Source organism: Myxine glutinosa, chromosome 12 (assembly GCF_964187855.1).
Source record: "Myxine glutinosa chromosome 12, kmMyxGlut1.1, whole genome shotgun sequence".
Taxonomy (NCBI): Eukaryota; Metazoa; Chordata; class Myxini; order Myxiniformes; family Myxinidae; genus Myxine; species Myxine glutinosa.
This window is the reverse complement of record NC_136272.1, coordinates 34,726,808-34,798,635: the sequence shown is the minus strand read 5'-3', so window position 1 is coordinate 34,798,635 and position 71,828 is coordinate 34,726,808. Positions and strand designations below refer to the sequence as shown.

Genomic DNA, 71,828 nt, shown 5'->3' with positions numbered 1-71,828 from the left:
CTAATTTGTGCCTCACCTCTTTTATTCCCCGGTACGTCTCCTCAAGCTCGTCCTCCAAGGCTACCTTGACCGTTTCCATGTGCGTCCTCACCTGCCGGTCCTTCGTCTCCATTACCTCTACCACCTCGTCCAACCTCGTTGTCAGTCCCTCACGTACCATCTGACATTCCCTCTTCGTCGCTATCAAGTCGTCTTTTAGTTCTTTCTGTGTCACTTTTAACCCTCCTAATACCGCAGTGTTCCTTTGAACCTGCTCCGTTAGTTCTTTTTGTCCCTCCGTCAGCTGTTCCACCTCCTGCGTCAGGACCTCTATGCCCCCCTGTAACTTTACAGTCCCCTTTCTCACCTCCTTCTCCATGTGCTCCCTACAGTGCCTCACCTCCTCGCGCACTCCTCCGACCTCCTCACTCACTCCTCTTCTGATCTGCTCTCCCATCACTTGCATCTCCTGCCCAGATGCCACCCTCATCTGCTCCATTTCCTCCCTGTGAGCATCCAGTTTGGTTTCTACCCCCATTCTGACCCCCTCTATCTGCTGCCCCATTTGGTTAACTTCCCTTTCCGCTTGGTCCCTCATGTCCCTCAATTTGCCTTCCATACTGTTTTCTAACCCCTCTAACCCATTTTTCACTCCCTCTATTTGATTCTCTTGAGCGGCCATTCTGTTTTCTACCCCCGTTAACCCATGTTTCACTCCCTCTATCTGATTCTCTTGAGCGGCCATTCTGTTTTCTACCCCCGTTAACCCATGTTTCACTCCCTCTATCTGATTCTCTTGAGCGGCCATTCTGTTTTCTACCCCCGTTAACCCATTCTTTACTTCTTTTATCCCGTTGTCTAACCCCTCAAATTTCTTTTCTAATCCCTCACCGGTACCCCTCATTTGGCCCTCCAATCGCTCACCCTGAGCATCCATCCGGTTTCCCAACCGCTCACCCAATCGCTTTCTATCAGCCCTCATTTGCTCACAATTCTGGGCCATAAGGGCCTTCATTTGTATCCAAAACGAGTTCAAATCCATCGGGGGCGCTGCCACGGTTGCCGGCGCGGTGACCAGCGAGGCGCCATTTTGCGCGCCCGCTTCTTCGTGCGTGACGGCGCTATTTTGCGAACCTGCCGCCCTCACTGCTTCGCTCTCCTCCTGTCCCTCATTTTGGTCCTGGATCGACCCTACCTCACTCTCCTTTACCGGACCCCAGCTGTCTTGATCCGCCATAGCGCGACTTTCAAAATTCGGTTTTTTTTTTTTTTTTTTTCGTAAAACAAATTCAAATTTCGCCGTTATAATTTCGCGCGGGAAACGCGCTCCGAATCGATTCGGTCGAGCGCCGTACGCGCTCCGGCTCGATTTTCCCTCCCAAAATTTGGGCCTAACTAATTTAGTCCCGGGTTCGAATTCCACTCCTCGACACCAATTGTTACAGACGTGGCTTGGATGTTATTTACCGAGCGGTTTTATGGTATGACCACGTCTGCACAAGTTACCCGATTGTGCCCGAACGTTGACTAGTCGCGCGATGCTGGCTCAATAAGAAAAAGAACACACCCGGCTGGATTACAATAACACAATACGACACCAAGGTTTCGATTCTCAAGACCTCCGGAGGAGATTATATTCGTACGGAAAGGTCAGATTACAGGGGCTAGAAGTATAATCACAGAAAGACAGGCACTTAGACACACTCTTATATTAACCCCGGACAGACGACAGACAAACGGGACAACGGCTGACTCACACGGGGGTTTGATGGCTAGGAAAGGCAGGATCGATGGCTCCAGGTCCTCCTGGGCTCGGGGCAGGGTACAGTACGGTCCGGTCCGGTCCAAAGATGCGGGGAGGTCTCGTCGCGCTGGGGGTGGCGGTGGCTTCTCTCTCCAAGCTGAGGCGCATCTGTTTCAGCGCTCGCAGGTCCTTCCTTCTCCAGCTGGGGGCGCATCTGACGTCACATCCGGCGCGGGGCCGCGTATATCCGGCGGGGAGTGACACGCCCTCGGCTCGTTAGCTCCGCCCCAGATGGAATCGGCACGTTGCTTCTCATTGGGTGCGTGGGGGGGTTACTGGCTCCGCCCCTGACGAGGAGCTGACAGCCAGCCCCTTCGGGGTAACGCCGTGGAGCGCATGGTCATGGCGGGTAACCGAGCCGGTGTGAGGACGCACACTCCCCGCCCCTCTGTTGTTGTAGTCGTAGTCGTAGTTGTAGTTGTAATTGTTGTTGTAGTTGTAGTTGTTGTTATTGTTGTTGTTTGGGGAAGAAGATGGGAGGAGGTATGGGAAAGGTCCTAAACTCACTACTGATGCCATATAATCACATTCTGGTGCAACGAAGAGTCATAATTAATGGAAACGAGGCCTTAACTGACATAGATTAAGAATAACTAGGAAGATGTCCGAAAGTTGTCTACGTGTGGTGCGGTGGACCTGGGCACGACATTTAATGGGGGAATAAGGGGAAGGTCGGCTCTACTGATTGTTATTTACATGCAATGGGACTAGGGAATGGGGGATTGGGGAAAGTTGGGGAGTATTGGAGAAAATAGGGGAATATTTACAAGCGGATATGGAGGCCAAATTCCATATTCGCAACAATATATATATATATATATATATATATATATATATATATATATATATATATATATATATATATAGGAGTTTTATGTGCGGTGTGGAAAATGCTTTTAGAAATGTCATGCCACGTCATGCTTGTAGAACTTTTTTTTTGCGCCGAATACACGAAGTACAGGGCCGTGAATGTAGAAGCAGGTCGCATTTTATGAACCGTGAATACGTGGGGTCTGCGAATGTCTAGGTCCAACAGTATATGTGCATGTATATATTACTTTGTCACATCTGCAGTGACAAACTCAAAGAATAAAATTATCATTGTATCAAATCAAATTATTTTCTGCTCTATATGGTAAATCAAAACAACCAACCACCAAAACAACCAACTAAAATAATGAAACTCAAGTCAAAGGAAGTGATACAAAAAAAAATTAATAAAAAAAAAAAAAAAAAAAAAAAAAAACCTCAAAAGGGAAGAAAAAGCAGAGATATACTTTTTGATAGTTCTGCTCGGACAACAACACGCGCTTGACAAGGCAAATTCAGCACCACAACAATGACACACCAGAACAGTTTCCGGGTTCTCGCACTCTGGGCAAAGAACAAATTTCTTTATGAAGCCATCGAGCATGTCCTGCAGGCGGTTCGATTCATGCGCACCGTTCACAATAAAGCGGTCATTCTTCACGTCAAATTGTGTCTGGGCTCCCAGCTCACATCCAAAGTATTTGGTAGGATCTGCGTGAAAAGGGGAATGAACGTGGATAATGATTAAGTGTAATAGGATTTGAAAGCTTGTCATAATGCAGAGGATGAAACAAGCAAACAACACTTTCAGAATTTTTTTTTTTTTTTTTTTTTTAAAGAGAAGTTATTGTTTTGAGCCAATTTGACTCCAGCACATGGTTTTGCAAGCATTGCAAGGAAAGATGATGACATCTGAGATAAAGCGTCAGTTATCGCATTATTTAATTCAGACATGAGGGGATAACATTAAACCCATCAAAGGCTGCAATGCTTGAACAGAACCCAACTTTTTGTTTAACTCCATAAGTTAAAGTATGAGCACCTTACAATTAAAAAAAGGAAAACAAAGTTAACACATTAACATGATGAACTATCGGCAAAAGTGCTGCAGGATAAAGCCCATTCCCAATGTCAAACACTTAATGAAAATGAATACAAGTACATCATCCAATAAATCACGTTTATTCAACATGAATAGCAAAAACAAAGACCGAGATACGTTTTATAACTGCCAGCCGTTATAAAGTGTGCCCAAGCTGCCCCACTTTGATCGATATATCAACAAACCATCCCATATCGATACACCATATACATAGTGTTGCGGTTTTAGAACCCACATGTGTAAATATGACATTATTAAATGGTTAACGGTTGCACCCATATTGGCCACAAGCAACACGTAGGCCACCATAGGACTTCAGTTATTTCATTAGTATGTGTTTAGATAAGGCCGTGTTTCCAATAGTTGAATCTGCGTTGTGTCAATCAAATACGTAGGCCCCATTCCGTCCATTTTGCAACCTCCCTCTCCAAGCGACGCCATTACGCGCCATCCAGTCTGCCTATGGCTCTCCCAAATTGATACGCGCCTTTGTTAGCAGCGTTCGCTGCCCTTGAGCTGAAGCTCGCCCAAACGTCGCCATAAGCCACGAGGTTAGGCCCGAAAAAGGGGGTGGAACGCCAAGAAGGTGTGGCCACGTCAACTCACCATCAGGGCGTGGCCGGTAAATCCTCACCAGCCAACCAGGGCTGAAGTAACTCGGCCGACAGGCGTGGCTTTTGGGCTCGCGGAGCGTTTTGCTTTGGACGCCCGGAGTGACAAATCAAAGAGGGAAATAATTGATGCCCAAAAGAATGACAAATAAATTGGAAAACCAAATTGGGGAATTGAGGAATGATGTGGGAAACCAAATTGAGGAATTGAAAAATGAGGTGGGAAATCAAATTGAAGGGTTTGGAAACAGAATGGGAGACCGCATACAAAAATTTGGGGAAAACAGACCGCAGGTCAAGCGGGAAAGGCACAATGGTATGCGATGGGGTAGCGCGGCTTGAGAAGCGCGGGGAAAGCGAGCCTGAGCAGAGCACAGCCGGGTGGACCAGGATAGAAATCGCGACCCGGGGTATGGGGAAGCCGGCGACCGCCGAAGTAGAAGAGACAAGCGTTACGCCTCGGTCCCTCGTCGGTGAAGTGATGCGAGTTGACAAAGTGGAGGACGCAAGGCGGCCATCTTGAATTTTAACGTGGCCACCCAATTTTCAATAGCGTTCTTCCTGATGCCGAGATACACCCACACACCAAATTAGAAGTTGGTACTTCGCTTATTTTTCAAGATATTCATCTCACAAGGTTCAAACATATATATGGTGGCGGCCATCTTGGATTTTGACGTGGTGACCAAATTTTCAATAGCGTTCTTCCTTATGCCTAGATACACCCACACGCCAGATTAGAAGTTGGTACTTTGCTTATTTTTCGCGATATTTCGCTCAAGGTTCAGACATATATATGGTGGTGGCCATCTTGTATTTTGACGTGGCGACCCAATTTTCAATAGCGTTCTTCCTTATGCCGAGATACACCCACACACCAAATTAGACATTGGTACTTCACTTATTTTTCAAGATATTCATCTCACAAGGTTCAGACATACAGGGCGGCGGCCATCTTGGATTTTGACGTGGCGACCCAATTTTCAATAGCGTTCTTCCTTATGCCTAGATACACCCACACACCAGATTAGAAGTTGGTACTTCGCTTATTTTTCAAGATATTCATCTCACAAGGTTCAGACATACATGGCATCAGACGTACATGGTGGCGGCCATCTTGGATTTTGACGTGGGTTGCACACACACCAAATTTGAATGCGGTCCTTCACTTACGCACGCACGCCCTCACGCCCACAAACACGCACGCCCGCCCGCACGCACGGAGGGGAAAGCCATAGTCCCCCTTTCGCTACGCTGTGCGACGGGGGACAATTAGGTGGATTAGTTCGACTACTATGGGAGAAAATTAATTAATTGCATACTTAATTTGTGTAAGTTAAGTGGATTTTCTTGAGCCTCCACCTGATGTTGCAAACACTAGTTTTAATTGCGTACTTTAGCTTCATAAATGCATATATAGCTCAGCGTCGAGTGTATTCCATTTTATTTGTCTGAGCTTTGGACAAGTTTGAAATTTGTGCAACTGAGGAATTCTCGCAGGGTGGGCCCGTGTGCAAACAGTTACTAGGGAAAACCTGCCTGCTCAGATCAGTTCAACTCCCTTGAAAACTTTATCAGTTATTAAGGGCAAACGTACTAGTGAGCCCATAATTTAAAGTTTCAAAGCATCCTTTGTTTGTTCAAAGACTCCTCCTATTTCTTTTCATGATTTTATGTTTAACCACACATAATCCATACGATTCAACTTGTATACAACAAATTTCTCGACTTATTTAGGAATATGAGCTCGTGTATTGTTGTTCTGAAACTATATTGCAAAGTGTTAACATGTGTAACTGATTAAAACATTCTTTTCTCCCTTTGAGAATAAATAATGGCCTGGCAACTGAGTAGGAGTTCCCTGTTTGAATGAAATCACACACTTTCTTGTAGGCTTACACAACTTTGAGTTAATGCTCTTTTAATTCGATGCACGTCATGGGAATGTTCTGAGACAAAATGGGAAATGTATCATATTATAACTGTATGCTTCACAATAACTTCACAATAAGCAGGCTAACCCCCGCTCTTGCAGGGAAAATGGCCTTAAAATGCATGTTGTTGTTGTTGTTGTTGTTGTGTTCACAATAACTGAATTGTATTTTCTGTAACCCAAAACCTCTCCCAAGATGAAAGGAATGGAAAAAAAACCAGTTTGTCTTCATCACACTTGAATCTCTTGCAACTTTTCTTATCTCGTTCTCCCCTTCCTCTCTCTTTTCCCCTCAGTCCAGCCCCATTCTCTCTTCCTTCACAAGTATAAGAAAGGCTGCACTGCACAAATGCTTCAGGATTTTGCTTAGAAATTAGTGTGTGTGTATGTTTTTTTGTTTTTTTTTGGAGTTGGATTCTTACCAAGTGGTTTTTTGAAGTCCTTTGATGTATATCTTTTTGTAACCTAAGCAAAGTCCTCCACGGTTAATTAAAAATCAGTCGATTATATCTAAACAGTTTGTGGACATTATTTCTAGTCTCCTGTCTATCAATCAAGGCCAAATTAATTAGTTCCACAACACTACAATTCCAGAACGACAGGGCAGGCCAAACAAAACTTTGCTCAAAAATTGAAAATCTGACCATGGCAGAACAAGATGAGTATGCAATCAGTCTGCACAAAAATATATGAAAGAATAAGAAGAAAAAAAGTTCAGTTCGTTGGTACTTACAAGTTGGAGGTCGGTTCAATGACTTCGCAATATCAGTCATGTTGACGACGACTGTTTTTATCCCATTTCCTTTACCTTCGACCTAGAAAATAAAATAAAAACATTTACAAACATGGCAGAACTTCTCTCTGGTGGATGTCAGATAAATAATCAACAATGTCCGTTAAAATCAAATTGAGGATGTCATCAAGTTATCATTGGGTTGACAAAACCCAGAGGATATTAGGCAAGTCGAACAAGCATGGCAATAACAAAGGTTAATGTGACCAAGACGAAGTGCAATTCAATTTCCCACCTTTGCTATAAGGCGAGGCATCTTGTAACGGTAGAACTGGTCAGACACGGTGCGGTTGATGTTGAGAGACATTTTGTTTGACTGTGGGCAACTGCTATCGAGGGTTCTTTGTGGTGTTTTAAGTCAAAGTTAGCGAAACTGTGCTCGAGCGTCCTACGACTGTGTGGCTTCTGATGGGGCACGATGCTGCAAGGCGGTCGACATAAACTGCCGTGACGGGGTGCAGACGTTGACATGAAAATCGTTTCAGTCCTCCAGTTGGCGTCTCCAGAAACGCTGGTTTTGAAATTGAAACCTTGACGACGTCTTTTTGAGGGGCTGCCAGACACCTCTGCACCCATCCAATTACAACCGATGAGAAGTTGGAAAAATACAAAAGCTGACACGAGGGGATAAAACAAGACATATCAATCTGGAACACTGCGACAACCATTTCAACAAGTCACAAGGAATTTATTTTTTTTTAAGCAGAACTCATCAAAAACATCAAATAAAAATATATATATAAAAAAAAAAAAAGAATCATCTGCATATTCAATACAAAAGGCATCAATTTTGGCTTCATCCTCACCAGGACAAAACAAAATCAGGTACCCACAATCTCCTTTTTCATATAGCTCCATTATCATACATGTACACTGCCATTTACACCACATCTTGCAAATTGCTTCGCAATGGTACACCTCCAAACAAAAAACAAGTGTGACCAAAGAGGTAATGCAATTCGGCCCAAATAAACGTCAAGTGGACAACAATACAGAGCAGATGCAAGATCTGACAAATAAAAAAAGCCTCAAAACCAAAGACGAATGAAATGCAAAGGACAAATCAAATCCTGAGCAAAGATGGAGGATGGAGGATGGAGGTAAAAGTGCACCTCAGCTCAGCCCATCGGCCCGGGCGACCCCCACTCGGCGAGGATCGCGACGGCCCGGGCGACCCCCACTCGGCGAGGATCGCGACGGCCCGGGCGACCCCCACTCGGCGAGGTACGCTATTCGCAATCCCTACACGCTATTCGCACACCAATACCAATCCCTCTGCGATAATTGCACCATTTCCAATCCCTCCACTATGCTCGCGACAATCCCAATCCCTCCGCAATGCTTGCTACAATCCTAATCCCTCCACGATGCTCGCTACAATCCCAATCCCTCCATGATGCTCGCTACAATCCTAATCCCTCCGCAATGCTCGCTACAATCCCAATCCCTCCACGATGCTCGCTACAATCCCAATCCCTCCACGATGCTCGCTACAATCCCAATCCCTCCGCGATGCTCGCTACAATCCCAATCCCTCCACGATGCTCGCTGCAATCCCAATCCCTCCAAGATGCTCGCAACAATTCCAATCCCTCCACGATGCTCGCGACAATCCCAATCCCTCCGCGATGCTCGCTACAATCCCAATTCCTCCGCAATGCTCGCTACAATCCCAATCCCTCCACTATGCTCGCCCCAATTCCAATCCCTCCGCGATACTCGCACCAATCCAAATCCTCCACGATAATCACACCAATCCCAATCCCTCCACGATAATCACACCAATCCCAATCCCTCCACGATAATCACACCAATCCCAATCCCTCCACGATAATCACACCAATCCCAATCCCTCCACGATAATCACACCAATCCCAATCCCTCCGTGATAATCACAACAATTTGAATCCCTCCACGATACTCGCACCAATTCCAATACCTCCGTTGGACTCGAACCAATCCAAATACCTCAGCGATAATCGCACCAATTTCAATCCCACCGCGATACTCAGACCAATCCCAATCCCTCCACGATATTTGTACTAATCCCAATCCCTCAACCATGCTCGTACTAATCCCAATCCCTCCACCATGCTTGTATTAATCCCAATCCCTCCACCATGCTCGTACTAATCCCAATCCCTCCAACATGCTCGTACTAATCCCAATCCCTCCAACATGCTCGTACTAATCCCAATCCCTCCACGATGCTCGCTGCAATCCCAATCCCTCCAAGATGCTCGCAGCAATCCCAATCCCTCCACGATGCTCGCTACAATCCCAAACCCTCCATGATGCTCGCGACAATCCCAATCCCTCCGCGATGCTTGCTACAATCCCAATTCCTCTGCAATGCTCGCTACAATCCCAATCCCTCCACTATGCTCGCCCCAATTCCAATCCCTCCGCGATACTCGCTCCAATCCAAATCCTCCACGATAATCACACCAATCCCAATCCCTCCACGATAATCACACCAATCCCAATCCCTCCACGATAATCACACCAATCCCAATCCCTCCACGATAATCACACCAATCCCAATCCCTCCGTGATAATCACAACAATTTGAATCCCTCCACGATACTCGCACCAATTCCAATACCTCCGTTGGACTCGAACCAATCCAAATACCTCAGCGATAATCGCACCAATTTCAATCCCACCGCGATACTCAGACCAATCCCAATCCCTCCACGATATTTGTACTAATCCAAATCCCTCAACCATGCTCGTACTAATCCCAATCCCTCCACCATGCTCGTATTAATCCCAATCCCTCCACCATGCTCGTACTAATCCCAATCCCTCCAACATGCTCGTACTAATCGCAATCCCTCCAACATGCTCGTACTAATCCCAATCCCTCCAACATGCTCGTACTAATCCCAATCCCTCCACCATGCTCGTACTAATCCCAATCCCTCCACGATGCAAGTAGTAATCCCAATCCTTCCACGATGCTCGTACTAATCCCAATCCCTCCACGATGCTCGTACCAATCCCAATCCCTCCACGATGCTCGTACCAATCCCAATCCCTCCACGATGCTCGTACCAATCCCAATCCCTCCACGATGCTCGTACCAATCCCAATCCCTCCACGATGCTCGTACCAATCCCAATCCCTCCACGATGCTCGTACCAATCCCAATCCCTCCACGATGCTCGTACCAATCCCAATCCCTCCACGATGCTCGTACTAATCCCAATCCCTCCACCATGCTCGTACTAATCCCAATCCCTCCACCATGCTCGTACTAATCCCAATCCCTCCACCATGCTCGTACTAATCCCAATCCCTCCACCATGCTCGTACTAATCCCAATCCCTCCAACATGCTCGTACTAATCCCAATCCCTCCACCATACTCGTACTAATCCCAATCCCTCCACGATGCGAGTAGTAATCCCAATCCTTCCACGATGCTCATACTAATCCCAATCCCTCCACGATGCTCGTACTAATCCCAATCCCTCCACGATGCTCGTACTAATCCCAATCCCTCCACGATGCTCGTACCAATCCCAATCCCTCCACGATGCTCGTACCAATCCCAATCCCTCCACGATGCTCGTACCAATCCCAATCCCTCCACGATGCTCGCACCAATCCAAATCCCTCCACGATGCTCGCACCAATCCAAATCCCTCCACGATGCTCGTACCAATCCCAATCCCTCCACGATGCTCGTACCAATCCCAATCCCTCCACGATGCGAGTAGTAATCCCAATCCTTCCACGATGCTCGTACCAATCCCAATCCCTCCACGATGCGAGTAGTAATCCCAATCCTTCCACGATGCTCGTACTAATCCCAATCCCTCCACGATGCTCGTACTAATCCCAATCCCTCCACGATGCTCGTACTAATCCCAATCCCTCCACGATGCTCGTACTAATCCCAATCCCTCCACGATGCTCGGACTAATCCCAATCCCTCCACGATGCTCGTACCAATCCCAATCCCTCCACGATGCTCGTACCAATCCCAATCCCTCCACGATGCTCGTACCAATCCCAATCCCTCCACGATGCTCGTACCAATCCCAATCCCTCCACGATGCTCGTACCAATCCCAATCCCTCCACGATGCGAGTAGTAATCCCAATCCTTCCACGATGCTCGTACTAATCCCAATCTCTCCACGATGCTCGTACTAATCCCAATCCCTTCACGATGCTCGTACTAATCCCAATCCCTCCAAGATGCTAGTACCAATCCCAATCCCTCCACGATGCTCGTACCAATCCCAATCCCTCCACGATACTCGAACCAATCCCAATGGCAATACGATACTCGTACCAATCCCAATACGATAGTCGTACCAATCCCAATCCCTCCACGATGCTAGTACCAATCCCAATCCCTCCACGATGCTAGTACGAATCCCAATCCCTCCACGATGCTCGTACCAATCCCAATCCCTCCACGATGCTCGTACCAATCCCAATCCCTCCACGATGCTCGTACCAATCCCAATCCCTCCACGATGCTCGTACCAATCCCAATCCCTCCACGATGCTCGTACCAATCCCAATCCCTCCACGATGCTCGTACCAATCCCAATCCCTCCACGATGCTCGTACCAATCCCAATCCTTCCACGATGCTCGTACCAATCCCAATCCCTCCACGATGCTCGTACCAATCCCAATCCCTCCACGATGCTCGTACCAATCCCAATCCCTCCACGATGCTCGTACCAATCCCAATCCCTCCACGATGCTCGTACTAATCCCAATCCCTCCACGATGCTCGTACTAATCCCAATCCCTCCACGATGCTCGTACCAATCCCAATCCCTCCACGATGCTCGTACCAATCCCTCGACGATGCTCGTACCAATCCCAATCCCTCCACGATGCTCGTACCAATCCCAAATCCCTACACGATGCTCGTACCAATCCCAATCCCTACACGATGCTCGTACCAATCCCAAACCCTCCACGATGCTCGTACCAATCACAATCACTCCACGATGCTCGTACCCATCACAATCCCTCCACGATGCTCGTACCAATCACAATCCCTCCACGATGCTCGTACCAATCCCAATCCCTACACGATGCTCGTACCAATCCCAATCCCGACACGATGCTCGTACCAATCCCAATCCCTCCACGACGCTCGTACCAATCACAATCCCTCGACGACGCTCGTACCAATCCCAATCCCTCCACGACGCTCGTACCAATACCAATCCCTCCACGACGCTCGTACCAATCCCAATCCCTCCACAAAGCTCGTACCAATCCCAATCCCTCCACGATGCTCGTACCAATCCCAATCCCTACACGATGCTCGTACCAATCCCAATCCCTCCACGATGCTCGTACCAATCCCAATCCCTACACGATGCTCGTACCAATCCCAATCCCGACACGATGCTCGTACGAATCCCAATCCCTCCACGATGCTCGTACTAATCCCAATCCCTCCACGATGCTCGTACTAATCCCAATCCCTCCACGATGCTCCATACTAATCCCAATCCCTCCACGATGCTCGTACTAATCCCAATCCCTCCACGATGCTCGTACTAATCCCAATCCCTCCACGATGCTCGTACTAATCCCAATCCCTACACGATGCTCGTACTAATCCCAATCCCTACACGATGCTCGTACTAATCCCAATCCCTCCACGATGCTCGTACCAATCCCAATCCCTACACGATGCTCGTACTAATCCCAACCCCTCCACGATGCTCGTACTAATCCCAAACCCTCCACGATGCTCGTACTAATCCCAATCCCTCCACGATGCTCGTACTAATCCCAATCCCTCCACGATGCTCCTACTAATCCCAATCCCTCCACGATGCTCGTACCAATCCCTCCACGATGCTCGTACCAATCCCAATCCCTACACGATGCTCGTACCAATCCCAATCCCTACACGATGCTCGTACTAATCCCAATCCCTACACGATGCTCGTACTAATCCCAATCCCTACACGATGCTCGTACTAATCCCAATCCCTACACGATGCTCGTACTAATCCCAATCCCTCCACGATGCTCGTACTAATCCCAATCCCTCCACGATGCTCGTACTAATCCCAATCCCTACACGATGCTCGTACTAATCCCAATCCCTCCACGATGCTCGTACTAATCCCAATCCCTACACGATGCTCGTAATAATCCCAATCCCTACACGATGCTCGTACTAATCCCAATCCCTCCACGATGCTCGTACTCGTACCAATCCCAATACGATACTCGTACCAATCCCAATACGATACTCGTACCAATCTCAATACGATACTCGTACCAATCCCAATACGATACTCGTACCAATCCCAATACGATACTCGTACCAATCCCAATACGATACTCGTACCAATCCCAATACGATACTCGTACCAATCCCAATACGATACTCGTACCAATCCCAATACGATACTCGTACCAATCCCAATACGATACTCGTACCAATCCCAATACGATACTCGTACCAATCCCAATAGAATACGATACTCGTACCAATCCCAATACGATACTCGTACCAATCCCAATACGATACTCGTACCAATCCCAATCCGCCCGTCTCACCATCTTTGCTTCTCGCCATCTTGTCACACAGTACAGCTTTTATCACATGCAATTGTTTGTCTAAAAAGAAGAAAAGGCAGCTGCCTCAGTCACATACTTCTCTGCTCACCGTTTGTGCAAAAAAAAGACATAAAATCGCCGGGAATAACAGGATCGAGACTAAGTTGGGACGACAAAACCCCCAAAAAAACCCAGCCGTTACGAGGAGGAAGATGGCTGCCCTCTTCCTTTCCGGAAGTAGCTGACCAATAAATAATTTTCGATAAAAAATTAATTTATAAAGAAGAAAAAGCAAAATGCATATCCAGCCAATAATTCGACTAAATATTACTCCGCTGATGTTTGTACAAAAAATAGAACTGACCAAGTTTCTGTCCCGAAACTACGATGGCTTCAAACGAGGTATTATCTATCCTGTTTGTGAAAGTCGGTGGAGTAGTGCGTGCCTGTCCGTGTTCGGCTGTCCTCTCTCTCTCCTTCAATGAAAGAATGCAACCGCCATCAGTTAACGTGGAGAATATATTTTTTATAAACTATTATATCATTTATTTGTTCGCCATAACATGGAACAAAAACACTTGCATTTAAAACAGCGCTTTTTATGATTCAACAAAGTAATTAATTCGTCATTGCAAAAAAAAAAAACAAGTTGTTATTCCGAGAAAGTGCAATTCATCTCCACCACGTGGACAGCACTTTGTTGACCAATGGGACCTGTTGAAGTTTTTCGACCAACTTACGTTCTTCAGGATATTTGGTACCGGTAACAGGTAGGCCCACTGTGACTGTATAGCAGTGTAGTGTGGTATATTATAGTTGAGTACAGCACAGTATAGTATAGTATGATATAGCATAGTACGGAATTGCCTAACGATGTATAAAGCACAGAAAGTGTATAACCATAAACACAGTGTATAGGCTACAGTGTAGCGACCCATGGGTCCCCCAAGCGAGACCTGCATCAGAATCTCCTTGCTCCAGCCGGTGACGTCACCGGCGGGGAACCACAGCGCCAGAGTGGCTGGTCACGTGACCACCAAAGCGTGCCTCGTGCGGGTATAATCAGCTACACCTGTTGATCACGTGACCACCGATGAGAGGCGTGGCTTTCGGTTTCGGTTTCTGGTTGTGCTTTATAAGGCAGCCCGATAAACGAGCTTTTTAGATTTTCAGTGTTCCCGAGTTGGTTTTACGAATAAATATCTTCTCGGACGAGTTTGTGCCTTGCCATCCTTTTGTCCGTATCATGCTGGAGCCCGGACTCCTTCACTGGTGACCCCGAATTTGAACACGCAACCCCGACTGCCCCCGCACGGATGCGGGGGCTGCGAACGGACACGGCGAGCACGCCCCAGCCAGGGAATCCACCTAGGCTGGTGACGCCGGCTTCTCCCGCACGGCTTCGGGCGCAGTTTCGAACGCGGTTTCGAAATGCCGGAGTTTCGGAAACGACGACGGCCATGACTATGAGGTTCGCGCACCTACAACTACAACCGCAACTACCTCTCCGACCCTGCATCCTCGGGAGGCCCGCGAGGAACCTCGGCAGCCTCCCCCGAGGCCTTGACCAGCCCCTCGGTTGGCCCACCCGCTTTTCGCGTGCACGGCTCGAGCCTTCTCGGCACTGCACCCGCGAACTGCAACCTCGGGAGGCCCGCGAGGAACCTCGGCAGCCTCCCCCGAGGACTTGCCCGGCCCCTCGGCCGCCCCCCGTCCTGCACCCCCCGTCTGACCACCCGCCACCACACCGGACCCCACCCTGCCTGCACCCCCCGTCCGACCACCCGCCACCACACCGGACCCCCCCCCCCCCCCCCCCCCGCGACTGGCCAGGGGTCGTTTCGGTCGGGTAATCCGGACCCCCCTCAGGTTGACCTTCCTGGATCAAGTCCATTCTGGGGGGGCGTGTGTAGCGACCCATGGGTCCCCCAAGCGAGACCTGCATCAGAATCTCCTTGCTCCAGCCGGTGACGTCACCGGCGGGGAACCACGGCGCCAGAGTGGCTGGTCACGTGACCACCAAAGCGTGCCGCGCGTGCGGGTATAATCAGCTACACCTGTTGATCACGTGACCACCGAAGCACGCCTCACCTGAGAGGCGTGGCTTTCGGTTTCGGTTTCTGGTTGTGCTTTATAAGGCAGCCTGATAAACGGGCTTTTTAGAGTTTCAGTGTTCCCGAGTTGGTTTTACGAATAAATATCTTCTCGGACGAGTTTGTGCCTTGCCATCCTTTTGTCCGTATCATGCTGGAGCCCGGACTCCTTCAACAGTATCCGATCCGATGTACCATACTCTCAGGTATGGAGCGTTGTTTCTGATGAAGTTTTCAAACAGGTTCTGGCACAAGGTTTTGGTGGGAGGAGCGTTTCCAATTGCACTGACCGTCAGCCAATCATGAGCACTCCATGAGCACATCATTACCCGAGTACCATCCATAGTGAAGACCGGAAGTGCACTTTTTAAATTCAACCTTTTATGTATACACATATGACCAGGTGGGTTCAGACTATACACTTCATACAATCATTGCTGGTCCATCACTGGTCTTCAAAAATATCTGATAGCAGGTCGACATGGCCACAATTGGCCTCTGGTCTGGTCCACAGCAACATGATGGCAAGCCTGGTAGTGTTGCTCCATCTGCAGGTTTTCCTACCTGCTTTCTTACACATGCCATCTCAAAGTATCTGAGGCCACCTCCAAGCTAACCTGCTGGATTCCAAATTGTAGGGGATGCTCTTCCTGTCTCCTCTCCCCAACCCCCTCCAGGGTGCTCTTTATCTCTCTGGCACTTAGCGCTCCGGGTCCTCCTGGATACCTGAGCCCATTAATTTAGCTTGCCCTCTCAGGGCCCACAGCCTACTCTGGGCCGGTGTGCTCCCAGTGCCCGGGGTGCCCTTCACAACCATATTAGTCAGGTTCACTATGTCAATAAATTATATTTCGCTCAAAATCATGGTAGATTAGCAAACCTATACATTTTTGGAAAGATTATAGCATAAGGAAACTAAAAATCAATGTTTACATTTGGAGAGATACCTGTATGGCGGCCATTTTGGATTTTCAAAATGGCCACTGTAAAATACATATTTTGTTCTATTTCTGCCTCTAATTACCCTAAAAACTTTTAAAAATATACTAAACCTATATTTTCAGGGACAAGGAATCCAATGAAAGTATCAAATTAGTGCTATGGGGAATGGTAAGACACGAATCAAAGGTTTTGAATTGCAAAATACTGTCTTTATATTCGCGATAAGTTGCATAATCAAATACTGTACATGTTATCATTTTGTACAGGCAGTTAATAACATCAAAATGTGTCACAATAATTAATATCACCAAACATACACAGGCAGTCAGCAAAATCATATATACACATGCAGTCAGTATAACTTCACATCTACACAGGCAGTCAATGACAAAATATACACAGGCAGTCAATGGCATCAAACATACACGATTACAGAATATGCCATTTAGAATTCGTCATCACTGTCCTGTGTGTCGTATCCGACAATATAGTCCGCATCGTTTTCACAGTCCGTTCCACACAAGCAAAGGTCGTTCAAATATTGATTGGCAAATCGAATTGGTCGATCGAATCGAATTCGATGAATCGAATCGAATCGAATCGATCGAATTGGTCGAATGGTCGATCGAAGCGATTGGTCGAATGGTCGAATTGGTCGAATGGAATTGGTCGAATTGGTCGAATCGAATTGGTCGGAATTGGCAAATGTAAACATTGATTTTCAGATTTTCCATGTAATAACGTTTCCAAAAATGTATAGGTTTGCTAATCTACCATGATTTTGAACGAAAAAACATAGTGAACCTGACTATATGCTACTCCCAGCCCAGCAATTCATTTCTTCACCCTGCAAAACACAAATTTCTACACACAACACCAACCGCGCAATGACTTCCATTAAAATTTTGCTGGATGATCCCACTAGCTAATTCTCCCAGACATTCCTTAAACTACGCACATTCCTTTTAACTCTACGTTACTTACCTCTTTAAGTTCCCTGCTTAGTCTCACCCATCTCTAATCTACTATGTCCCAAATACTCCCATTTAATTACAATTCACCTGAGCCCCGAGGTGGGCAACTATTTATAGCTCTCATGTGGGCAGGCATATAAGTATTCTAGTGCTCCTGGGCCACCATGGGCACAAATCGCCTCCTTCTATACCTGAGTGAGCCCCTCCGCCCCCCCCCCCACCCCCCCCCCCCCGTAGCCGCTGGGGTCCTCTGTACCACTCTCACCATTACTAGTGTCGGAATGATCCACGAGCGCGTCTCGTTGCCCCTATATGCCCTGTCAAGGTGGAGTGAGTTCTGGACATCTACCCTTTCCCCTCCGGGGATTGAAGAACCAGATCTTCATCCCCAGAGTGTGTACTTAGTCACCTGGCTCTGGTGGTTGTACCTGCACTTCATCTTTACGCCTGTTAGATGAAGGTGGTGGCATGCGAAGGCATAGACTCGTTCCTTGCCTTCCTCCAAGTGACGTGCAGCTCACCTCCAAGTGACGACACCCAGTCCTTACCCCGATGGCCTATCAGAGTGATCAGGCATGAGACTGTATAACAGATCGACGGGAGTTCATAATCCCAGTCCATACATGAGCAGCGCTGGGCTGCTTGCGGTAGCTCTGTGTTGACCTGTCCGGTAGACCATCAGCAAATACGGGAGTCGTCCCAATCATCCTGACGAGTGGTTGTGAGCAAGGCCAGTTATTGCATTAAAGTCTTGTTAAACTTTCAAAAACCATCCCATCAGATTGAGGTCTTAAAGGCGTTGTCTGTGTTTTCCTAATTGACAAGAGACTGCACACTTCTTTTAGCAATTGACTTTCAAAATTTTTTCCCTTGTCTATGTGCAGCTCTTCCAGAATCTTCAACAAACACCTGTGCCACAACCATGGTCGGGAAGTGCATAGGCCTCCAGCCGCTTGGTAAAATAGTCTGTAACCATGAGGATGTATTTGTTGCCTGGTGGGTGCGGGGTAGTAGACCTAGGATGTCCATAGCAACCTGCTCAAGTGGGGCCCACACCAAGTGTAATTGTAGCGGTGCCCTCATCCTCCATGTTGGTCCCTTTTTAACAGTACAGGTGCAGCATGTTCGACACCCAGTCCTGTATATCGCGCTCCATATTAACCCAATATAACCTCCGGTGGACCGAGATGTTGTCTTTGTCCTACCCAAATATCCGTCTGGATGCATACAGTACACCTGTTGTAAAAATGTGGTTTTGATTTGGTCTGGGACTATTACCAGCTAGGAAGTTTTTTCAGAGGGAATGTTTACCCACTTGCAACACAAGATGTGATGTTTCAATTCCAGGGTTTTCTACTTACCTGGACCCACTCATACACCGATCCCAGCATGGGATCCTCCTGATTCCCTCTCCTCATGCCTCATGCAGAATTTACAGGCATTTACATTTTATTCCATGTAAGGGCATTGAGAGAGTGCATCGGCATTCCCATGAGCCACATTAAAATTGTACTGCTGCAATTTCTGAAACCACTGTGCAATCTGGCCCTCAGATTCCTTGAACCATTGCATGGAAGAATGGTCTGTTCTAAACAAATATTCCTACCGGTACATGTACGGGCGGAAATGGTTCATGGCAGACAGCATAGCCTCCTTGTGATTGAAGCAAAAATTTCGTTCAGGCATACTCATGGCCTGACTGTAATACGCGATCACTCTCTCCCATCCTCCCTATGCCTGAGACAAAACTGCTTCCAATCCTTCCTGGCTCACATCCGTGTCCAGGGTAAAGGTCCCGTCATCGGTGGGGTAGGAAGGCGAAGGGTACGGGAGCAGAAACAGCAGAGCATGAAAGTTATAAGGCAGCCAGGAAGGCTGCAAAGAAAGAGGTAGCAAAGGCGCAGGAGGCATGTAGGAAAATGTTCAGAGAACACTTGGATTCGGAAGAGGGTCAGAAAGCAGTATTCAGGATTGCAAAGCAGATAGCGAAAGAGAGGTGTGATGTGATGGGGGTGAGTTGCTTGAAGAATGAAGTGGGACAAATCGTTGTCGACCCAGATGGAATTAAGGGAAGATGGAAAATATATATGGAAATGCTGTTGAATACAGAGAATGAATGGGATGGCAACATAGAGAGTAACCCAGTTTTAGGACCGGCAGAGAAGATAACTGAGAAGGAAGTTGAGGAAGCGATAAAAGCAATGAAGGGTAGAAAAGCAGGAGGGCCGACGGGAGTTGTGGGAGATATGTTTAAGGCAGCAGGAAGTTGGGGTGTGAAGAGAATGACAGAGATCTGTAATCTGGTGGTGAAAGAAGGCCGCATTCCAGTGGATTGGGAACTGAGTACCCTTGTCCCTCTATACAAGGGGAAAGGTGACCTTCTGGAGTGTGGCTCGTACCGAGCGATAAAGTTATTGGAGCATGGAATGAAGGTATTGGAAAGGGTGTTGGAGAGGAGGATAAGGAAGAAAGTGAAGATCGACGAAATGCAGTTTGGATTTATGCCAGGAAGAGGAACAACAGACACGCTTTTCATTGTGAGGCAGTTGCAGGAGAAGTACATGGAGAAGAGGAAGAAGTTGTTTCTTGGGTTTGTTGATCTGGAGAAAGCATTCGATAGGGTTCCACGCAAAGTATTGACATGGGCATTGAGGAAGTTAGGAATGGAGGAATGGTTGATCAGAGTAGTGATGGCAATGTACAAAAGAGCGCGCACAGCTGTAAGGACGAAGGACGGGAACAGTGGTGAGTTTTAGGTGAAGGTGGGAGTGCATCAGGGGTCGGTACTAAGTCCACTACTATTTGTAGCTGTGATGGAGGTGCTGGCTCAGAATGTAAAGGAGGGTTTACCGTGAGAGTTGTTGTATGCAGATGATCTGGTGTTGATTGCGGAAAGTATGGATGGACTGAAGGAAAAGATGAACAAGTGGAAGGAATGTATGGAGACAAAAGGTCTGAAGGTGAATATCGGAAAGACGAAGGTGATGGCAAGTGGTAAAGCATGTGGTGAGGTGGAAAGAACTGGGAAGTGGCCCTGTGCTGTGTGTAGGAAGGGTGTCGGAGTGAACTCCATTCAATGTACAATGTGCGCTGAGTGGGTTCATCAAAAATGTAGTGGTCTGAGAGGGTCATTAACCAGCGTGGCAGCTACATTCAAATGTAAGGTGTGCACAGAGGGAGCTGCAGATGGAGGAAATGTTGAGTTGGATCTTGGAGATGGCATGAAGCTGGAAGGTGTGAAAACATTTTGCTACCTCGGAGACATGCTGAATGGAGAAGGTGGATCAGACTCGGCAACGGTTGCTCGAGTGAGATGTGCATGGAAGAAGTTTTCGGGAACTGAGTGGCGTGCTGATGATGAGGGGAGTGTCGATGAAGCTGAAGGGAAAGGTGTATGCTGCATGTGTGAGAAGTGTTATGATTTATGGGAGCGAGACATGGGTAATGAACGTAGAGCAGCAACGAAGGTTGGAAAGGGTGGATATGCGAATGGTTCGACGGATGTGCGGAGTATCGTTGAGAGAGAGGAAGACAAATGATGAATTGCGAAAGATGATGGGAATAGATCCTGTGATTGATGCTGTGAAGAGGAACAAGTTGAGATGGTTTGGTCATGTGTTGAGGAAGGATGAAAGTGACTGGTTGAGAAGAGTGATGGAAATGAATGTAGAAGGAAGTAGAGGACGGGGAAGACCGAGAAAGACTTGGCTAAAGATGGTGGAAGAAGAAATGCGGGCAAGGGGTTAACAAGGAGAGATGCAGAAAATAGGGCAAAATGGAGAAGATCGTCATGGGGACCGCAAGGATAACCCCCGCTCTCGTAGGGAAAATGGCCTTTAAAATGCATGTTGTTGTTGTTGTATCGGTGGGGTAAGCTAAAACAGGTGCAGAGGTCAAACACCTCTTCAATTTGAGGAAGCCATCGTTGCACTCCTGTGTCCAATCAAACCTCGTCTCCTTCTCCATAGTCGGTGATGGACTTGGCTATTTCTGCAAGTTTTGCCACACAGTGCTGATAGGAGTAGAGTTCCAAAAATCCCTGCACCTCTGATGTTCGGTGGCCCAGCTGGTCTGGGTGAACTGGGCAGAGCTAGTGGTCCAGGGTGCCGGGGTCTATCACTGCATGTGGCTCAACAGTCCCGTGACAGGTGACCCAACCCGTCACAATTACAACACCTCACTGGGTGAGGTGTATTCTTCCGAAATTCCAAATTGCCCCCTCCCCATAAGTAGGAATTTGGCCATTCCCCAATGACATCACTGGAACCACCTGCCATGGCCCTGATCTTGCCAACTGTTGGTCTACCATCGCTTGGGGGTGAGCGCTCTGGTCTTCTTCTACATGGTTCGTGCCTGCTTGTCTTCTGGTTTGTGTGCCTGCTCCCTCATTCATGGCTCCTGCTTGCTGCACCGTGTTTCCTGTCTGAACCTACAGTGCATTCAGAAAGTATTCAGACCCCTTCACTTTTTTCACATTTTATGTTGCAGCCTTATGCTGAAATCGTTTAAATTCATTTTTTCCCTCATCCATCTACACTCAATACCCCATAATGACAAAGAGAAAACAGGATTTTAGAAAGTTTTGCAGATTTATTAAAAAGAAAAAAACTGAAATATCGCATTGACATAAGTATTCATACCCTTAGCTATGACACTTGAAATTTAGCTCAGGTGCTTCCCATTTCTCTTGATCATCTTTGAGATGTTTCAACACCTTGATTGGAGTCCACCTGTGGTAAATTCAATTGATTGGACATGATTTGGAAAGGCACACACCTGTCTATATAAGGTCTCACAGCTGACAATGCATATCAGAGCAAAAACCAAGCCATGAGGTCGAAGGAACTGCCTGCAGAGCTCAGAGACAGGATTGTGTCGAGGCACAGATCTGGGGAAGCCTACAAAAACTTTCTGCTGCATTGAAGGTTCCCAAGAGCACAGTGGCCTTCATAATTCTTAAATCGAAGAAGTTTGGAACAACCAGGACTCTTCCTCGAGCTGGCCGCCCGGCCAAACTGAGCAATCGGGGGAGAAGGGCCTTGGTAAGAGAGGTGACCAAGAACCCAATGGTCACTGGCTGAGCTCCAGAGATCCTGTGTGGAGGGGAGAAACTTCCAGAAGGACAACCATCACTGCTACACTCAACCGATTTGGGCGTTTTGACAGAGTGGCCAGAAGGAAGCCTCTCCTCAGTGAAAGACACATGAAAGCCTGCCTGGAGTTTGCAAAAAAGCACCTAAAGGACTCTCAGACTGTGAGAAACAAGATTCTGTGGTCTGATGAAACCAAGATTGAACTGTTTGGCTTCCGTCTGGCCTGTTTGGCTTTCGGATGGACAATCCAAAAACATAATGCCTCCACCAACCTAATCAACGGAAGCATAAAAACCAGCAATCCAGTAACATTTTCGATTAAATGTGAATTGCCTTTTCCATCCATGTTAAACTACCATCCATCATGCATATAACAAACAGAGTTGAATACAAAATCGCATTATTATCTTGTGCAGATATGTTTTTGCCATTATATTTAGGCACATAAGGCAGACTTTACTACAAATAAAAAAAGATCAAATCGTACATACTCACTTCTGAAAATATTTATTCGGAGCCAATGATGGTGCCAGATATATCAAGCACAAAAACACAACAACTAATGCATTAGGAAGCCACATTCACAGTTCCTGCAGAGAGCGCACACACAAAGCATGGTCAACCAAAACAATAGGTATATTTGTACATCATCATGTGGAGGAAAAAAATAAGATAGCATGAGGGGAATTTTAAAAGGGTAACAAGGGTAAACAAATTAAACAGAAATTATGAGAAAAAGAAAAAAAAAAGTGGGAAGGAGGGGAGTTGAGGGAAAAAGTGAAAAGGCAAATCGACCTGTGATCGAAGGTTAACATTTTCCTTTTATGCAATTTTTTAAAATGTGAAGCGAATTAATGTGAAAAATATTCTGGCTTTGTGGTTGTCTTTACAAGTAGAATTTTTTAAAACTTATTGTGGGAAATATTTGAAGGCAAAAATTTACATCACTTGTTTTACAGTCCTCTGCAAACACATTACAGGTAATTAAATTGAAGGCGCATGAGAATGGAACACTTCAATGGGAAGAAATCAAACAAAATGGTGACGAAATAATCGAGACAGCTCAGCTCAGGAAATGGTACATGGTAAACAACATGCTGGCACTATAAAAAAAAAAAAAAAAAAAAAAAAAAAAACGCTGACAATTTAAAAGGAGATACAGAAGAGAGGTAAATAATATACCTTTTGCAGCAACAGCGATTCAGATGGAGTTAACGTGGACATGTTTATTCTTAACTTGCCATTTGTCATGCCTCGTGTATATTCTACTGCAATAAAAATTGATTCTGAAAATAAAGATTGTTAGGGGAAAAATGAAGTTTGTTGAAGGAAAAAACACTGTTCAGCAAAAAAAGCAATATTTACCATTAAGGATGAATGTTATGCAAACAATTTATTGTGAAAAAGCATCTTAAAAATATAGAATTAAGGAAGAAAAATAACAAAATGTCGCATACATAAATTCTGATTAACAAGGGAAAGCAAAAGGCTGGTGGATGATAGCTGAGGACAACAGAGTAATCTATGGGTTGAGAGGTAAGGCTAATCGAAGAATTGGGGAAAATTATCACGCTCAAGAACTGTCTGAAGGAACATGCTCTTCAAAGCCTTCGCTCTCACGCACAAGGGCTCTTTCAAGTATGACGCGACCTTCCTTGTATCGCTGGTTATCCTCAGTGGCAAACTCATACATCCATCCAAGCTTGCTCGTGCAGTTCTTACAGCTCACATCTCGAACCATGTGCCGACCAGTCAGCATGACACGGTCCTGGACTTCACTGAATGACAGGTTCACAACCTGTTAACATTTGTAGGGAAAAAGGTGGGTGGGAATGGAATCAAGAATTCAAAAATTAAAAGAGGTGGAGTAACTGCCAAACTTAATAAAGTAAAAAAAAAAACATTAAAAAATTTGTTAAACCAGATTCAACTCACAAAGTAACACTTGTTTTAAAAAAAATGGTTTGCACTTTGCCAAGCTCGGAAACTTGAAAATAAATAACAACAAGAACGGCATTTGGTAGAGCGCATACCTCCAACAGGTTGAACAGTTCATGTTTGGTATCCCACTGAAAGGCCGGATCTGGATTCTGACCTGAACCTAAATATAATCAGTTCGTCCTTGCACACACCGAAGGAGTTGGAAACTTTCTCGTGTTATTATTAGGTTTTGTTTTTATTATTAGTTTTTATTATTATTAGGTTATTATTAGGAATACCTTTTGTTTTTCCTTGAGTTTTGCTTATTATTATTTTTCCAACCTATTTTTGACCTTTAAAAACTTTAAAATCAATGTTCTCAGCAACCGTTGGTCCGATTGACACAAAATTTCAACCAAGTGATTGGCTAGACATGTAGAATTTTTTTACTGCTAATTATGACGTCATAGGTCACGTGGTATGGGCACCATCTTGGAAAACACCTTCAACCTTGCCCTTCTCTATCTCCAAAACGGTTCAATGGACAAAATTGAGTCATGGCTCATTCTAAAGAACTCTGCAATGGGACCAAAAAACATGTTTATTTACGATATTAGAAGTGCTAAAGTTACGAAGTTAGAATTCGACAAATAGACCCCTTGATGCCACAAATATGATTTTTTTTTTTTTACATGACCTGAGTGAAAAAAAATTCAGAATGCATAAAATTTTGACGTCATACTTCACGCTGCGGCCGCCATATTGTTTTTCGTGAAAAACAGTAAAACCCCTTTTTCTCCGCAACGGCCAAACAGATCGAGCCCAAACTTTGCATGCAGAATCGCATGCCTATGATGAACAAAAAATTACCCGATGACGACGTCGTACGTCGCATCGTTTAGGAGTTATGATGTTTATAAGCATAAACCTTAAATCCTATATCCTCCCTAATATTTGAAGATTATAGAGTTGAAACTATACACAAACGTTCCCCATGTTGGGATGTTAAACCGTTACTTGGGAAGTTTCAATAAGTCTCATGGTTTGGCCACAATAAATAATTGAACGAAAATCTTTAAAAGGTTCTATCTCTTGAACCGCTGCATTGATCAACTTGAAATTTTAATGTAATGTAGCTCTCATCAAAGGGAATAAGTGTTTAAAATGTCAACATGATTGGATGTACGGTCTGGAAGCTTGAAGTCGTTATTGTTGAAAGAAGAAGAAGAAACGCAACACTTTTTTCTCAGGCCATGTAACTGATTGGCTTCCTGCATCGCAGCTTCACATACCCTTAATGATTTCGAGAGATAAGAACACGAGGAGAAGAATAAGGTAAGTTGGAAGTATGTGGGATTTGTTGTTTTGAAGTTATCGTCGAATAAAGAAATTGCGCTTTTGCTGAGGGCCGTGCCTTAATTTTCACTTGGCGCGATTCGTGCAGGCGGCCCGTACGGGCTCATTTCAATTCGGAATTAAATTCGGCTTTCGGATTTGGTAGTCGCTAAGGTAGTTGAATACTCAAACACCACAAACCTGGTGCAAATCGGATAAAATTTGACCCGAGTTACCACAGGTCGCGAGGGGGAATCATATAATACTGTACACTTGGCGCGATTCATGCAGGCGGCCCGTACAGGCTCATTTCAAGTCAGAATTAAATTCGGCTTTTGGATTTGGTAGTTGCTAAGGTAATTGAATACTCGACCACCGCAAACCCAGCGAAAATCGGATAAAATATAGTTGAGTAAAATATAGTATAAAATATAGGAATTAATTAATCAACACACTACACGACGTGCAGGCTGCGCATGGAGCGACCTCACGGGCTCATTTCAACCTCAAATTAAATTCTGATTTCAGATTTGGCAGTCGCTGGGGTATACTCACACTCGACCAAAACAAATTTGGCAAAATTCCGACTATTTTTGACGAAAATATGACACTCGCATTTTATATGGAAAACCCCAAGTAAGCATGTGTGGATGTGTGTGTGTGTGGATGTGTGTGTGTATGTTTCTGTGTGTATGTGTGTGTGTGTATGTGTGTATGTGGATGTGGATGTGTGTGTGTGTGGATGTGTGTGTGTGTGGATGTGCGTGTGTGGATGTGCGTGTGTGGATGTGCGTGTGTGGATGTGCGTGTGTGGATGTGTGTGTGTGGATGTGTGTGTGTGGATGTGTATAGGCTGTATGAAGCGGGGTTGTATCAATTCAAGTCCGATGAAAGCGGGGTTGTATCAAACCAAGGTTTTATCAAAGTGTGGTTGTATTAACGTGTGTTCAATGAAAGGGGGTTGTATCAGAGCGGGGTTGCATCAAAGCAGGGTTGCATCAAAGCTGGGGGGGGGGGGGGGGGTATCAAAGCAGGCGGGGTTGCATCAAAGCGGGGGGGGGGGGGGGTATCAAAGCGGGCGAGGTTGCATCAAAGCGGGCGGGGTTGCATCAAAGCAGGCAGGGTTGCATCAAAGCGGGCAGGGTTGCATCAAAGCGGGCAGGGTTGCATCAAAGCGGGCGGGGTTGCATCAAAGCGGGCGGGGTTGCATCAAAGCGGGCGGGGTTGCATCAAAGCGGGCGGGGTTGCATCAAAGCGGGCGGGGTTGCATCAAAGCGGGCGGGGTTGCATCAAAGCGGGCGGGGTTGCATCAAAGCGGGCGGGGTTGCATCAAAGCGGGCGGGGTTGCATCAAAGCGGGCGGGTTGCATCAAAGCGGGCGGGGTTGCATCAAAGCGGGCGGGGTTGCATCAAAGCGGGCGGGGTTGCATCAAAGCGGGCGGGGTTGCATCAAAGCGGGCGGGGTTGCATCAAAGCGGGCGGGGTTGCATCAAAGCGGGCGGGGTTGCATCAAAGCGGGCGGGGTTGCATCAAAGCGGGCGGGGTTGCATCAAAGCGGGCGGGGTTGCATCAAAGCGGGCGGGGTTGCATCAAAGCGGGCGGGGTTGCATCAAAGCGGGCGGGGTTGCATCAAAGCGGGCGGGGTTGCATCAAAGCGGGCGGGGTTGCATCAAAGCGGGCGGGGTTGCATCAAAGCGGGCGGGGTTGCATCAAAGCGGGCGGGGTTGCATCAAAGTGGGTGGGGGGGGGGGGTGAGTGGGAGAGGTATAAAACATAGACACTGCTAGCACTTTCAGGAAAGAAGTTGGTATTTCAAAAAAGTGAATTAACGGGGGTAGAAATGATCAAGGTTTTGGATGGGGGAAGATAAGAGATGGTGGTGAACAGCTGTTTTAAAGACCTGGAGGGAGGAGTGGGATTGAAGAGAGTGAGGGAGTTTGTTCCAGAGGTGGGAGTAAAGAGGAATGAGAGAGTGAAGGTAAGCAGAGAGTCTTGATTTTGACAATTTCACCAGAAGAGTGTTGCTGGCAGATCTCGTGCGACCTGTAGGAATATTTGGGAGACACAGCACAGATTTGGGGGACAGAGCTCTTTGGGGTAGCTAGGCCGGTGGTGAAATTGCCAAAATCAAGACTCTCTGCTTACCTTCACTCTCTCATTCCTCTTTGGGGGAGCTAGGCTGGATAGGATTAGGAAGACAGAAAGACCACCTACCTGCCTGCAGTGAGTGAGTGAAAGGCCCTCACAATCAGCTTCATTGCGGGAGATTCCAATGATTCTGAAAGCTTTGATTTCAACAGCGTGAAGCCGAGCTTGGTGTGAGGTAGGAGCACCAGCCCAGAGGGGAGCACAGTATTCCATTGAGCTGCGGATGAAAGCCTTGTATGTGGTGAGGAGCTCAGGTGTGCCAAGGAAGGACTTCACACGACGGAGGATGCCCAGTCGGCGACTGGCTTTGGAGGCCAGCTTGGAAATGTGGTTTTCCCAGGAAAGATCATGGCAGATAGTGAGACCCAAAAGCTTGAGTGACAGAACTTCTTGGAGAGGTTTGTTGAGAAAGTAGATGGGAGGGTTGTCCAGTCGGTCTTTTTGGAGAGACATAGTAAAAGTGAGAGATTTGTCAGGATTGAAAGACATGTTCCACCAGTCTGTGATTTTGTCCAGGTCTGCAGCGATTGAAGAGGCTGCAGACTGCCGATCTGAGGGATGAGGCATGGAGCGGCAGAGAGTAGAGTCATCAGCAAAGAGATAGAGAGGATTTTCCAGAGAGTCAGAGAGATCATTGATGAAGACCAAAAAAAGCACAGGGCCCAGAACACTGCCTTGGGGAACTCCAGCCTTAACAGGAAGGGGAGATGAGAGAAATCCATTCAGGGCCACACGTTGACTACGACCAGAGAGGAAGTCCACCAGCCATGCGTGGAGATTTCCATGGATACCATAGGAGGAGAGTTTGGTGAGCAGAGCGGGGTGCCAGACCGTATTGAAGGCATGTGATATGTCAAGGGAGACAGCTCTGATTTCCTGTTTGGCATTGAGAAAGCAGAAGCAGCATGTCCAGAGTAGAATGACCTGGTTTGAAACCAAATTGATGATCAGATATCAATCCATTGGAGAAGACGAAGGATTTGATATCCAAAGCAATGATGGATTCCATGACTTTGCTGATAATTGGGAGCAGGCCGATTGGTCTGTAGTTGCAGGGATCCGTTCTATTTATTATTATCTAGTGTTATAAACTATAAACATAGTTCTAGTTATTATTATCATTGGGCTGACAGCATGGCCTAGAGGTACGCACACTCGCCTCTCAGCTGTCTCGCTTGGGTTTGAATCCCAACACAACTATAAACTCTCATTCCGGTGCTTCACAGGCAGAAAGATTTAGCAATGTGTGTGTCGTCCTTCGGATGTACGTTAAACGGGCATCCCATCCCCCAGCATGAGTTGGTGGACATTAAAGATACCACAGCTTCCTTTGCGAAGAGTAGGCGACCTATCTCCGGCACCCTCAACAAATTCCAAATTCCTGTCCTAACCATTATCGGTCATTGAATCAGCAACACAGCTGCACCCTCAGCCAATGATGCTGCCCCATAGACTTGTGCTGCATACGAAAGAACATGAACAATTAACAACACAGAAATACGCAAAGATATGGAAAGGGATGTTTTTGTTGTTTTTTTGCTCTTCAAATTGAAGATATGGGTCTCTGCCGCCACGGCAAGGCCTGACCAACACTGAAAAAAAGCTTTGCTTAATAATGTTGCCGTGACCAGTAACACAAAAATGTGTATATCAATGGTGAAGATGCATATAAAATGTCATCTGATGAGCTGACACAGCAGGTTTGACATTGTGAAGATATGAAAATTAGGAAGTTTTGCTTTTATGCCTCTGCTAATGACCTTGTTGAAGAGGAAGGCCCTTCCTGTGGCTCCAGTGAAGCGAGTGGAGATAAGTTCTGCTCGGTTAGTGAGGATGGTGTCACAGTTGGCACATGAGAAGAGCCGTGTGCCACCGATGTGGTCCAGAAATATGCGACCCATTGCGCCGTCACACGCTGAGGAATATTGGGGTAAGGTTATAGGGATTAATGAGTACCAGATCATATATACAAATGCGTAAATGCATAATCAGTGAAACCAACATCTTAAAAGTGATTTGCTTGCAGCAAAAGATGGCAAGGACAGTATTACAGAGGAATTACTAATAGCTGAGCGAATGTATCTCAGATATGAGGAAGTGCTTTTAAAACAGTGAGGAGTAGAGAAAGCAAATAAACAGCTCGGAAATCTAAGAAAGGTTAAAGCTCCAGGGCTAGATAATATGCATGGATTGAGTGCAATGAGGGTGGTGGCAGAGCAGGTAAGTGTGATCTTAACCAATATGTTTAAGAATCTTAAAATCAGGACAGGTACCGGACGATTGGAGAGTGGCGAGTGAAACGGTTATTTAAAAAAGCATCGAGAGAAGAATTGGGGAACTATAGACCTATTCGTTTAGCATCAGTTGTGGGGAATATGCTGTAAACGTTATTTCGAGAAACAATTGATCTGATGGGGAAACATTTGAATACACTCAAACTAATTACTTTTAACCCCAACACAGTCAACATGGATTTACTAAAGGGAGATCATGTTTAACAAATGTATTGGAGTTATATGAAAAAGTTTCTGATTGGATGTATGAGGGTAGGGAGGGCAGTGGATGTAGTACGCCACCGGTCAAAAGTTTTAGAACGCCTCAATTTTTCCAGTTTTTATTAAAATTTACGCAGTTTAATGTCCAGTGAATAACCTGAAATGGTACAAAGGTAAGCAGTAAACTGCTCAAGGTTAACGTTTCGGTCAGCAAAAACGGGAAAATAATGTAAATTGCACAGTTATATTGTAAAAAAAAAGGCCTTCTTCAGGGAACAAGTAATGGGTTAACAACTTACAGCTGTTCTGCAGCAATGTAAGTAAATTAAGCCTTGAAAGTTGATGCAAACAATTCCTACAGGTTTCCCAACCTCTGCTGATTACTTGATTACAAACCCACAGTCTGTATGAAAGCAGTATTGGAACAGACTGTTATTACACCCTCTGAAGCATTATTTGGACAATATTGCACTGCAGGAAGTAGTACATTGGAAACTGGAGGAAACCGACAGGAAGAGGTCTGGCAGACCCAAAGCCACAACAGAATCAGAAGACAAGTTTCTGAGAGTCAACAGCTTGGGTGATAGGCGGCTCACAGGACAACAGCTTCAAGCACAGCTTAACACTGGTCGAAGTAAGCAAGTCTGAGTTTCAACTGTGAAGAGAAGACTTCGAGCTGCAGGTTTGACAGGTCGAGTGGCAGGAAGAAAGCCATTGGTAAGATGGCAAAATAAGAAAAAGAGGCTTGCCTGGGCCATGAAGCACCGCCAGTGGACTTCTGAAGACTGTAAGAAGGTCTTATGGACCGATGAATCAAAATTTGAAATCTTTGGTTCATCACGCAGGGTTTTTGTACACCGTCGAGTAGGTGACAGGATGGTTCCTCAGTGTGTGACACCAACTGTCAAACATGGAGGAGGAAGCGTGTTGCACACAAAGTGCAACACATTTGTGGGAACTTCTGCAACAGTGTTGGGAAGAACTTCCCGAACAATATTTGATTTCCATTGTAGAAAGAATGCCACGAGTGTGTTCGGCAGTTATATCTGCAAAAGGTGGCTACTTTGCGGAGTCAAAAATTTAAATTACATTTTGTTCAACAAAATGATTCTCTGATTTCTTTTTTATCTCCAATTGTTTATTTGTTATGTGCTTAATTTCAGAATACATCGAGACATTAAACTGCGTAAATTTCAATAAAAACTGGAAAAATTGAAGTGTTCTAAAACTTTTGACCGGAAGTGTACATCTTGACTTTCAGAAGGCATTTGGTAAGGCACCACACATGATGTTGTTAGCAAGGTGAGAGCTGACAGGAAGCAAAGAGTGGCTGTGAATGGGACGATGTCAGGCTGGGAGGTTGTAAGTTGTTGGGTAATAGGAAGGTCATCCTCAAAGATCAGTTCTAGGACTTGTTATTCACAATTTAAATCAATGAATGGAAAGTGGAGTTAAGAGTTGCCTTTCCAAATTTGTAGGTCACATGATGCTTTGAGGTAAGGCAACAGCAGAAAGAGAGAGAGGGAGGGGGAGGGGGAGGTGATCCGTTTCAGGAAAGTCAAGATGCTTTCATAAATTGGACAAAAGATTCAAATAAGCAGTTTAACTTATAAATGTATAAGGTGTATGAATGAATGAATGAATGATCGTTTTAAGGCCATTTTCCCCGCTATAGCAGGGGTTAGCCTTGCAGGCCCCATGACAATCATGGTTCCCTGTTTGAGGCAATGTTTTTATGGCCGGATGCCCTTCCTGACGCCAACCCTTGGTCACGCTCTTACGATGCGCAGGGATACGGTGTACCTATTCTAAATCGGGGTACACACAGTGATCATTCATCCCAGCAAGCTGGTACTCAAATTTGCCGACCTCGGAAGGATGACAGGCTGAGTCAACCCCCTGGCGTTAATTCAGCGATCGACCGGGATTCGAACCGAGGATCCTAGGATCCCAAGCTGGCACCCTAACCGCTAGGCCAACACCAGGTATGAATAATGTAAAAAAGAGTGTGTTACACAGAAGGATCTATTGTTGATAATAGATACATGGGGTAAGCAGACTGCACAGTGCTTGGCAGATACAGGTAAAGCTAACAGGGTTTTAGGCTGTATTTGTAGGAGGATTAACTATAAATCAAAGGAGGTAGTATTAACAATGAATGAATGAATGATCGTTTTAAGGCCATCTTTCCCCGCTAAAGCGGGGGTTAGCCTTGCGGGCCCCATGACCTCATGGTTCCCTATTTGAGGCAATGTTTTTATGGCCGGATGCCCTTCCTGACGCCAATCCTTAGTCGCCTCTTACGATGTGCAGGGATATGGTGTACCTATTCTAAATCGGGGTACACACCAGGATCATTCATCCCAGCAAGCTGATACTCAATTTGCCGACCTCGGAAGGATGACAGGCTGAGTCAACCCCTCTGGCGTTAATTCAGCGATCGACCGGGATTCAAACCCAGGATCCCAAGCCTGCACCCCAACCGCTAAGCCAACACCAGGCTTGAAAGGAGGTAGTATTAACGCTGTACAGGAATTTAGTGACGCCTCATCTAGAATATTGTGTACAGTTTTGGTCACTACATCTTTGGACGAGCATAGCTGCCATAGATAGAGAGGGTTCAGTGTAGATAGAGTGACTGGAACGATTCTCGGACTAGCTATACGAAGATATGATGAGTCCGGAAATGTAGTGCCAGCGGAAACATTAAATAGGTTTAAACTGTAACAAGGAGCTGGTCCTCTCGGTTCCCCATCTTTTGGGTCGTATGAGGAATAGATATCTGTAATATGAAAGCTAAATCTTGAATTGTTTTTGAAATATCGCATACAAATGGTTTCCATGGCAACATAATACAGCGAATCACAGCCATGATCTAATCAGGTTGAGATAATGTCATGAGGAATTCTTATCTGTAATATGAAAGCTAAATTTTGAATGTTTTTTAAAATACAGCGTACACAAGCCAAGTTATTGACATGGTTACCATGGCAACAAAATTTAGCGAATCGCAGCCATTATCTAATCAGGTTGAGATAATGTCACAAGAAGCTAAATCCTGAACCGTTTTGAAATATCACGTACGCAAAAGTACATGGTCGGACGATTGGTCGGAGCTCATTTTAATGTCTCCCATCTCCAACCTTGTCGGACGGGCAGGGGGCTATGAGGTAAATAGAAGCAATGGGGATAGAGGTACACGGACATTGGCAGAATGGGCAGATAGCTCGAGTGATGTTCTACGTGTGCCAGGATTGTGATGTGTGAGAGGCTCTTGTGAAAAGGCAAATTGCTCAGCCTAAAAACACCCTGATTAGCAGAGCAGTTAAGAGGAAGCATCGTTCATTTTTTCAGGAAAGCACCAAATTTAGCACAGATGTAATATGGACCTATACAATTGTTTTCCTGAGGGGCGCCCAAAAATTCAGAACCCCTGGTGGCCGCCATATTGAATTTCACCATGACCGCCCTCTGTGACCTATTTCCCTCAACAACTTCTATACTATGAGTTGTCTTGGTCTTGTATTGTGGTCTTGGCAATAGCACACTACTTTACCTACCAGTCACACGGTGTGGAGGAACTCTGGATTGCCATTGGCACTGGTAAAAGCTACCGCTACCTTGCCATCCATAAGATTGCCACCGGCCTTGGCCGCAGGAAATCCGAGTCTTTGCCATTATTTCATGCCTTCACTGGCTGCGACAGTCATTTTTTGCCCAAATTGGGAAAAAGACAGCCTGGAGGGCTTGGTAGGCATACCCCAGCATCACGCAGACCTTTCATGCTCTCGCTTATAGGCCATATGTGGACGCTATTACTATGGAACTACAGAGCCTAGAAAGATATGTTGCCATCCTCTATGACCGGACTACCGAGATAAAGACAGTGAATGACATGCGCTGACACTTGTTCACGAAGAAGGCAAGAACAATTGATCACATTCCCCCAACAGCAGACGCCTTTGAACAACACCTAAAACGTGCATGTTTTCAGGCTAGACACGTATGGAGTCAGGCCCTTGTGCCCTACCCAGAACTTCCATCACCAGCTGATTGGGGCTGGATGAAAACAGGGACTTCTTGGACACCAATTTGGACCACAATACCACTGATACAGGAGGCATGTTCAGAGCTTACAAGCTGCCATTGTAAGTCGGCCTGTAAAGGCAACTGTAAATGCTCCAGGGCAAATCTGCCCTGCACATCACTGTGTGACTGCGATGGACAGTGCTTGTAGTACTACGCGTCTGTGCGAGAGCCTCCACCTTTCAAGTGCCCACAATATTTTAAGTTAAAACTGCAACTGTGTGTAACTTTGATTAATTAATACCATTCCATTGTTATCAGAGACCAATAAAACAATGTGTATCACTTGGAATTGAAATTTTACCTAAAATACTATGAGAGATTCAAGGAAAATGGAAACACTATGGCGGCCATCTTGAAATTAAAGATGATGGATGCCAATCTTTATGCAATTGATCCCATTGGATTCAGAGACCATGAAAACATGGGGTAAGACACTGAAACTGTGGTGTTATCGCTAATAGTATAGAAGTTATTGAGGGAAATAGGTCACAGAGGGCGGTCATGTTTAAATTCAATATGGCGGCCACCAGGGGTTCTGAATTTTTGGGTGCCCTTCAGGAAAACAATTGTATAGGTCCATACTACATCTGTGCCAAATTTGGTGCTTTCCTGAAAAAATGAACGATACGCCCTATTTTTCGGTCTTAACTGCCTAAGTAGATGATGTACCTGCACTTGCCCCCATTGTTCTCTCTGTCTCTCTTCCCCATCCAATGAAATAAAGTAAATAAACTGCTAGATTAAATTGTTGATATAAAGCAAGCATGATGATGGGCCAAATAGCATCCTCCTGCACCCACCATTAAAATACATTTCATGACATCCTAAAGCTTATCTTTGCACATTTTCAAACATTCCATGTTCCAAACCACATCAGCACAACAAAGAGCTTGCCTAGCAACGAAAGACAAAGCATGTGTGGGAATGAAACACAGTACCGCACTATACTACAGTGACAAAAGTAATTAATCGATAAAATACACCCTTTTTAGCTTTTGATTTATCTTTAAAGATGGCGAAAGGACGCAATTTTGTACGTTCTTCATGAAATGAGATTCCTGTTACTGTAAGGACCAGGGATCGTAAACAACAACTCCACATGCGACACGATCATCTATACTGTAGCATCATACTAAAATACACAATTTGGTGTCTGTCTGTCTGACGATCTTTGACCACGATACATTTGATTCTTACTTATCCAATTTCAACTAAACTTGACAGGAAGACTAAGGGTCACACACAATGGATGTTGTAGCGATTTTGTTCCTTCCCTTCCATCCCCCTACTCCCCAAGGGGGTCGTCGGTCTTGGACAAAATCCGTTATGGTGTATATTTGTGTTAAAGTAGCTTTATCGTGGACTTTTTTTTTTCAAGGCCGCTTCTAATAGCAAAAGTAATAACACTGATGATAATAGCATAATATTAATACTAGCATAATAGCATAATATTACAAAACAGTATTAATATTAACACTATCTCCTCCTTAAGGGGTTTTTTCCTCGAACAAAAGCCATGTAAATGTATATAAATAGCTTATCATGGTGTTTTGTGGGGGCACCCCAATCGGCACTAAAAATATTATAAACCACAAACACGTTTGATTACCTTTTGAAACAATTGTTCCTGCTGTTTAACACTAAACCGAAAAGGAGAAAACCCAGTGTGTTCTGTAGCCAAGCAGCTTGCTAGTGCTTGCCATTCTAGCCGTTCCTTATGAACGGCTTTGAATGGATTGCTTGCTAGAATGCTTAAACCACCTGGTAAGCGCCCTACAAGAAACTTGGTGACTGAACACACCCCCGACGTTCTTGAGGCCCGAGCCTAGACCTACTGTAATATAACAAATTTGGTAACTGAACACACCCTCGGTGTTATTGAGGGCCACGCCTAGATCTACTGAAATCTAGGAAACTTGGTAACTGAACAAACCTCTGATGTTCTTGAGGCCTGAACCTAGATGTACTGTAATCTAACAAACTTAGTAACTGAACAAACCTCTGATGTTCTTGAGGCACAGGCCTAGATCTACTGTAATCAAGGAAACCTGGTAACTGAACAAACCTGTTCTTGAGGCCCGAGCCTTGATCTAGTCAGTTAAGTAACTGAACACACCCCCGACAGTCTTGAGGCCCAAGCCTTGATCTACTGTAATCTAGGAAACTTGGTAACTGAACAAACCTGATGTTCTTGAGGCCAGAGCCTTGATCTACTGTCATTTAAGTAACTTCGTAACTGAAAACACCCCCGACGTTCTTGAGGCCCAAGCCTAGATCTACTGTAATCGAGGAAACTTGGTAACAACAAACCTGATGTTCTTGAGGCCTGAGCCTAGATCTACTGTAATCTAGGAAACTTGGTAACTGAACTAACCTGATGTTCTTGAGGCCCAAGCCTAGATCTCCTGTAATATATATAACTCCCGTCGGAACGAGTGTACTAGTATATAAAAACGAAAAACACGGTGAAGCCTCAGTCGACCCACGTGACCATATGTCTATTCATGATTTCGTACTGTTTGAACGTTCGTTCATTCGTTGTCAGTTGCGCCGTGACTCCATCTATTAATTACGTATATTGGAACATACCCTTTCGACCAATTCACGCTTTAGACCTTTTAACCACTTTATACCCTAACTACAAATTGCAACATAACCCTTAAGAACCCCTTCGACTATTTCCAGTTACACCCTTGAGACACCCAAGACCGTTTAGACTTTAGACCTTCTTGACCGAGACCTTCGAGACCCACACCACGCAAACATCCACAGTCTTCTTGCAATATACTAACTATACCTTTTTCAGCAAACAATACGCAATCTCTATCCACCTGGAGAATGAGGACTCAGTTCGTAACTTCATAAAAACACCAGTTACGGCTGTTCGCCTCATCGACGATTTAAGATGAAAAAAAAAACAATACATTATTAAACAATGTTTACGAAAATAGACACACACCGCCGATTTAAATGTACGGTACGATATGGATTCTTATTGAGTTATAGTTATATACATTCACACGAGCCAAGAAACAAAGCGCAAAACCTGGTAAACTGAGGCAATGCGCGCACGATAACAAACCTCGTCTCGTCGGCGATGCTGGGACACCGGAAGTGCTTGCCTCACAACAAATCTGACGTAATGCAAAACCCGGAACCTAATATTTGCTTTTCCTTCGTCCACGTCACACGGTGTGGGAATTCAATGTGAAAATCGATATGTGACCAAAAATAAAATCAAAGCGATCGTAAAACCTGATTAATAACGGACGAACGCTTCCGCTTGAGCCGAAATATTGTTGTTGTTTGTTTGTAGTGCCCCACATCAGAGAGGGCGACTGTGGTCACAACCTGCAACAGACACAAAATATATATTTCCCCCTTTGGATCTGTCTACTCAACCCACTCATCCATGAGCAGCGGCAGGAAGGGTTATCCTCTGTGGGGTATATAGATTACAGTAGATCTTCCCTCGGCCTCAAAAACGTTTTCTCGTTTTTTTTCCTTTTTTTTCTCTTCTCTCTCTCTCTCTCTCTCTCTCTCTCTCTCTCTCTCTCTCTCTCTCTCTCTCTCTCTCTCTCTCTCTCTCTCTCTCTCTCTATATATATATATACATATATATATACCTTTCGTTCATAAAAACCTGTACGTGGTCATTTGAGTTACGCGACTTTTTCATTATGCGCAAGTGAATGGCTTTAAAATCCGGTAACAGACCAAGAGAGAAACGCACATAATATGGCGCCGTTCAAAAATTACGTAACGCTATTTTTTCGGGAGGTGTGTACGAGCTTGATTAAACCTCACTAAGAATTTAACGCTCAATCCAAACAAATCCAATGGAAGTCTGACACAACAAAGCCAGACAGTGTATAATCAGCAGAGGCCTATATAGGCCTCATGTGCTTGACCCATCAGGACACAAGATGGCGCCCATAAAATTTCATCTTGGCACTATGGTGGGTGGAGTCAAGCGACAGATGTGGGTGTGGTCTGGCAGCTGTCCGACCAATGGGTGCACATTTCAAAAAATTGACCCCCTCCCCTCCAACAAGAAGCCCAACAACTAACTACACCACAAAACTCTTCTTGACCTTGGACCTGCGACATGTCACAGGTAAGAAGACTAATAAGATACAAAAAAAGACTCGCCCATTAATTAATTGCTCTTTGTACTGACGGGTGTTGTTGGTGGGGGAGGTGTGCGGTGCAGTAGTTTTGGTGGAAACTGGTGGTGGTGGTTGGGTTGCGGTGGTGATATACAGGTATAATAGCCCTTCTGTCGGAAAAATGATGAAACTCCTGACAACGTAATGTCAAAGAATACTTGTTGAACTTTTATTTTGATTGCACATATACAGATCGAGCCGTGTACATTGATAAAAGATATTGATGATGTTTTGTAGCTTGCCCTCAATTTCGACATCTCCCAAGACATCTAAATGTCCAAAGAATGGGGTCACGTTCAATGTCATTATTAAAATATTAATTTCTAAAAACATCTTTCTATTATTTCAAGGTGTAAATGGTTTCTGCTTTCCGTCCTCTCCGGTCACTAAAAACTCTTTGTTCATGGGCAGTTTCTTTGAACCTTTGATTGTGTATTCATTTACACATGAAGCCAAGCACCCTTTACCGAATTCAAAATATGGTTTGTACCATTACAAAAAGGGGTGCATCGGGGAATCATGAATAAGAGGTGAATCGAGAAACTGATGAATTGGGTAATGCCCTGAGAAACATGAGGTGAATTGGGTTGGGTTAGGGTAACTCGGGTTAGGATTCCCTCCCGATTCAACCCGTTATCCTATTCACCCCCCTTTTTTGTAATGGTACAATCCATACTTTGATTGGAGTAAAGGCTAAAGAGTGCTAACTTCACGGACGTTTCATTTCCCTTGATTGTTCTGGTACCCCTACTAATCTATTATACACCGGGGCAACACCAGGTACTCCTGCTGGTATATTATACACAAGAGAGGGTGTGGGGTGGCACACACAAAGCAGATAACTTGGATGTTCATACTTGTTGTACCATGCCTCTCCAACAAGATCAAACACAGGGAACATTAAAATGAACTCCAACCGATCGTCCATCCATGTACTTTTGTGTACACGATATTTGAAAACACCCTGAACATTTTGCTTTCATATTGCAGATATCTATTCCTCGTGGCATCGTCTCAACATGATTCGATCACGGCTGTGATTGGCTGAATGTTGCCATAGCAACCATCTCGGTAACTTGGCTTGTGTACATGAATATTTAATAAATAAATAAAAATAAAAAAAGATTTAGGTTTCAGATATCAAATATCTATTCTTCATACCACCCAAAAGGTGGGGGCCCAAAGTATCAGCCCCTTGTTCTCAATGAAAACACAACTACATCATCCATTTTTATAGATTTGATACGAATGACCTTTTTGTTGATTTTTATTTCATCAAAATCTCAATCAAATTCCAGGTGAACTCTCAACCACAATCCAAGAAAACTTGATAATTAATCAGCAATAAGAAAGTTCCCTGCTTTCTCCAAAGGGTATCCAAACCTTTATCCACCATTAACTTCCGTTTTAAAACATGAAGAATATGCAACAATGAGCTGCCAAAAATGACTGCAAAAATTTTATACATATATATATCAAAAAGATAAAAATGGGAGTTAAATCACACCTCAAGATAAGGAGCACTCACTCAGCAAACCAAGAAACTGTGCAGGTTCCAAAAAACAAAGGAAATATAAATCTATCCGATATCTACAGAGTCATTCACGCAATCGTCTTCAGACCAATCTGCATGTGCCCAAGCTGGCATTGGAGTCGAGAACTCCCAGTCCGGGCCTTTGTAACGAAGTGCATGAAGACACATTACTAATTCCGTTGGTTTTGGGTCTGGCCTCGTCACTTGGCATTCGCTACACAAGGAATCATACGTCACAGCTTTTTGCAGTGAGGTGATCCTTGAGCTTTTGGAAGCCTCCGAAGTATTCACATCAACATCATCCACACATTCTTCGAGCTCCATCACTAACTCATCGAGACCTTGCGCTTGTTTCTTATCTTCATCAAGATCAGCTGGTTTCTGCTCAAGCAAATGTTCTTCCAAGGCTGCTTGATCATTGTTAGTTGCATTTTCCAACTTGTCCTCAAAACAATTCTCTCTTGTTTCCACACTGGCTGTTACCTCTTCTTGTTCTTCCAACTTCTTCACTTCATCTAATCCAGCACAAGAGACCTCTTTTTTACTTCTCCCTGTCTCGTCAAAATTATGAGGAGGCAGGACAATGTTCACTTTTTTATATTCTTCCTCCAGGTCTAACAACAACTTCTCGTCTGATACTAAAAAATTGCCACCACGCCCACCAGCAGCACCCCATACTGGAGAGTTGTACACAGGGTCTTGCAGCACTGGGTGCCCGAGAAACTGCAGGTGGACACGAATCTGGTGCATCCGCCCCGTCTCTGGATAGCACAGCACCACGCTTGACCTCCCGTTGGTGGACAAGCGCTTGAAGACCGTGCGACAAGACTTCCCATTAGGGTCCACTCGACAAACGCCAACCTATGGGGAAAGAAACATCATTGATGTAACCATGTAGTAAAACCGGCGGTTGCCACAACTAAATAATTTTTCATTGTGCAATCTTAGACAAGTTTGATCCTTCCCTATTCCCAACTTCAAAGATGAGGAGGGTGTCCAAACTCCCGACGATGTGGGCTCGTGAAAGGCCAAAGATTCATAGATGGGTGCGTTCTAACCAAACCTTAGTGTTGCTTTACACCAATTAGAAGGTCATATCTGAGGCTTGTCAATGCACAGGGTAAGTTTAAAATGAGGATATTTAGTATTAATCATGTTTAGGTGGATGGAAGTTTGATAGGCTGTGAGTGCCCTTATAAATATATAGCTTTTGTTTGGTTGGGGCCACAAAATAAATACCAGATGTTTGCACCTATTGGTGAAAGGAGAAGTTTGTGTGTGTGTGTGTGTGTGTGTGTGTGTGTGTGTGTGTGTGTGTGTGTGTGTGTGTGTGTGTGTGTGTGTGTGTGTGTGTGTGTCACACCAAACGCTGCCGCTAGCTAACTGCATGAACCGGAGATGATCGGAACTCGACTCCTATCATCCACAAATATTTCTCATATTCCTATATTCTCATGAATCCGATTTGCATTCAGGAACAGAACAATTATGGTTTGTTAACCATTTTTTAATTAGTTGGAGACAAAAGGTCTGAAGGTGAATATCGGAAAAACGAAGGTGATGGCAAGTGGTAAAGCATGTGGTGAGGTGGAAAGAACTGGGAAGTGGCCGTGTGCTGTGTGCAGGAAGGGTGTCGGAGTGAATTCCATTTAATGTACAATGTGCGCTGAGAGGGTTCATCAAAAATGTAGTGGTTTGAGAGGGTCATTAACCAGTGTGGCAGATACATTCAAATGTAAGGTGTGCACAGAGGGAGCTGCAGATGGAGGAAATGTTGAGTAGGATCTTGGAGACGGCGTGAAGCTGGAAGGTGTGAAAACATTTTGTTACCGAGGAGACATGCTGAATGGAGAAGGTGGATCAGACTCGGCAACGGTTGCAAGAGAGATGTGCATGGAAGAAGTTTCGGGAACTGAGTGGTGTGCTGATGAGGAGGGGAGTGTCGTTGAAGCTGAAGGGAAAAGTGTTTGCTGCATGTGTGAGACGTGTTATGATTTATGGGAGCGAGACATGGGTAATGAACGTAGAGCAGCAACGAAGGCTGCAAAGGGTGGAAATGCGAATGGTTCGGTGGATGTGCGGAGTATCGTTGAGAGAGAGGAAGACAAATGATGAATTGCGAAAGATGATGGGAATCGAGCCTGTGATGGATGCTGTGAAGAGAAACAGTTTGAGATGGTTTGGTCATCTGTTGAGGAAGGATGAAAGTGACTGGTTGAGAAGAGTGATGGAAATGAATGTTGAAGGAAGTAGAGGACGGGGAAATACCACCTACCGAGAAAGACTTGCCTAAAGATGGTCGAAGAAGAAATGCGGGCAAGGGGGTAAACAAGGGGAGATGCAGAAAATAGAGCAAAATGGAGAAGATTGTCATGGGGACCGCAAGGCTAACACCTGCTCTTGCAGGGAAAATGGCCTTAAAATGCCTGTTGTTGTTGTTGTTGTTGTAACCATTTTTTAATTGCCACTCCATTATTTAAATGCTGAAAATTGTGTTTAAAAGACGATTTGAATTACAGATTTCACACCAGCAATGGCCAGTCAAAAGTGGCCGGTGAGCTCAACCGAGTTAGTGTAAAAACGCACGCAACACATGCGCAAAAGGCCTCATTTAGCATTCATACGCCATTTTGAAAGTCATGTATTATTAACAGCTCATTCCTACAAATTAATGAACAACATTAGTGTACAGTCACGTGAAAAAGTAAGTACACCCCATGTAAAGTTTTGACTTTTTCAACATATTTCAACATACAGCTATTTGATCTTCATTTCAACAATATTGATAGATAAAGGTGATACAAAAAAACAAATATCATGAAACATTTACATTTTGTAGTCCATTGTATAATTTAAATAAACATAAATGCAAATGTTGCATGTGGAAAAAGTAAGTACACCCCTACATTTATCACTACTTCAAATACCTAAAATTAGAATCAGGTGCAAATGATTAGAACATCATTAGAAAGGATCTTGGAGGAACCTGTCTTATTTAAACCTCAGACATTTAGTTTGGTTTGCTCTTTGTTGTTCAAGTGTGCGGCATCACCATGCCGAGATCAAAAGAGCTCTCTGAGGCCTTCAGAAAGAAGGTTATAGATGCCTATGAGTCTGGGAAGGGATTTAAAAAGATCTCCAAACAATTTGAAATCGATCATTCGACTGTCCGGAAGATCATCTACAAGTGGAGAAGATTCCAAACAATTGCCAACTTGTTCAGGCCAGGCTGCCCCAGCAAGTTCAGCCCGAGAGCAGACCGCAAGATGCTGAAAGAAGTCTCTAAGAACCCCAGAATGTCATCACGGGACCTACAGGTAGCTCTTGCCACTGTTGATGTCAAAGTGCACGAGTCTACCATAAGAAAGAGGCTGCACAAATTTGATCTACATGGGAGGTGTGCCAGGAGGAAACCTTTGCTGTCCAGAAAGAACATCAGGGCAAGACTAAAGTTTGCCAATGAACATCTAGGCAAAGACCAGCACTTCTGGAACAATGTGTTCTGGACAGATGAGTCAAAGGTAGAGCTATTTGGCCACAGTACCAGAAGACGTGTTTGGCGAAAACCAAAGACAGCATTTGACCACAAGAACCTGATACCAACTGTAAAGCATGTTGGTGGAAATATTATGGTTTGGGGCAGCTTTGCTGCATCAGGGCCTGGGCAGCTCACCATCATAGAATCCACTATGTATTCTTCATTGTACCAGAGGGTGCTTGAGGATAATGTGAGGCCATCTGTCGGAAAGTTTAAGCTCAACCGAAGTTGGACCTTGCAACATGACAATGACCCTAAACATACCAGTAAATCCACCAAGGAATGGCTGAAAAGAAAGAAATGGAGGGTTCTGGAATGGCCAAGTCAAAGCCCGGATCTAAATCCCATCGAGATGTTGTGGGGGGATTTGAAACGAGCTGTGCATGCAAGAAACCCCTCAAACATCGCACACCTGAAAGAATTCTGCATGGAGGAGTGGGCAAAAATTTCTCCCAGTCGATGTCAGAGACTGGTAGATAGTTATAAGAAATGCCTACTTGAGGTTGTTTCTGCCAAAGGGGGCAATACCACCTATTAGAGCCAAGGGTGTACTTACTTTTTCCACATGCGAAATTTGCATTTATGTTTATTTAAATTATACAATGGACTCCAAAATGTAAATGTTTCATGATATTTGTTATATTATATCACCTTTATCTATCAATATTGTTGAAATGAAGATCAAATAGCTGCATGTTGAAATATGTTGAAAAAGTCAAAACTTTACATGGGGTGTACTTACTTTTTCACGTCATTGTATATAGGGCATAGTTGCATTAGAAAGAATTGTCAGAATAATACTTAATGCAACATTTGGAGTATTATCAACAAATTAAAAGACAGAACTCCAATTGGTGACAAATTCCGAGCAGCATATTGCACCAGGATTGTGACAAGCCTCGATAATGGTGGAACTTCGAGAAATTATAACAAATATTTATTCCTTGGCATGCAGTGCAAGGCTGTCCAGGGGCATCATTGGCTGAGACTACGACTGCGCCGCTGATGCCTTCTATTCCCCTCTGTCGGTTAGGGCAGGAACATGGAATTTGTCCATGGTACCGGCGATAGGCAGACACATTGATGAATCACCCAGCCTGTGAAACACCGGGAAGACAATTTATAGTTGGGTTAGGATTCAAACCCAGGCTAGACACATTAGAGGCGAGTGTGCGTACCTTGAGGTCAAGGCCATCCTGTCAGCCACAACAAATATTTGAAGACTTATAATAAGGCAATATAGCTGGATAGGATGACAGTCAGGAATAGCACATCACTGTGTAAAATCTGGCCAATAATTTGATAAGTGTGGAACGAGCACCCTCGATACAACACCCAATAAATAAACACCTGATCGCCTCAAACTGTGGCATGCCAAAGATGAGGACGGTGGTTCAAATGTGAAACCACTGACTAGCCTATACAATACACACCTCCAATGCAGGTTACAAGAACAGGATTGTGTAAGGTACAAATTATGGGAAAGGCATGCAAACAATTCCGAATCACTTACTGCTACTTAAAGCGAGAGCGAGACATGGGTAATGAATGTAGAGCAGCAACGAAGGCTGGAAAGGGTGGAAATGCGAATGGTTCGGTGGATGTGCGGAGTATCGTTGAGAGAGAGGAAGAGAAATGATGAATTGCGAAAGATGATGGGAATAGAGCCTGTGATGGATGCTGTGAAGAGAAACAGGTTGAGATGGCGCCTTTCACTGAGGAGTGGCTTCTGTCTTGCCGCTCTGCCATAAAGCCCAGATTGGTGGAGTGTTACAGTGATGGTTGTCCTTCTGGTAGTTTCTCCCATCTCCACACAGGATCTCTGGAGCTCAGCCAGAGTGACCATCGGGTTCTTGGTCACCTCTCTTACCAAGGCCCTTCTCCCCCGATTGCTCAGTTTGGCGGGGCAGCCAGCTCTAGGAAGAGTCCTGGTTGTTCCAAACTTCTTCCATTTAAGAATTATGGAGCCCACTGTGCTCTTCGGAACCTTCAATGCAGCAGAATTTTTTTTTTTAGGCTTCCCCAGATCTGTGCCGCGACACAATCCTGTCTCTGAGCTCTGCAGGCAGTTCCTTCGACTTCATGGCTTGGTTTTTGCTCTGATTTGCATTGTCAGCTGTGAGACCTTATAGAGACAGGTGTGTGCGTTTCCAAATCATGTCCAATCAATTGAATTTACCACAGGTGGACTCCAATCAAGGTGTAGAACCATCTCAAAGATGATCAAGAGAAATGGGAGGCACCTGAGCTAAATTTCAAGTGTCACAGCAAAGGGTCTGAATACTTATGTAAATGTGATATTTCAGTTTTTTCTTTTTAATAAATTTGCAAAACTTTCTAAAATCCTGTTTTCTCTTTGTCATTATGGGGTATTGAGTGTAGATTGATGAGGGAAAAAATGAATTTAAACGATTTCAGCACAAGGCTGCAACATAACAAAATGTGAAAAAAGTGAAGGGGTCTGAATAGTTTCTGAATGCACTGTAAATTGAAGTACTACACTGTAAAACTAGAGGTGATTGGAAGTATTATGACAGACAATCTGTGTGCTACAGTGTTCAAGTATAGAATCGATCTTCAACAAAATAAACATTGCGAGTCATATCAATAAATAAATTCCGGAATTTACCACCATTTTCCTCTGTCTACTAGATCATCCTATCTAACGCAATACTTTTGGTGTTTGTGTCCTTTATAACTTAATTGAAAAACCACAAGATTCCTGTTTGGTATGAATTTCAATTTTGTTTGACTGCCAGGCAGAAAACAGAGAAAAAAATTACCTCACTCCTCTGTGCGTGTACGATCGGGATGAATTCAGACACAAAATACGGTAAAACAAAAAGGTTGCCTTCCTATTAATGTCCAACATATATCATTCGATTTAAATATGCTGTTCCTTGATCATAAACTGACAAGACAGACAGACAACCAACCGGACGGACGGACAGACATGAAACAATTGCTTAACCCTGCCTTTCAATTCACGTGAACGGGGTAAAAATCGTCATCGTCGTTGTCATGGTGAGATCCCACAGCATATTTCGTAAAGAGGCGGCGAGTTTCTACTTAGATACCAAATCTCCTTTCCACAATACAGGGGGCACTGCATCAGCGGCACAGCTTTGCTTACAGAAATGATGCAAACCAGCAGACACTGCACACAAAATGATGATGATTTTCAAAGTGACATTTAAAACAGCTCCATGGGCCTTCTAGGATTTAAGAGCTGGTCTTCAGCCAGCTCAGCTTAGCATCCCTGGTGTTGGCTTAGCAGTTAGGGTGCCGGCTTGGGATCCTAGGATCCTGGGTTCGAATCCCGGTCGATCGCTGAATTAACGCCAGGGGGGTTGACTCAGCCTGTCATCCTTCTGAGGTCGGCAAATTTAGTACCAGCTTGCTGGGATGAATGATCCCGGTGTGTACCCCAATTTAGAACAGGTACACCGTATCCCTGCGCATCGTAAGAGCGTGACCAAGGGTTGGCGTCAGGAAGGGCATCCGGCCATAAAAACATTGCCTCAAACAGGGAACCATGATTGTCATGGGGCCCGCAAGGCTAACCCCCGCTCTAGCGGGGAAAATGGCCTTAAAACGATCATTCATTCATTCATTCATTCATTCTTCAGCCATAATCCAACATGGAGGTCTAACACAAAAACAGAAATGAAGAACCGATCAAAATATCTACCGTATGGTCATTGAGCTTCCTTATAAATGAAGGAAAATAACAACCCTAATGAAGCTTAACACCCGATGCACAAGTAGTTCATGTGTTTGTTTAGTGTTGACATTGAGAGCAATCAAAATTGAAAAATAAATAATTATTAGAGTTGAATGAAGGTGCTTGTTGAACTTTTTGGGTACACAGATAACAATCGAGTGTTGTAGTTGAGACAGTGAGAATGCCAACAGACCTTGTATGACATCACGAGGATCGGCTCCTCACAGACAATGTGGTGTGCAGGAAAATCTCCGTGCACGCGGCATACGTATTCTTTCACAACCTACGGTAGCGAAAGGAAACAGAAAACAAGTTACTATTATTAAATTACGTCTTCCAACTTACTATACTCATATAATTGAACACCATGAAAAGCAAATGATAAAAAGCACTCCATACCTGCTGAAAACAAAATGATTAAATGGAAACCGAGCTGGCATGCTAAAGGTAATCGTTTTCTTTTTTTTGTATACAAGGTCGAAGGTCGTGGAAGAGCAAGAACACAGAATGGATCAGGAAGACAGTTATTAGGACCAGTAAAAAGAGGACGGAACACACCAACAGCGAGGTCGAGGGACAAAATAGAGGGAGGCTTGGACAAATAAGGGATGTCGGGAAGAATACATGGGGCGGACAAGATGGATACAGCCGCAAACTCTAAGGAAGGAAAAAAACTGGAATCTTGGAAAGAGGTGGGCTTGGGGGTTAATGGGGTAAAGCAAATCACAGTTTTGGATGGGGGATGATTTAAGATGGTGGTGAAACAGCTGTCTTGAAACCCTGTTGGGAGAAATGAGATGAACAGGCCGAGGAAGTTGGTTCCACAGGTGGGGAAAAAAAGAGGGGCGGGAAGGGGTCAGAGCACGGAAAAATCAGACATGTGTTATGCCCAGGAAAGATCATGGCTGATCGTCAGGCCCAAACGTTTGAGTGACTTAACTTCTTCACCAGTTCAAATTGTAGTTTGAATAATCTTTGTTAAAGGTCTGGCTAAATTAAAAATTAAAAACACTTTATTAATCAAAAAGAAAATTTATTTATTTAAAAATATTAAGGGCTACAAATTTTGTGGACAACCAAAAAAGGTCACCATGGACCACCAGTTGAGAACCACTACCATAGAGGGTTCAAAGGTAGATGATACAGGTGTAATCGGTATGCACTTCCTACAGCAAAGCTTCCTTCATAATTTTACTACTTTTATTGCCATCACACCTGCCTACACTGTATAGAGGGTTTTCAGAGCTATCCCATAATGCCGTATGCACCGCCATGTTCTTTGTATTCAATTCCCTGGCAATGATAGCATCAGTAGCTCTACAATCTAGCACATTTATCTTGTTATTACGACTTACTGCAATCGAGGGTTAGGCTACTTTTTGGCCTTGGTAGGCCATCCCCCACACAGCAGGTGACATGGATTTTCAATCACCTCTGTTTTTGTCGTCAAATTTTCAACACAGCTTTATTATGAGAATATGGATAATATGAATACAAATAGATAAGGTCAAAGGTCAGCATCACATAAAATCATCAATTTTCATCTGATTGACCTGAAATTTTAAGAATTTGCGTATTGTTTCACTAATCAAAAGCTCGAAGCTGATTGGAGTTTCTTTCGATCAAAACATCAAGGTTGCATAAATCATCAACTTTCATCCGAATGGCCTGAAATTTAAAGAATTTGCATATTGGGTCACTGAATTGATTCACTAATCAAAAGGTAAGCAGATTGTGGTTTTTTTCATCAAAACGTCAAGGTTGCATAAAATTTTCAATTTTCATTTGATTGGCCTGAAATTTAAAGAATTTGCATATTGGGTCAGAGTTCATTAACTAATCAAAAGATACAAGCATTTTTTTTTTTTTAAAGGATCAAAAGGTCAAAGGTTAAGATTGCATAAAATCATCAATTTTCATCTGATCGACTTGAAATTTGAGCAGAGTTTGCATATTGGGTCAATGAAGCCTATCACCTTTGAGGTCAAAAGGTCACGGTCACCTAAAATCACCAATATTTTGCATTTTTAAGCTGTTTTCATCATGTTTAGCACACGGAAGAAGTCTGAATACAAAGCGTAGGCGGACGGGCTTTGCATTTTCAGATGCTTTTTAGTTAGGTTTCGTTTACATTTTATTGCTCGTTTAGCTTGCCAACCAATATGGCACCTGCATGCACTGCGTCATGGGTACTGAAACCCCTATATTACTGTTGCATACAAAAACTAAAAAAACTTCAATATTTCAACAATTTTAACTGTTTCATCATTTCGATTTCTATATTCATTCATTACAAAGAGTTTGACGCGATGTGCATGTCTTGCAGACCTGTCGTTCACGAACCAACTTGTCAAAACGTTGTGCCACCTCGATTGTTTTTGTGAACACCAACACACCAGAGGTGAGCCGATCCAGCCTGTGCATCGTGTGTAACCCATAAAGACCATGCTCTTTACCCAAGACGAACATCACAGTGTTGTGCCTGAAGCGACCGCATGGGTGCACGGGCAATGACGCGGGCTTGTTGACGACCACCACCTCATCGGTGTTTGCCAACAACTGCAAACAAGCACCCATAACCGGCGGTTCGTGCCTGTGCACGGTGTTCCGAATGAGGTCGTTGTCTTGAAGAACCGTTTCCATATCCGCCCGTCCTCCATTAAGAGACAACCGACCACCCTCGGCCGCTGCTTCGTAGTATGAGATGGACTCGGCAAGGAATTCGTGTTGGAAAACTTCACGCAGGGTCTTCCCGATCCAGCGCCCTTTGCAATGAGTGACAAAGTCGTAGTAGTACGGGCGTACCTTACGAAGGCCGTTTTCAAAGAAATATTCTGTCTCCACAAAGTGTTGTTCGTTGAAGCTCACGCAATCGCTCTTTTTCTGAGGAGGAGGAACGTATCTTCTCGGCGATGCCGTCTCGCCCTTTCGTTTTTTCGGCGGGTTCTCCTCTACGACATCGCTCTCACTCTTCTCTGCTTCCTCCGTATTGCTGTCACAGATGCACCTCTTCCTCGGTCCTTCCATTTCTGATCAAGGAAAGGCAAAAAATTATCGAAACGTTTTGAATATAATTTTAACACGGGATACAATCAACCAATCAATAAATCGGGTGCTCGGCCTCAGTTCAAATGTGTTCCATTAACAATCTGTTTGCTATCGCTTGCAAAGCCAGTCGTTCCAGATAATGCTTGCTTGAGTACTTAAGCTGCTTGGCGAGCACTCAGGCGGCTTGGCGAGCACTCAAGCCGCTTGGCGAGCACTCAAGCCGCTTGGCGAGCACTCAAGCCGCTTGGCGAGCACTCAAGCCGCTTGGCGAGCACTCAGGCCGCTTGGCGAGCACTCAAGCCGCTTGGCGAGCACTCAAGCCGCTTGGCGAGCTCTCAGGCCGCTTGGCGAGCACTCAAGCCGCTTGGCAATGGAACCACTGATCTCTATCCTAACTGGACAGCGTGCCTAACGTTAATTGGTCCGGAAGCCATTGAATCCTCCATATTCCTTCCCCCCGCAACACAGAAAATCCCGTTTGCGTCAATACAAATACTTACTTCAAGGGCTTCACATTTCCTACGAAAATTCCACTTTTCCCACTTGATTTTAGTCAATTCGTGTGTTTAAAAAAAAAAAGCATTGTTACAGTTTTTATGAAAAGCTGTTGCAAAAACCACGACGGTCGTGATCAAAGGAAAAGAGGAATCACATTTCAATTTCATCGGTATCATTCACCTTAGTAAGTTAGTTACTAACACTAACAGTGCCATTCATTCGTTTTTGGAACTCGTGGGAGAGCAAAGATTGCGGTCAAATGGCTTAAAAAAATGAGCTTCCTCTCCTATCCAGTTAGTATAGAGATCAGAGAACGGAACACGTCCCCGGTAAACGTTACAAGACTTTACCGACAAGCGCGTTCAACATTGAGAGCACAGTAGTATAATTCCGTTACTCACGAAATACGTCACAAGCTGGCGGAAGGCGGATGCAGCGTAAACCAAAAATGACCGAGAATGGTTTCTGAGTCCGAGACTCCGAGTGGCGACTGGCGAGTGTACCCTGCGAGCCCCAAAGCAGCCTATTGGCAGTTGGCACACGCGGAAGATTTTGGCCAATCCACGAGGAAAAAATTCCATTCTTATTTCCAAAATACCTCGGTATAGGAGTTGGTGCGTTTTCAAAATTAAGGAAGGCCAAACATCCAGTTACTTTTCAATCAAAGGAAATGGATCTTTATAAGAGCAGGAGGAACGACTGTAGAGCTGCGCAACTTTAGGTGGATACACCTCAAACATAACATCGCACGGACGAGGACACCGTACGCAGGCAGTTATTTATATTGCTATATAGAAACAGGAAGTGGAAGAGCATGTGTCTTGTTGGTTCCAAAATGTGATTGGAGTCAAAATAATTATTCTAATCTCCGATTCCAAATGCATTAGATTCAAGAGGTCCAATTCTCTTCTTCTTCCTCACATTATTTCTGACGAGCATTGAGAACGTACTTTCACCCCGCCCCCAAAACCCAAACGTTGAACATTACAGTTACAGTATATCACACTTCACTTGAGTGAACACGTGGTTGCCGACGCACTACGTCACAACGTATGCGATAACTACCATCGATGTCTTATCAGATTTGGGGAACATTGGATGCGGATCACTTGCACAACTTGGTGGAATGGCGGCCAATTCCATGTCGATACAGTTTTAACGCACGATGTGCGAATCTCTTGGGGGAAGTTGAGTAAATGGAGGGTGCCTAATGACGTCACCAATTTGAGCACACGTACGGGCCAGCGAAGAACAAAGGAACGGCCATTCACGATCAAAAAATGGAAAACGAGTTTTATTGTTCTTTGTCGTGGCTAAACCGTCGTGGTGAAAGCTTGTCCCGAAGCTTGGATATGTCGATACATTGCAGACTCGATCTCGGGAGCGATATTATAACAATGCAGGTGACAGGTGATAAATGCTGAATACAGCAAGGTACAGCGTAAGTGTGTAACAAGCCAAACTTAATAATCATTTTATGTCCAGATTTAGTTAATTATTTTATATTTATGATTTTGTTTTCACCCTTAGTGAAAGACATGAAGGAATGGAAAACGTTGGATGCCTCCAACCAGTTGGATCAGTGATGAGGCTGTTCTTGTGAACAATGGCTGTCATGTATGAGCAAAGTTAGTCCGATAAGAAATACATCAATGACATGGACTCGTGATGGCAGATCAGATAAGCATGATTACCTGCTCTGCAATCTTCAGTACTCTCAGGTGTTTATCCAGGCCCCAAAACTTTATTTCGTTTCACCAACTCTTCAATAAAGACACCAAATTTTCAACAAAGACACCAACTGACCAAATAATGCTATCAGAGGGTCGGTGCAACCTGTGATGGATGCAACACCTTGCCTGCGAGCACCAATCAGACAGTTTATAGTCGGTTTTGGAATGGAACTCAGACTAATGGGCTTCAAGGTAAGTGTGCTTGCTACCTCTCTCAGTGATTCTCAGCCAGATATATGGTCAACCTGTCCTGGTATTTGGTCGCCACAACCCCATGCTAACCCCCACAACAGTTTAAAAAAGACACTTTACTGGGAGAATACTGGGTTTATTCTAGTGGGGGTTTGTTAACCCAGGTGGGGAAAACTGGGCTGGGCTAATTAATGCCTACAGGTGTAGGGTTGGTAGCATGGCACTCGGTAGAGAGCATACCTCCACCAAGCTGAACTTTGTATCCACTGATGGGTCGGATTTGGATCAGGACCTCAACCAAAATCGAATCGACTTGTTCTTGTCGCCTCACCAACTCATCCACCTAGTTTTGCCAAAAGTCATCCATAAATTTTTGAGATATCATGCTATATATTGGTTTTAGCTCCATCACTCAATGGTGAAGAATCACTTTAAAAATTCTCAGATCCAGATCCGGATCCAGATTCTCACCGAAATCTCATAATTTCGTCCTTGTCACACACCCAATATGTCCACCAAATTTCGTCCGAATCCTTCCACAACTTTTTGAGATAACCTTTTCACAAACAGACAGAAAAACATACAGGGGTGTGCAAACATAACCTCCATCCTCCTTCGGTGGCAACTGGCAGGGGTAAGAAAGGCTGCAATCTGGGCCATTTTTATATTTCCTTTTTGCACACATGTCAATTTGGGCACAAGTCTTACTCAGCGAACATCGTAGCTCATCCTAAACATCGATTTGGGAACATCACTAGGACTTGTGTAACGACCTAGTGCAGACAGCTCGCAACCCCCGTGGAAACCTACTCACGGCCCCCTTGGGGGTCACGGCCCACCGTTTGAGAAATACTGCTCTATACAATACACACACACGCACACACACATACCTGTATGCACACACATACATGTATGCACACACATACATACACACACAACACACACATATATGCACACATACACACGCACACACACATACATACACATACATGTACGCACACACATACATACACACACACATACACACAAATATATGCACACATACACACACATACATGTACGCACACACATACAAACACACACACACATATATGCACACATACACACACACATATGCACACATACACACGCACACACACATACATACACATACATGTACGCACACACATACATACACACACACATACACACAAATATATGCACACATACATGTCCGCACACACATACATACACACACATACACATACAAACACACACACACACACATACGCACACACACACAAATATATGCACACATACACACACATACATACACACACATACAAACACACACACACACATACACACATACGCGCACACACACACACACACACACACACACACACACACACACACACACACACACACACACACACACACACACACACACACACAACTATATGCACACATACATGTCCGCACACACATACATACACACGCATACACATACAAACAAACAAACAAACACACACACACACACACACACACACACACATACACACACACACACACACACACACACACACACACACACGATAGCCACAAGAAAATACAGCGTAAAAATTCACTATTTCATTTTAACGAATATAAACACAATGATGGAGTCCACGTGTAGTTTCACTGTTTGCTCGTTTGTACAGTAAATACTCCGTGCTGTAATCTGTAAATAACGTTATAATGAACATATTGCACACCGAAGAAAAGATCGAGAATTTACAAGGTTAACCTCTTTCTCGTACGATGATGATGATGATGATGATGATGAAGATGCTAATGGTGACGACTGACGTAAAATATGGTGACGTCACATGTGCAATGTCGATGTAAAGATTGGATCGACACCACACATCTTGTCATGGAACAATTAATCCAATGAAATTGCGACTTTTAATGGGTTTCTTCCTCTTTCACCTCAAATAGACCCAGATAGTCCCATCTGAAACCATGACGTAAAGCCACGTGTAATACTGTACCCTCTACGGGCCGATGTTGCACCTGGGAACACCATGGTCTTTCACGGTGGGTCACCGCCCCCTGGGAGGGAACAGGGGGGTGGTTGATGCAGGGATTTTCAAACAAACCTCGTGTGATGTGAAAGGCATTGTTGGGGGGGGAAGGGGGGGATTTTTTAATTCAGAATCAAAGATGCAAAGGAAATAGAAACGAAGCTTCATAAAGTCGATTCATATGGGGTTGTAAAATCTGGACGTTTCCATCGATGACGCAAACGTCACGTGACCGGTTTCTGAGCCGGGGAAACGATGCACGAGCATTTTCCGAATTCCCATAATCAAGAATTGAATGACAATTCGACACGAGCTCACGGCACATACTGCAAGGTAACAATGGCAAACGATTATAAACGGGGTTTTAAAAAAATGGTTTTGGATGAAAAGCAACGCCCAAGCAGCCTATACACCGCACTACACTGGAAAGGAGCTGCACTGTACTTTGTTAAACTTGTTTCGGTACCTTTCGCTCCATCGCTCTCTTTCGACAATTACACGCATCTCTTTGTGTTGACTATGCCAATTACAATATATTTCGCTCTCAGCATGCTGCAAGTGATATGTATTATTATACATATGAATAACACATGAACATGTGATGTGTATAAATGAGGTAAATTATTTAATGAAATTAATTGCTGGAGATTGTGGAACCATTTATACCCATCTTTTCGGCCCGCCTCACGTGGGGGTGTGAGAGGCACTGAAATATCCTGACGGTTCTCGAAGCGATCGATCCCTTTCCTTTCGAGAAACTTCTTCCAGTGGAATCGATTAGAACAGCCTCGACATGAAACAAACACGTTTTATACTTCGTAGTATATTAATTAATACGTAATATATATATATATATATATATATATATATATATATATATATATATATATATATATATATATATATATATATATATATATATATATATATATACAGTATATATATATATATATATATCGTTACCTGATTTTATTGTTTGCTTCCTTTCGCTGGCTGCTACAAGCGGTTTATAACAAGACGTTAAAATATGTCGTTTCGATAAATGAAAAAAAATCATCGTTTGTTTGGGAATCAAGAGTTAAAAAATCGTGGCAGGTCTAAAACACAACGATGTAAGTCGCTTTTAAGCTTCAATGGTTTTAAAATCACATTGTTCCACTGTTCGCGCTTGTCATTATTCCACGTGTTTCGTGCTAGTCACGTGGGAGGTCAGCGAATCCTCCAGAAGGTGCTGGAAGGATCTGTGTTCCTCCGCGCGATACCTCCGCGACCGTGAAGTAGGTCCGATTGTATATTAGCCTTTTGAAATCCCTGTCATTACGTATTGATCTTATTTTCCAGTATACTACTTTAACGTATTCATTCTTTTATCTCTGACTCTTTGAGGTGTTTTATTTTCCATTTAGAAGAGTTCCATCGGGCCAATGGGCGTATCGCTACCGTACACATAAAGCGCGGGGAGCGGCAAACGGTACGTTCACTAAGGCATCGTGTTCTTACCTCAGCGGGCGCGGCGGCGGTCGTGGGTTCGAATTCTGAGCTTCAGGCTTCACTATCATCGGCATCGTAAGTGTAATAATAATATCGTTGTGATACCGTTGTGGATTATCCTGTGTGAAAATATATATATATTTCTTTTTTTTCTTCAAATTTTAAGTCTGTGTAAATGTAATACTTGTTTCGATTAAACTTTAGTTTACTAAGTATTTCTTTGTATTTTATGAAAGAAACATGATTTGCCTTCGATTTAATCTTTTTTTTATCTATATTACGATGTTCGGGTGAATGCGTTCCCTCATCCTCAGGTAGAATTTTATTAATTTTTTATCGTTCGAGTCTAGGGAAGTTAAGAGCCGATTTGTAAATTGGGGAAATTGGTAGATTAAAAAAAAAAAAAGGTTTTTTTAACTAAGCTTTGACGCATTCTTATTTTTAACCAAGCGCGGTTTGAGCGCGAGAAGCTTCCAGAATCGTCCCGACAAAACGTGGTTGAACGTTTCGAATTTGACGCTTCGGTGCGAGTTGAATGGTCTATTTTTCCCAACAAGGAGACATTTTGGATCTTGTTGGATTAAATGAATGTTTGTGCATTAGCATTACTGTTGAATAATCTTTACTTTACTCTAGTGGATTGTAAATGTTTTTTCGTTCCATTTCTCGCATCCAAAATGTCTGATTTGGGGAGTGATTGTGATAGAGCTAAGTGTAAGCGTTCCCACTCGCCTCTGAGCTGTCTACCCTTTGTTCGAATCCCGACAGTTATAAACTTATCCTGGCATGTGATACTTGTGACGTGTTCCCCGTCCATCGGGTGGACCTTAAAGCCGGGTGTCTCATCTGCTAGCATTCGTTGGTAGCTTTTAGACCCCCACAGTGTCTTTCGTGAAGAGGCGAGTTATCGCTGGCACCCTAGGCCTAAGCAGGCTTCAAATTCCCGTCGGTTTCAACGGAATGTCTGGCCTAGTCGGCCGGTTCGTGAATGACTGCCGAAAACGTTTCTTGGCTGACCCCACAGATTGGGATCGTTTGGGCTGTTAAAGGTTGTGGTTTTATTTTATTTATTTATTTTTCTCTTGGCAAGTGTCATGCTGGTTGGTTTTTCCATCCCTCACCAGTAGTTGTAGCTGGAATTTGGAATTTGTTCAGGGTGCCGGTGATGGCTCGCCTGCTCTTTGTGAAATTCACGTGGGATCCTTGATGTCCAAGGAATTCCAGTTTGACGTCCCTCAGACGGCACACCTGGAGGATTAAACCTGCCTGACACACCAGGATGATAGATTATAGCTGGGCCAATGTTCTAACCCAGGTGAGCCAGCTTAGACTAGAGGGGCGTGTACGACTATCTCTGCCATCCTGCAAACTACCTTTTACTTTTAGGCATTCTCTATAGTCTATACAGTATACGACACTTTTTATTAACCACCTTTCAACGAATTTTATTACCAGTCGTATATCTTTCCATAGGAGGGAGGAGGGGGGGGGACTGACTGATGTTGGGAAATATGAGTCGATTTTGAATTATTATATATATATATTTTTCCCCCTTGCAAACTCTTCCCCAGATGCCTGAAGACGCACAGGTGGAGATGGAGGAAGTGGAGACATTTGCCTTTCAGGCAGAAATTGCCCAATTGATGTCGCTCATCATCAACACCTTTTACTCGAACAAGGAAATTTTCCTTCGAGAACTCATTTCCAACTCGTCAGATGTACGTCATGATGTTCCTCCAAGCATATCTCCTTTGCTGTTGGTGTCTTCTCCCCCTCCCCCACCCTCCTTTTCCTTTGTTCTACCTCCTACAGTTATAGTCCTCAACCTCTTATTTTTAAGGTAACATTGCAAGACATTGGAGATGAGTTGACTAATAATGTTTGAGGTGTTTTTTTGTTTGTTTTTTTAAAATGTATTTTGATAGCGAGTTGAACAGCAAATTTAAAATCTACTGTTCAAATCCAGCATTACAAATATCGTGTTACTGGTGGTGTGAGTTACACTTTATTCCTTACTGGCTGGGTGAACCTTGTATGACTATAATACCAAGTTGATGTCGGTATAATTTAGCTCACCTGGACTTTAGTCTGTTGAACTTATGTCATCAGTGAGTGGGTCTGTAAAGACCAGTCATTATCGCTTGAAGCCAACAATTTTGATGAAATTTGGCCACAAGCATATCTGATGCCATTGACCGCATCAAAATCTGTGCTCACTAACTGCTTGGAATATGGCCGAAACCACAAATTCCTGCCCTTACCAACAGGGGGCGAAGAACCAAAAAACCCACATGTAAACATGTATCGCTGTAATCGGCATTGAGGTGTTCCATTCAGGCAATCCATGAATTATTATTATTATTTTTTTTTTTTGTCGGGGAAAAAGTGAATAATTTGACTTGAGGCCTGGGATTATGGTTAGTGCTGGGGAGATTGGTGAAATGCCAACTGAGATGGGCTGGACATTTGGTGTGTGTATGGGGAAGAAACTGGCAGAGGGGAAAAATGTAGAGAACGGTTGAGATTGGAGGATTGTGTGGAGAGGGATTTTAGTAAGGTGGGGGTGTTTGGAGACCATAGAGCTGGCTGAGGACAGGTGTGGAGGAGTATTGTGGTCAAGGTGGGGCAGGAGCTCGGTGCCATCAGACCTGAACCCTTGTAAAGGGAAGAGAACAAATCAAGGTTTGAATGTTTAGATGCTTGAGCATCACAGGTGACTTGTTATGCAAACTTAGTGATTGTCATGTACCTGATGTTTTTTGTTTTTGTTTGTATATATATATATATGTACAGGCATTGGACAAGATTCGGTACGAAAGCCTTACTGATGCATCAAAGATGGATTCCGGCAAGGAGATGAAAATCGACGTCATCCCCAACAAACATGATCGCACATTGACACTCATTGATACTGGTGTGGGCATGACCAAGGCTGATCTTGTTAACAATCTGGGTACCATTGCAAAGTCTGGCACAAAAGCTTTCATGGAAGCACTGAATGCAGGTGCAGATATTTCGATGATTGGCCAATTTGGTGTTGGTTTTTACTCTGCTTACCTGGTTGCTGAGAGGGTTACTGTCATCAGCAAACACAATGACGATGAGCAGTATGCTTGGGAGTCATCTGCTGGTGGTTCCTTCACCATTCGTCCAGACAACAGTACGTGGCCCACCCGGCGTTTTCTGGCATTGCCGATTCATGCGAAAGCTTGCATTCCTATCTTTAAATATTGTGATCGTCATGGTTCATGCATCTCTCCCCTCCCAAGCTGAACCGCTAGGCCGTGGAACCAAGGTTATCCTGCTCATGAAGGAGGATCAGACTGAGTATTTGGAAGATCGTAGGGTGAAGGAGGTGATCAAGAAACATTCTCAGTTCATTGGCTATCCCATCACTCTTTACGTAAGTTGTGGATATAGCAAATTTAAGATTTATTTGATCGCCCTCCTAAAATGGCATGCCATACTACATGGTCCTCTTAAGTTGGTTTTACTTTCCCCATGTGTATGAAATCCCGATTAAGCCACCTTTGAGTGCAGCTTTTCTCTGCTTTGCTTCGCCTGTTTTGGTGGGTTTTTATTTTATTTCAATTTTCAACTTTACACTTGTACTTGACTGCCTGTTGCAACGTTGCTTGCAAAGAAAAATGTAATGTTTTTATTTATAAAAAGCACGTTATACCCATCAAAGTAAAGCACTTTATACCCAATGTTTTTGGTTTTCAAATTTGTTGAATTTGTGATTGTCCAACTCACATGGATTGCAGTTCAGCAATGGGCGAGGTGTGTTCAGTTGCTAAGTTTTTCTTCTAGAGCACAAGATTAAAAGATGTCCAGGAACACCTGGCTTGGCAATCACTACCTGGCTGCTTGACAACTGAACACACCCCTGCATTGCATTGCCCAGAATTAGCAACGTTTCGTGATTGTGCAATTAACTAGAACAGCACTCTGGAGTGCAATAACCTGAAAAGTTTGCATTTTGTATTCCACTGTTTAGGCTGGATCTGCATCTGGTCCTTAACCAAAATCTAATGAACTTGTTCTTGTCCATCTCCCGGCCCCTCCTTTCCCCCAAATAATAAAACATGGATTGTGGACAATAAGCAAAGCATGCCTACTGCTTAAGTGCAAATATAAATACATTGTGGTTGTGTAGCTGTTAATTCAAATTCTGTATGAGACTTTTTGGACTTGCCAGAAAACCAACATGAACAGGATTTTATTCCGAACAATTGTGGGTGGTGTCTAGACAGCTCTCCAATGTGTTTAAAGGTTTGCACATGCAGCTTCATTGTGTTAATTAGGATTTTGTGAACTGAGGTCTCTACCTCCATTTTGTGAACTGAGCATGAGACGTCACAAACATTTTGGTTTTGTGTTTGCAAAGAGAATGGAAAACAATTTCAATTTTAAAGGCAAATTTATACCACACTGTGAGGACAGTTGTATTTCTTTTACTCCCACTGGGTCTGGATTTTTATTTTCTTTTTTTGTATACAAGATCGAGGCTCGTGAAAGCTAACATTAATCACACAGAGACAAACCGACATATAAAACATGGGGAGCGGTAGACAAGATGGGGCGAGAGGGGGAGGAACGCAAACACCACATCTAAGAGCAGGGACATCGAGAGATCTGTGGGAGGGAGAGGGCTTGGGGGGCGGGAGGGGGGGGGGGAAGCATCGGAAGGGGGGGGGGGTGGGAGAGGTATAAAACATGGACATTGCCAGGACTTCCAGGAAAGAAGTTGGAATTTCAAACAAGGTGGATCTGGGGTGAATTAGTGGGGGTAGAAAAGATCAAGGCTTTGGATGGGGAAAGAATAAGAGATCAGCTGTTTTAAAGACCTGGAGGGAGGAGTGGGATTGAAGGGAGTGTGGGAGTTTGTTCCAGAGGCGGGAGAAAAGAGGAATGAAAGAGTGAAGGTGAGCAGAGAGCCGAGATTTCGGCAGTTTAACCATAAGAGGGTTACTGGCAGATCTTGTGCGACCTGTAGGAATATTTGGGGGACAAAGCACAGACAGCTTGGGGAGCAAGGCCGGAGAGGAGTCGGTAGAAGACAGAGACCACCTACCTGTCTGCGGTGAGTAAGTGAAAGGCCCTCAGATAGCTTCATCACGGGAGATTCCAATAATTCTGAAAGCTTTGGTTTCTACAGCGTGAAGCCGAGCTAGGTGTGAGGCAGGAGCATCGGCCCATAGGGGAGAACAGTATTCCATTGAGCTGCGGATGAAAGCCTTGTATGTGGTGAGGAGCTCAGGTGTGCCGAGGAAGGACTTCGCACGACGGAGGATGCCCAGTCGGCGACTGGCTTTGGAGGCCAGCTTGGAAATGTGGTTTTCCCAGGAAAGATCATGGCAGATAGTGAGACCCAAAAGCTTGAGTGACAGAACTTCTTGGAGAGGATTATTCAGAAAGTAGATGGAAGGGTTGTCCAGTCGGTCTTTTCGGAGAGACATCGTAAGAGAGTGAGATTTGTCAGGATTGAAAGACGTGTTCCACTTGTTTGACCAGTCTGATTTTGTCCAGGTCTGCAGAGAGCTGCAGACTGCTGAGGTTGCCCCCACATCCTTGCATAAAACTGATGGTTAACACAATATCATAATCTGAATAGCTGAGTTTTGAGGAATATACAATAGAGCCTTTAACTGTCAAATTTGATTTTATCAAAACTGCACATGCAAATGTTTTTGAGATTTGGTTGCATTGATATGGATGTTTTCTTGTAATTTCTCCAGGTTGAGAAGGAGCGTGATAAGGAGGTCAGTGACGATGAGGCCGAGGAGGAAGAAAAGGCAAAGGAAGAAGGACAAGGTGATAGTGAAGAAAAGCCAAAGATCGAGGATGTTGGATCAGATGAAGAGGAAGACCATGAAGCTTCATCCAAAGATAAGAAGAAGAAGAAGAAGATCAAAGAGAAGTACATCGACAAGGAAGAACTGAACAAGACGAAACCAATCTGGACCCGGAACCCAGATGACATCACGCAAGATGAGTACGGAGAATTTTACAAGAGTTTGACCAATGACTGGGAAGATCATCTGGCTGTGAAGGTAATCGAATCTGGCTTTGATATTTGAGTTTATTTTACAGCTGAGTTCATGTTCCTCAGAAAAAAAAGGTGGATAAATAATTATCGTTTCCAGCCTGTCAATGCCAATGCTAATTCAACAGACAAAAGTGTATTGCCAGCATTATTTGCATGGAAAGGTTCATGTACAAATTAGCATTGCTATAATGCTTTGTACATGTTGTCCAAAGCTGTTGGTGTCTTTTTTTTTTCTTTTTTTTTTTTTTCTTTTTTTTGTCTGCATTTGGGATTTTTATTTCCCCCCTCCCTCCCCCAAGGAGTTGTTTTGAAACAGGGTTGCCCATTTCCTGGTATCGGGGTAATGAAATTATTTCCACTAGTTTAACTGGAACAGATCATGGCACTTGTGGGTTGGTATTTAACATTTTTATTTTATTTTAAAAATTATTTCCACTGCTTCACCCTTCAATATTTGTCGCTGCCATTTGGACATGGCTGGCCTTTTGCAATTCAGGAGAAATAAGCCATTGATTGAATTGCTGTTTCAGGGTGTATATAAAAATGAGGCTTATTTTTGACATGGTATTTATTTGCTCGCTACTGGTTTTGCTTGAGTGCAATTATATTTTTCTTGTGCCATTTGTGCAGCATTTCTCTGTGGAAGGACAGCTGGAGTTCCGTGCCTTGCTCTTTGTGCCACGACGGGCTCCCTTTGATCTGTTTGAAAACAAAAAGAAGAAGAATAACATCAAGTTATATGTGCGCAGAGTATTTATCATGGACAACTGCGAGGACCTCATTCCAGAGTACCTCAGTAAGTATCAAACGCCAATCTAAATTTGACATGTACATGTTTCCAGGCTACTATTCGTTATCTGTGCACATGTGTGCACCTGAGCCATGTTAATACCTCATTTGGCTACCTATGTGCTTGAAATTGGTTTTGGAATGGTGGGGCATCAGCTAATTTGCTCATGATCAGGATGGTTACATAGATTGGGGAAGGGAGAGGGGCTTAAAGACTACTAACACATCCCTCTATAACACCTTACACCAACATTTCATGCAAAGGGTGATTCAACATCAGTGAATGAATGAAATGAAATGATTGAAAAAAAGATTATTGAGAAAAAATGAAAATGAAAAAAAAATGAAATGGGAAAAAAAAAAAAGAAAAAAAATTTGAAAAAAGAAAAAAAATGAAATGAATGGTTCAACATCAGTGTAATGAACTATTGCTGTCGTGTTTTTGTTTTCATCTAATCTGACGTGAGACTAATTTGTAGTGTGGTGCATGTTTCATGCCATTTGTGGTTGCAATATGTTAGTATAAACACTGCAAAGCCAATGATCCTGTGAACTTGTAATATTGTAATCTCAAAGCCAAAAATATGCAATAATTTAAAATAACTTTGCAATTTCTATCTGTTCCAATACCTAGACTTCATCAAGGGTGTCGTGGATTCTGAGGACCTGCCCCTTAATATATCTCGAGAGATGCTGCAGCAGAGCAAGATACTCAAGGTAATTCGCAAGAACATTGTGAAGAAATGTTTGGAACTCTTCACTGAGCTGGCTGAAGACAAAGACAATTACAAGAAGTTCTATGAACAATTCTCCAAAAATATGAAGGTAATATTTGAAAAGATGTTGTGCCATGTTTTGTTGTGGTATCTGCTCGAAGGCTACAATTTTCCAGTAATCTTGAATCTGTCAATGGAAATGTTACCTGATTAATGTGGTGAAGAAGATCTTGGAGCCAAGGTTTGTTTAAGAATAATAATAATAATAATAATGCATTTATTTTATATAGCACTTTTCAGGAAGCCCAAAGACGCTTTGTGCCCAAAAGCCCAAAGAAGCCCAAAAAATAAAATAATATTTTGCTTTTGGTATCTAATGACAGTTTTGTGTCATTTGGGTCTTAACAAATAAACACTATTCTAAATGGAGTAAAGAGTGGGGGGTGGGGGGGGAGGTTCCAACTACTTTCATGTAACCAAGTAGTCTAAATGCAAAATTATTACTAACAGGTAGATTTTAGCTCTGTACTTGGTTTCCACAGGTGAAGTGTATTGTTGTAGCTCGAGTATTGTTTGTGAAGCGGTAAATTGTTGAAGTGGGATGAGAAGCATTTCAGGATCTCGTAAAGTTGACTTTTTATTTTAATCTTTTTAGTTGGGAATTCATGAAGACTCTCAAAATCGCAAAAGACTCTCCGATTTGCTACGTTACCACACATCTGCAACTGGTGATGAAATGGTCTCTCTCAAGGACTATATAGGCCGGATGAAGGAGAACCAGAAGCACATCTACTACATTACTGGTAGGTTGACTTGTAGGCCGTTTTATTTGTTTGCAACCGTCTTAATTTGTTGATGTGCTAATCAATCCACCTTGCATGGCTTTGCAGGCGAGTCCAAGGAGCAGGTTTCAAATTCTGCATTTGTGGAACGTGTTCGTGGTCGTGGCCTGGAAGTGGTCTACATGGTGGAACCCATCGATGAATACTGTGTGCAACAGCTTAAGGAATTTGAGGGCAAGAGCTTGGTTTCCGTCACAAAGGAGGGGCTTGAACTTCCAGAAGACGAGGATGAAAAGAAAAGGCAGGAGGAAGCGAAGGCCAAGTTTGAAAACATGTGCAAAATCATGAAAGAAATTTTGGATAAGAAAGTTGAAAAGGTTTGTACAGTACTACAGTATTTCGTGTATGTATATAGTCAACTTGGCACGTGCATTCGAAACTGGTTTTAACTTTTATTTAAATCATATATTTTCTTTCAAGTTGGTGATTTCAAGCCTGGTGTTGGCTTAGCGGTTAGGGTGCCGGCTTGGGATCCTAGGATCCTGGGTTCGAATCCCGGTCGATCGCTGAATTAACGCCAGGGGGGTTGACCCAGCCTGTCATCCTTCCGAGGTCGGCAAATTGAGTACCAGCTTGCTGGGATGAATGATCATGGTGTGTACCCCGGTTTAGAATAGGTACACCGTATACCTGCGCATCGTAAGAGCGGGACCAAGGGTTGGCGTCAGGAAGGGCATCCGGCCATAAAAACAGTCTCAAACAGGGAACCATGATTGTCATGGGGCCTGCAAGGCTAACCCCCACTCTAGTGGGGAAAATGACCTTAAAACGATCATTCATTCATTTCATATATTTTCTTTCAGGTAACTGTATCGAACAGGCTTGTCTCGTCCCCTTGCTGCATTGTGACGAGCACGTACGGCTGGACAGCAAACATGGAGCGTATCATGAAGGCACAGGCGCTACGTGACAACTCCACAATGGGCTACATGGCTGCCAAAAAGCACCTGGAAATTAACCCGGAGCATCCCATTGTAGATTCTCTCCGATGCAAAGCCGAGGCTGACAAGAATGACAAGTCCGTCAAAGACTTGGTCATTCTTCTTTATGAAACGGCCCTTCTTTCTTCTGGCTTTTCCCTGGAAGAACCTCAGACGCATGCAAATCGCATTTACCGCATGATCAAGCTCGGTCTTGGTAAGAACTGGGATGCTTGTTTGGGTTTGTCACCAATTTGCACTTGAGTTTTGTTGCCATTGTGACGTCTTGCTAATTTTGTTAATAAATGTTAAATTTCATTTGAAGGCATCGAAGATGATGACGGAGTACCTGAGACCATGGCAGGCCAGGAAGCGACAGAAGATATGCCCCCACTGGAGGGTGATGATGCTTCCAGGATGGAAGAGGTTGACTAAACTTTGCTTATGACTGGCAATAGTTTAGCTTTTTTGTTTTTGCCAAGTTGAGGCTTTCATGTTCCATTACATTTTCAATACAATTGCACATGGTGACGTTCTTTTTTTTATTTTGTATTTTTATTTGCCTATAAATGTATAACTGATTTGCTGTTTCGATTTTGAGCAGTTGAAACGGTAACATGTTCAAACTTGACTAACTCGACAACTGCTGAAAATAGCTTATACATTGCTGCAAATTATTTGGAGTTTTCTGTGTTGTGGAAGTTGGAAGTTAATAAAATGACCACTTGATTTGAGTCTCCTTCAGTTGGGAAAGTGAATTGTTTCCTCAAACTTTTGAGCATTCAGTGGTTTGGAATAGGAATTCATTTTTGTAGTTTAAGCTCGTGAAAGATCTTGACCATTGAATGGATCAGAACAGAAAATAAACAAGGGCCAAACCAACAGCAGGGTTTAGGGACAAATGGGTGTGTGTGGACAAGATTGGAGCGGGTGTGAACGTGGTTGAAGACAGATCAACGACCTGTGATGGGCTGATACTTGGGTTCGTTGTGGGACATTCTAATGATCTTGAAAAACCTTTGTTTCCTTTCCATGCAATCATTGAGTTAGGGGAGAGCAGTACTTTAGCTGTGAATGGGTCTTCTCAGCAGATAGTTAAGGTGTGCCAAGGACCCTGTAGGACAGAGGATGCCCAGGTGACATCTGGTTTTGGAGGCCAACTTGAATGTGTGGATTTGCCCATGGCTGATGGTGACCTGGGAGTTTGTGACTAAACTTCCTCAAGGATTGCTCATAGTCTAGGACTTTTGGAGAGCAAGGTGGGATGCCAGATTCAGAACCTCAAGAGATATATCTAGAGGATCCTGATCTTCTGTCTAACTTTCCCAGCATTGGATGGTGGCCCTATATGTAAGAGCAGCATGTGCAGTGGAGTGATGTGTGAATGTGAGCTGATGCTGTCCAGCCTAGTTGGTCACTTGTGGGATGCAAGAAGTGAAGTCCAGGAGCAATTGGGTGTGACATGGATACAGAGATTGAGGGGTGAGGGACAAGATTTGGAAGCACAGAATTGAGATATTTGGTCTTCAGAATGGAGTCTGCTGTGGTGCATTTTAAAGGGAGGGATGCATGGGAAGTATACTGACAGACTTGACAAGGTAACACTAATAAATAGAGCTTCTCAAATGTACTGGATGGCAAGTCGATAGTTTTCTTGTTATGCTGTTGGATTTAGCTGCTCATTAAGCATATGTGAACATTTCAAAGTTGGTCCTTCGGCTGAAACATTTTACAGGTATTTATTGTTGGGCATCTCCATTTGTGGGTTCCAGAAGGTGGGAGGAAGTTCTCCCAGAACTCATCAATTTTTTTTTTTTTTTTTTTTGGTAAAGGATCATTTATGAACCAGATTGTGAAACTTCTGTCAGCCCACTCAGGGCTATTTACTATGTTATGCAAGAATGACAGGGTATGGAGTTAGGTGCACTTGAGGCTGGATTCAAATTTCACTCGCTTCGTCAACTTGATTTACAAAAGAGAAGACCGCCATGCAAAGTGATTTCAAGATGTAGCTGGGTCGTCCCTCAGATGGACAAACAAGCTGTTCTGTGGAACATGAGTTCGATGTTGAAGATCACATTGTTCTGTGTGAAGAGTGGGTGAGTTATTACTGGTACCCTGGATAATCTCCATCTCGTGCATTAGTGACCTCTCGAGGCCTGTGCTGTTGGCCAGGAAACTGGTGCTCTAAGGAGAATGTACCATAATTAAGGAACGGGGAGGGGTGCATAACCAAGAATATCAGTTATAGTAATTGGGGAATTTCTTGCAATGTGGGCAAACCATTGATGCACAGTTGAGACGGCAGCTCATGTATAACTTTGCCATCACTGACATTTTAAAAGTTACAATTGGTGACTAATTTTTGGGATTACAAAAATCAAACTGCTCAGAGGAAATATGTCGATCGTACCTGCAAGTGTTTGGATATCAAGTGCTATTTGGCAATACGTACTCTGACAAAGTTTTGGCATCGATCGATTGCAAAATTTCGCTTATTTTTCCTTATGCACTTATCTTACCTCCTTTAAAAAGCACTTTTCAATTTGCTTTTAAATATTTATTATCCCATGTGCGAAACGAAAAGTGGGCTGAAGCAGTCGGTCTATGATCGAGGAACTACTTGATTTCAATTGAATTTTAAACATTGTGGAACATGGGGCTGCAGTTTAGCGGTACTTTGACAATTTGGCATTTCGTGAGGACTTTTGTCTTATGGAATCTTTTATGGAATCTTATGTTTATGGAATTGGAATTTATGGAATCTCATGGAATCTCATGGAATCTCATGGACGGATGAGCAAGGCAGGTTAATGTTTTACTCTCAGCCTGTCTGGCAGTCAAATAAAATTTAAAATATCTCCAAACAGGAAACCTGTTTTAAGGATGTTATAAAGGACACAAACAGGCATGAAGAACCAATTTAATGTGTTAAATAAGACGACGCATCAACAGCAGTCAACTCCTGAAAAGAATTTCCCTTCAATTAAAAAACTTTTATTACCTCTGCCACCAAAGGTGGATGGAGGTTATGTTTTCACTCCTGTCTGTCTGTGAACAAGATATCTCAGTGGATGGATTCAGACGAAATTTGGCAGAGATGTAATGTATGTGACGGACCAAATGATTCGATTTTGGGGAAAATCCGGATTTTAAGTGATTCTTCACCATTGGGAGATCGGGCCAAAACTGATACATAGCAGGATATCTGAAAAAGTTATGGACGGGTTTGGATGAAAGTTGGTGGACCGCTTGGGTGTCTGACAAGGACTATTACATTCGATTTTGGTGAAGATCTGAATATGGATTTGGATATGAGAATTATTTAATTTCAAAGTGGTTCTTCAACATTGAGGGATCGGGCGAAAAGCGATTATCGAACATGATAGTTCAAAAAAGTTGTGGATGAGGTTGTTTGGTGACAAGAACAAGCCGATTCGATTTTGGTTCAGGTCCAAATCCAGATCTGGCCTATCAGTGGTATACAAAACAAACTGTTCAGCCGAACGAAGGTATGCACTCTGCCGAGTGCTGTTCCAGTTTTAAACTCAAATGGGCGGGTACTCTGCTCGTATTAAGATTTGAAGACGAACACTGATACAAATCACCTTGTTGGCACTTCTAAAACACCTCCAGTTTACCAGTACTTGGACAAACCTTCATGTCATCTCAATCAATCAAATTTGCCTCTCACGAGCTGTTTGGGGGAATTCAGACAAAATCGTGGCCTGCAGAAAATACAGATTATGCTCGGACAACCAAAGCAAGAGTGAAAGACCCTTCCAATGTCCTTTTTCCCAATACTGTGTGGGGTACGGTGTTCCATTACCTCGAGGTTTTCTTCTTGTGTATGCAGTGCAAGGCTTCAGGTCAAAACTCTCCCTCTGCTGGTGAGGGCGGGAATTAGTAATTTGTTCAGGGTGCCGGCGATAGCTCGCCGTCTTCACGAATACCACCGTGGGATCTATGACGTCACCAACTAACGACAGCAGGCAGACGGGACGGCGTTTGACGTCCATCCGAGGGACGATGAATCACGCTGCCTGTGAAACACCAGGACGACAGTTTATAGTTGTGTCGGGATTCGAACCCAGGCTCGGCAGCTTCGAGGCGAGTGTGCGCACCTCTTGGGCATCCTATCAGCCAGGTTTGGGCACGGGGTGATACGTGTCGAGGTAAGAACGAGATGCTGCAGGTGTGGTACAGATACAGGAAGCCAAACACCTCCTGCGCCCCTTTACCCCAATCGAACGTTGGATTGAAGACATTTTCGATTGAATTCAGTGGAATAGATGGTAAAGCTGGTGCCGAAGTACACTGTACATGTATTAATTGTTCCACAGTCACCCGGCTGAACAAGATTCATTTACTCAAACAAATGTGAGAGAGATTGCAGATCGACAGGGATTTAACCGTTCATGGACGACTCAGATGGCCGGACAGAAATGCTGTCGGAGACTGATCGCTGAATCGGGAAAGGAAATGGCGAAATGAAATGGCGTTTTCAGGGCCGCAAGGATCTATATACACCACTCACTACACATTTCGGCAGGATCCGACAAGTTCTGGGAGGACCAAACCAACTGATCCCCATCTCGACAGCAGGGTTACCAACTGGTGTTCCTGATTACCAAATTCGAGTACATTTGGTAATGGAAAACAATCTGATAACCACGAAGATGTTGGTAATGAAGTTTGCTCGATGTGGTATTGAGGTATTGATGATGTGGTATTGAGCAAGTCTCGTGTGATTATTACTGGTGGACGGATGTTGTTTTCAATCTTGTTACTTCGCAAAAAAAATTTATGTTGACATTTGATGTTGATCACAAAAGTATGTTGATCACTCCGGTGTGTGTGTGTGTGTGTGTTTGTCCACTCACTTATAGTTGCCTACAGGTCACAATTTCAAACTGATCTTTACGAACCTTCACCAAATGGTAGAGTTGGTGGTCCGACAGAAGCCTATTTATTTTTGAGGTCAAAATAGGCCAAAGGTGAAAAGCCAAAGGTCAACCACTTTTCTCAAATTTCTAAAATCCTCAATTTTCATCCGATTGACTTGAAATTTGAATGGGATTTACGTATCAGCTAACTGAATTCAACCACCAATTACATTTGAGGTCAACATCGGCCAAAAGGTCAACATAGGCCAAAAGGTCAACATAGGCCAAATTTCTAAAATTGTCAATTGTCATCAGATTAACTTAAACTTTGAAGACGATTTGCATATCAGGTCATTGAACTCAACCACCAATTATTTTTGAGGTCAAAAGGATTCTCTACTGAGTGCCATTCTACTTTCTTCTCCTTTGTCAAGTGTCGCTCTATGAGTGATTTTTCATTTGTTTGTCTGTTTGTGAACATTATATCTCAAAACATTGTGGACGGATTTGGATGAAACTTGGTGGAAATGTTGGGTGTGTGACAAGGACGAATTGATTTGATTTTGGTGACGATTGAAATCCGAATCCAGATCACAGAATTTTTAAAGTGATTCTTCACCAATGAATGATGGAGCTGAACCAATATATAACACAATATTTCAAAAAGGTGTGGATGGGGGATTGGTTGGGCATGTGATACAGGCGTAGCTTGGCGTAGGGGTAGCTTGACTTCTCTATTTTGGGGGGGAACAGTGGGGTAAATTCTTCCTATATTTTACAGACCAATGTTTGTGTGTTTGTTTGTCATGCTACTCCTCCTAGAGTTGTGGCCCAATTACATCCAGACTTGCTACATAGGATCAGCATGAGCCCAATTAGTGTATAGGGGTATTTTATCTTTGATGGTGTTATTGGGGGTGAGGGGGTGGGGGGAAGGGATAAGAGGGGGAACGGAAATTCTCTATGTAAATGT

At 44.0% G+C, this 71,828-nt stretch overlaps 4 protein-coding genes across 11 annotated transcripts in view; 1 reads left to right on the top strand and 3 right to left on the bottom strand.

Moving 5' to 3' along the window:
• Positions 1-13,840, bottom strand: part of EIF5 (eukaryotic translation initiation factor 5) — a 71,699-nt gene extending 57,859 nt beyond the window's left edge. Inside the window, exons 1-4 of one of the 4 annotated variants that reach the window (XM_068132757.2) lie at positions 13,688-13,840; positions 7,268-7,646; positions 6,973-7,054; positions 3,132-3,304 (exon numbers count right to left, since the gene is read on the bottom strand). In XM_068132757.2, the coding sequence (XP_067988858.1) occupies positions 3,132-3,304; positions 6,973-7,054; positions 7,268-7,339 (327 nt within the window). In that variant the 5' untranslated portion in view covers positions 7,340-7,646; positions 13,688-13,840. The remainder of the gene's footprint in view (positions 1-3,131; positions 3,305-6,972; positions 7,055-7,267; positions 7,647-13,687) is intronic. The other 3 variants (XM_068132760.2, XM_068132758.2, XM_068132759.2) reach the window with 3 other exon arrangements.
• A 9,342-nt stretch (positions 13,841-23,182) lies between these two features.
• LOC137437963 (protein yippee-like 5) lies at positions 23,183-37,818 on the bottom strand. 2 transcript variants are annotated; one of them, XM_068132761.2, is made up of 3 exons: positions 37,761-37,818; positions 29,855-30,009; positions 23,183-24,490 (listed from the first exon to the last, which is right to left on the bottom strand). In XM_068132761.2, exons 2-3 carry the CDS (start codon positions 29,993-29,995, stop codon positions 24,266-24,268), a joined length of 366 nt encoding a protein of 121 aa, XP_067988862.1. In that variant the 5' UTR covers positions 29,996-30,009; positions 37,761-37,818; the 3' UTR covers positions 23,183-24,265. The 2 variants fall into 2 exon arrangements, with proteins under 2 accessions (XP_067988862.1, XP_078622836.1); XM_078766710.1 differs by having other exon boundaries at positions 37,725-37,771.
• A 2,278-nt stretch (positions 37,819-40,096) lies between these two features.
• Positions 40,097-51,883, bottom strand: LOC137437965 (pseudouridylate synthase RPUSD2). Of its 3 annotated transcripts, none has more exons than XM_068132763.2 (4): positions 51,591-51,883; positions 49,972-50,672; positions 47,837-47,926; positions 40,097-41,242 (listed from the first exon to the last, which is right to left on the bottom strand). In XM_068132763.2, exons 2-4 carry the CDS (start codon positions 50,668-50,670, stop codon positions 40,427-40,429), a joined length of 1,605 nt encoding a protein of 534 aa, XP_067988864.2. In that variant the 5' UTR covers positions 50,671-50,672; positions 51,591-51,883; the 3' UTR covers positions 40,097-40,426. The 3 variants fall into 3 exon arrangements, with proteins under 3 accessions (XP_067988864.2, XP_078622833.1, XP_078622834.1); XM_078766707.1 differs by having other exon boundaries at positions 51,192-51,600; XM_078766708.1 differs by lacking the exon at positions 51,591-51,883 and adding an exon at positions 51,370-51,487.
• A 4,473-nt stretch (positions 51,884-56,356) lies between these two features.
• Positions 56,357-66,698, top strand: LOC137410931 (heat shock protein HSP 90-alpha). Of its 2 annotated transcripts, XM_078766705.1 has the most exons (12): positions 56,357-56,436; positions 56,566-56,725; positions 58,222-58,368; positions 59,444-59,810; positions 59,920-60,053; positions 62,392-62,706; positions 63,333-63,498; positions 64,126-64,316; positions 64,863-65,010; positions 65,098-65,366; positions 65,853-66,186; positions 66,295-66,698. In XM_078766705.1, exons 3-12 carry the CDS (start codon positions 58,222-58,224, stop codon positions 66,402-66,404), a joined length of 2,181 nt encoding a protein of 726 aa, XP_078622831.1. In that variant the 5' UTR covers positions 56,357-56,436; positions 56,566-56,725; the 3' UTR covers positions 66,405-66,698. The 2 variants fall into 2 exon arrangements, with proteins under 2 accessions (XP_078622831.1, XP_078622832.1); XM_078766706.1 differs by lacking the exon at positions 56,357-56,436 and having other exon boundaries at positions 56,479-56,725.
• Positions 66,699-71,828: the final 5,130 nt, after the last annotated feature.

Coding starts and splice junctions, on each gene's coding strand:
- LOC137437965 (XM_068132763.2), bottom strand. CDS start 50,670: ATGGAAGGACCGAGGAAGAGGTGCATCTGTGACAGCAATACGGAGGAA. Junction 47,927..49,971: donor AGTTGGTTCGTGAACGACAG/GTCTGCAAGACA, acceptor TCGCTACCGTAG/GTTGTGAAAGAATACGTATG. Junction 41,243..47,836: donor TCCTCGTGATGTCATACAAG/GTCTGTTGGCAT, acceptor CTTTCCCCATAG/GTTGGCGTTTGTCGAGTGGA.
- LOC137410931 (XM_078766705.1), top strand. CDS start 58,222: ATGCCTGAAGACGCACAGGTGGAGATGGAGGAAGTGGAGACATTTGCC. Junction 59,811..59,919: donor CACCATTCGTCCAGACAACA/GTACGTGGCCCA, acceptor TCCCCTCCCAAG/CTGAACCGCTAGGCCGTGGA. Junction 64,317..64,862: donor AATTCTCCAAAAATATGAAG/GTAATATTTGAA, acceptor TAATCTTTTTAG/TTGGGAATTCATGAAGACTC.
- LOC137437963 (XM_068132761.2), bottom strand. CDS start 29,995: ATGGGTCGCATATTTCTGGACCACATCGGTGGCACACGGCTCTTCTCA. Junction 24,491..29,854: donor GGGCCTTCCTCTTCAACAAG/GTCATTAGCAGA, acceptor AAATGTTAACAG/GTTGTGAACCTGTCATTCAG.